General features: G+C 36.9%; 1 long non-coding RNA gene across 1 annotated transcript; it reads right to left on the bottom strand.

Annotated features, from left to right (window-relative positions):
* Nucleotides 1-16,535: 16,535 nt before the first annotated feature.
* On the bottom strand, nt 16,536-34,880 carry LOC104144140 (uncharacterized). The gene is made up of 3 exons (XR_694066.2): nt 34,815-34,880; nt 17,710-17,937; nt 16,536-17,364 (listed from the first exon to the last, which is right to left on the bottom strand). It is a non-coding gene; the product is annotated as an uncharacterized lncRNA (long non-coding RNA).
* Between the last annotated feature and the right edge of the window lie 37,209 nt (nt 34,881-72,089).

A 72,089-nucleotide genomic window follows, 5' to 3' on the forward strand; every position in this document is an offset into this window, starting at 1 on the left:
AGCTAATAAAGCTATATTTCATATATACACTGTATTTATACTGCTAATGAGTATATTAGTAGGCAAATTTCAGTTCTCATTTTTATATGCAAACAAGTATATGTATGTTTGGAACTCTACAGCTTGACAGAAAATAAGATTCAGTTACGGCAGCCTGTGTGAAACAAAGCCTTTAGCTCTCTGACAACTGTTCCTGACATTTATAGTACAGCTCCTGAGGGTCTTAATGACCATCATGTCAAGTTGAATCTACTATTAATATACTTCACCAGTAAGGAGTAAGTATTATGGGTTTTATCCTGAGTGTGAAAGGCCCATAATTCATAAACATCATGAGTTCAGCTGAGTTATTAAAGGGTTTCCCATAAGGAAAGAAACAGTCATTCCTTCCATGCAACAGTTTCTGCTTACACTGTTGAAAGTTTCTTAAAGACAAAAAAAAAGTGATCTACATTTAAATTAAAATATGAAATCAGATATGGCTGATACAAGCTAGTAAAGACTGAAACATTCTATGCAATTACATGTTTTCTTAGTTTGAAGCATTCTGTTTTACTAGAAATACTTTTTCGTTTTAAATTAAGAAAGGAGCACAAATCATCTACAAAATCAGGCCTGGAGGACAGTTCTGAAATATTAATGAATTACCACAAAAATCCAGTCAGGTATTATAAGCTGTAGAAGGCTATGGATTTCCAGTCAACCTCTGGAAAATATTCCCATCAAGTGGCAATTATTATCAACATTAATTTTCTCCTTCTTCCCCCTCCTTTTTTGACAAGGTTGTGTAGATGGCATAGATTGGTTCTGCAGGTGATCTTCATATGGAAGTTCCAATATTGCTAACAGGATTTCCATATTTTCAAGATTCTATTAGGCAGGTGAATTTTCCTTTATTCCCTAGATCCAATTCTAAGGAGCTCAAGATACGTAATATCACTAAGACAACAAGTCAGAGCTAGAAAGAAAGGTCTTCAGAAGTGACAAATTATGTTTGGACACCCAGTTTGGTGTACCCAGGCTTGGGATATTTCACAGAACTGTGGAATAGCTTTGTCTAGAAGGGCTGTCTATGGGTCATCTATTCCAGCCCCTGCTAGAAGGGGCTTGCTCAGCACCTTGTACCCTCAAATTCTGAAAATCTCTTTTCAAGAAGCCAGACTTTCAGGCAGTGAGTATTTACCTTTTTGGCACACAGCTTTGATCCAGATATTCTGACCTATCACCTCAAATGGACAAATTCAAGTTCCTTTTGAAGATCTTGTCCAGGATCGGTTTCTCCTTTGCAAATATATGGATAGGATTAATATGCCAGGCATCCTTTGCTACCTTTATAATCAATGAAGAGAAATTTGGCATTCCTTGGGCATGATTCATCTGAATGCGTAGTAGACATCGAATACAGGCCAGGTGAACAGTGACCCAGAGTATCTTTTTCTGCTGCTTCCATTGCCTATAAAGGGATTCTGGGGAGATTAGCTCAGATGTAGACATGCACACTGTAGACATCCTAAATTAGATGAGATAAATCCTATCTATGGACTTTTATTGAAGTTGTAGCAAAAGAACTACCTGTCAAATTTGGCTTATTGTCTTGTCAAATTTAGGCATACTGTGTTCTGGTGGATGGGTTGTATGTTATGCATACTTGATAAGTCTCAATAGTCTTTAAAAAAAGAGTAATATGAGTACTGGAGAGTACTATTTTTTTCTGAACTTTCATATACTGATAGTATAGTTTCCCTTTTCCATTTCTATGCATAATTTTTGAAGAATTTAGCATTTGTACTAGTTCATTTTTCTATAAAGAACAACTAAAGAGACATACACCATGTGACTGGAATTATTTTCACAGTATTGAGTATGTAATATGTCAGTAACTCATGGTCTGTTGATAGATTGAATTTAAACAAATGAATTTACCTCTCTTATCTTTTTCTGTTTTCATTACAGTCTGCATAAATGAGAAATGAAATAAATGAGGAAAAAGATTCTCTTGAATCGTGCATGATAGGGAGGAAATATGTGCACTTTGTGTACAGAATAATGAACATGATAGTGCTTTAAAAACAAGAAACAAACTAGTATTGGTAATTTTTTGCTATGGCCTTTTTTTTTTTTGCAGTGATAGAACCAGAAATTTAAGTAAATCAAGGTCTGAGTGAAAAGTGGTGTTCATGCTCTCTTCAAATGTATAAATATCCACAAATTTTGGCTACACTGGAATGGTGGAGTTAAAGTTCTTGTGTACTGCTTTAAGCTGCAAATATAATGAAAGATATGATGGGAAACTCACTAAAAGGAAGCAAAGAACCTGAGTAGACTATTTACTTCAGAAGAGCAGTAGACTGTGGAATTTCTCACGCACAGTCGCAGGTAGTACCACCTAATGTAGCACATGTGATATGTCTCTATGGCACTTCATGGAAAAAGCTGTACAGCCTGAATCTTAATGGGACTACTTCTGTTCCTGAGGAACTCTTCTCCATTCCTTAAAAAACCTTCCCCACTTTATGACAGTACTATTAGCAGTGCTGACATGTATTCTAGGCCGTAAATCTGCAAAGATTATTGAGGAGGAGCTAATATTTTTCTGGAAAGTTGTATGATTCATATGAGGCTTCTAAAATCTTTTTTCTGTATCTATATAATTGTCGTAGAGATTGCTAAAATGCTATTTGCCAGGAGAAAAAAAAAAATATATATATATATATAGAGCAGATTTTTTGCTGCTATTAGTTACCTTTTTTCCAAAGCTTAGCTACTACAAAAGTTGAAGACCTTCCTTTCAATCAAATGTATTAGGAGTTGTGGCCACTCTGCAAATCAGTCTTCCTGAATTTTAATTGATTGCTGCTCAAAAATTCATTCTGATAATCTGGTGGACTACCAGCAACACATCCAAACATACTTTTAATTTTAATTAAGTTGGAGTGTTTTTTTTCTTTTTTTCTTAAGTACTTACTACCTCCTGGCACTTTTCTGATACACTGAGCAGCCTTTGTACCAACTTCAGAAAGCAGAATCTAACCGTAAGTGGTTTATGTTGTTGTTAGTATTTGGCAGTTTAGGTACTACAACATGTCGAAAATTGATTCATTCTGCTAGCACAGGAAGAATTGAAGCAAGTAGTGAATATCTGTGAATCTTTACTTCTCTATTTCCTTCATAGTTAATGGCAACAATTGGTAACAGTTTTGTCAGCTCATCACGTAATATCATTGGAGATTCTGCATGGCTGTTTGACAGTAAATATTCCGTTCTATTTGTTAGAAGGTACTAGTCAAAGAGAAACCTGGAGAGAGATAATTTTCTTGGAAGAGTTTGTAGTGAAAAATGTATATACAGAAGCAGCCTTTTGTGCCCCCCCTCCCCCCACTTTAGTAGCTTTTTTAACTGTTGACTACCTAGCGGTATTGAAATGACATTTGTGAACTAGAATCTGACCATAGAAATGCAAGACTCTGTGAACACAGAATTGCTATACAGTGTTTTTAAAGCTTCACATACAGAGCTGAAAATATTTCATTTTAACTTCCACGCTGTCTCATGCTGTGATGTTTTCCTTGTTCCTTATGGGCAGGTCATTCTACATATTTCCCACAGAATTCCCACAGAGGACCTTTGACATGTTCATGAAGTTACAAAAACATTTGGATGAGCCAGTCTACAAAAATGGATAAACATTCTAAAACCTTACTGAGTAAAATAATATGAAAAAGCCACCAAAGTAAAGTTGATTACCTTTGTAAGAATGTATCTTTTCAATTTCCCCATTCCAAGTCTTTCTGCAGTGCCCTGATATGCACAAATGACATCTCTGAATAGCTTTTTCAAAAGTAAATGTTGGTATGCTAATGTGTTACACGTGAGAGCCAGTGATAATATATGGACTACTAGTGTATGTTTCTCCAGGATGATTTGGTGGCCTGGTAACAATGCATTCAAAGGCCAAGGCACCACATCTAGTCTTTGAATGACAAGGACTGAAAGATCTATATGAAATAATATTTATAGTGTCTGGAAGAGTGTAGGTGGTGTAAGAGCCTCATGTTATTTGACTTCAAAAAAATATATCTGTTCTAATTTAAAGTACCTTTAGTGTACGGTCTGGAAGGTGACAAAAATCAAGGGTCAGGGGAAGAGATTAAGATTTTCAACAGTGGGATCAGAAAACTTTCAAAAGTAAGATTTAAACCCAACTGAGTATCTTAAGCAATATAATCATGGTACGATATTAACATGTATACTTTGCAGAGCTGCTAACCATATAAAATTTTAAAGGAAGGCTAAGATACGGGATATGCATTTTTTCATTACAGAATCACAGAATCACAGAATGGTTTAGGTTGGAAGGGACCTCTGGAGGTCATCTAGTCCAGCCCCCCTGCTCAGCCAGGGACCTCTAGAGCATATTGCCCAGGATCACATCCAGGCAGGTTTTGAATATCTCCAGCGAAGGAGACTCCACTACCTCTCTGGGCAACCTGTTCCAATGCTCTGTCACCCTCACAGTGAAGAAGTTTTTTCTCATGTTCAGATGGAACTGCCTGTGGTTCAGTTTGTGCTCGTTGCCTCTTGTCCTGTTGCTGGGCACCACGGAGAAGAGGCTGGCCCCATCCTCTTGACACTGTCCCTTCAGATACTTATACACATTGATGAGATCCCCTCTCAGTCTTCTCTTCTCCAGGCTGAACAGGCCCAGCTCCCTCAGACTTTCCTCATAGGAGAGATGTTCCAGTCCCCTCATCATCTTTGTAGCCCTCCGCTGGACTCTCTCCAGGAGTGCCATGTCTCTCTTGTCCTGGGGAGCCCAGCACTGGACACAGTACTCCAGGTGAGGCCTCACCAGGGCTGAGGAGAGGGGCAGGATCACCTCCCTCCACCTGCTGCCAACACTCTGCCTAATGCAAAACAGGAGACCATTGGCCTTCTTGGCCACAAGGGCACACTGCTGGCTCGTGGTCAACTTGTTGTCCCCCAGCACTCCCAGGTCCTTCTCGGCAGAGCTACTTTCCAGCAGGTCAGCCCCCAGCCTGTACTGCTGCATGGGATTATTCCTGCCTAGGTGCAGGACCTTGCACTTGCCTTTGTTGAACTGCAGGAGGTTCCTCTCCGCCCACCTCTCCAGCCTGTCCAGGTCCCTCTGAATGGCAGCACAGCCCTCTGGTGTGTCAGCCTCTCCCCCCAGTTTAGTATCATCAGTGAACTTGCTGAGGGTGCACTCTGTCCCTTCATCCAGGGCATTGATGAATATATTGAACAAGACTGGACCCAGGACTGAGCTAGTGGTGGGGGACACCACTAGCCACAGGCCTCCAACTTGACTCTGCGCCATTCACCACAACCCTCTGAGCTCGGCCATCCCGCCAGTTCTCAGTCCACCTCACTGTCCACTCCTCCAGGCCACGCTTCCTGAGCTTACCTAGGAGGATGTGATGGGAGACAGTGCCCAAAGCCTTGCTGAAGTCCAGGGAGACAACATCCACTGCTCTGCCCTCATCTACCCAGCCAGTCCTTCCATCATAGAAGGCTATCAGATTGGTCCAGCATGATTTCCCTTTGGTGAATCCATGCTGACTACTCCTGATCACCTTCTTATCCTCCACATGCTTAGTGAGGACCTCCAGGAGGAGCTGCTCCATCACCTTTCCAGGGATGGAGGTGAGGCTGACAGGCCTGTAGTTTCCTGGCTCCTCCTTCTTGCCCTTTTTGAAGACTGGCGTGACACTGGCTTTCTTCCAGTCATCAGGCACCTCTCCTGTTCTCCAGGACCTTTCAGAGATGATGGAGAGTGGCTTAGCAATAACATCCGCTAGCTCTCTCAGCACTTGTGGGTGCATCCCATCGGGGCCCATGGATTTGTGGATGTCACATTCTAGCTACATAGGAAATATTGTTGTCCCAGTGTAAATTTGTGGAGAACTGTGTCCTCTTAACCCATGTACTGCTGTCTTACACAGATCGAAGTGTGATCAGCTAACCTCAACCAAGATACGGCGGTCCCATTTTTAATCTTCACTTAAAAAATCCCTAAAAAATTATTTTAATCAGCATCTTTATTAGGGTGCAGCATTACTGGGTCCAATGGCTGACATCTCAATCTTGCCATTCCAAATATGACTTTAGAAGATCATAATTTGTTAGAGCTTTTCTTGCTTGATATTCTCCTTATGTCTTCAGGAAAAGCTACGTTCTTCCAATATTGCTTGCAGTTGTAGATTGAGGCACCTCAGGTGTGTTGGTTCAAAAGTACATTTTAAATTCATGTATTTTCTCAGTTTGTAACTTCTCATTTTAGCTTCCAGGAGCAAGAGGGAATAAGGGAACTGTTGATCTTTTTAATTCCTATTTCATCCAGAAATAAATAAACTTAAGCCAGAAATCATTCAATCTTTAAGAAGGGGAAAAATCCCATCCTATCTTCCTGCTTTGTAGAAGAAAGAGGTATATCTTTGCATATCTTTTCATATCTATTAGTAAAACCATGATTTCTTGAAAGTGTGCACAGTTAGGGTAATATTTACTTTTATTCCAACAGCTTTACAGGATTTTAGGCAGGATCCTCCATTTCTTATGGTATCTGACACTCTGGCCTGTGCCTTTCTGTGAAGGGCCCTGTATCATGATTTATACTTAATTTTTGCCTGATTTGTGTAATAAAAGAAATGTGATGGACTGAGATTACAAGAAGATATGGCTGTCACAGTACTTTGAACCATTAGGATTTACCATAACAACATTGATTAGATAATCAGACTCTTGAAAGAAAAAAAAATTACGTCACTAGGAAATAGCTGGAGATAAATTCCTGTCTGAATATTATTATTACTTTCTTGTGCTTGGCTTGATTAAGAAAAGTTTTGAATTTCTGCAGCTATAACTAAGTTAGTCATGACACTGAATAACATATTAGTTTCCTGAGGACAGTGGCCAGGTGAACAGCAATACAAAGGAGAAAGTTTTTCATTTTTCTTACAAAACTACATAGGTATATATTTTTTAAACCACCCACTGCTTTTCCTGTCTGTCCAGGCACCCTTTTATATACCATTTGGTACTTATGCTTAACCAAAGCGGATATCGCTGCCTCGTTTATAGTTCAGGAGATGAAAGTTCTACCTAAGTGTTTCAGAATCACAAACTAAGAGAGAACTACACCACCTCATGATACAATTTAACCTGAATCGTGTGATTTTTAAAAAAAAGATACTATCTCAGGGCTCTAAGTACAGTGCAAAATACAATTCATATGAGTACCCAATAAACAGATCTGCAGATTTAAGCATCTACCTTGAGGAACTTGTTGAACATGATTGCAACACCCTGTGATAAACACATTGTATAGGCAAATAAACTGTGTAGGACGACAGCTAAATCTAAGATGAGGAAATCAGGTCTTATGGCAAAGTAGTATTTTTTTTCTATGAGAGATAATAATAATAAAATTTATAGCGGGTGACTATCTGCCTAAATTCTATTTAGGCTGGAATTTGACTGCCTAAACTCACCTAAGTAGCAGCCGGTAGTCCAGCCTACCTACATTCTGCCTGCTAGCATTATTCAGTCCTACAAGCACCTCAGCTAGATTGGTGACTCCCTGCGTAGCCTTCAAGTTACATGAAAACAAACTTACCCATTCATGCTCAGACATGCCTGTTTGAGAAGAAAGGCATCTAATTCCTTTATAGAGCTCTGTTGTAATCTAGATTTAGAAGGACAGACATGTGAACTCCACCCAACTTGGATGTCTTAGGCATGGTCAAGGGCAGCAGTGGCGCAAAACTTCTGTATAATAGTGCAGGACTTTGAGGATTGACCTGGGAAACTGGAAGCTCAGCATGCTATAGTACTGTTTGACTTGGGAGGATCAGTGTTTCCCTTACTACCAAGAATGTGACCACATCTCTAACAGTGAGTGTTACCAAGGGTGTCCTGGGCAAAAAATAAATGTAAGAGACACTGTGCCAAAAGAGAGTAAGCAAAAAGAACCCTGACACCAATATAGATATTGGGTAATTCCCTTAGGGGATGGGGGGAAACTAAGGTTGTTTAATGTAAGACGTATCCATGTTCAGGTCATGGATATATCATGTATGAAATCTTCTCAAAGAAGAGTTCTTACCTTGAAAAAGACGGAGAAAGAATATCTCATGTAGAATATCTAGGTTTTGGGGAAATATAGTGCTATTCTGAGATTAAGGTTCAACTCCTCAAGCTGAACAGCACTTAAATTCAGGCTTTTCAGCTTCTTGGATGGGTATTTAAGCAGCAGACTATTATACAAGAAGCAGATAGTACCGTACTGGTTTAGAAACAGACAGACTAGATCCAGAGCTGAAAGAATGCTGTTTCTCCTCTTTAAAAATGTCTGTTTAGTTCCTAATTTCTGAGTGTAATAGGTTGAAATCAGGGTCTTTGTGAATATCATGGATTACCTGCTAAAGATACTCTAGAATTCCTCCAAAAATAATCAGTTAAGACAGAGCTTATGAATCAGGCATTTTCCTCTGTGGGGCTTCACCTGCTTCTACCCTCCTTTATTGATACAATAAGCATTTAGAGTGGGCTCTATTTTGACTAAATCTAGCTTGAAAATGTTCAGTGTCTACTTTAAACTCATTTTCTAAAAGTCATTTAGTAAATAAGGCAAGCCCTTCCAGGAGTGATTTATTCCATCCTAAAATTGGTGCCTAAGGCAGATGAGATGAATAATTTCCCCTGGAAGTGTTTTTCTTTTTTCATCGACTGTGGTGACCTTAAGTTAGATGGAATGATTTTTACTCCCTCGGGCCAAAATCCTAAAATTTCAGTCAGGTGCTGTGTAAATTAGGTACCCAGATAAGATGGTTTAGTGTCCATCCTTAATTTTTCTGACATGCTGACTGCTTAAACATTTCATCAAAACTACAGCAATTCTTGGATGTGAAAATAATGTGTAAGAATAAATGATGAAGTGAGAATGTATATTTGCACTTATACTGTTTACTCCATCATGGTGTGCTGAAATTGTGTATTGTGGTACATCAGGCTGACCTCCCTTTTTCTCAAAGGAAGATGAGATGCCATCTGCCTTTCAAGCTCTTGATCAGGACACACATTCCAGAAGTCATAAAGACATGGTTTCTGGGTCCCCTTCAGCCACTGAGTGGGGATTCAGACCCATATCTTCCAGTCCTGTGAAAGACTTGTATTTCCCTAATTAGAGGCAACACTTTGAGGGGGTCAGATATCATCTCTTTTGCCAATATTTGAAAGCTATGCAAGATTGGTGGGGCAATAAGAATCCTTACTCTATCATCAAGTGAGGTAGACTCTCCTATTGAGGAATCCTTGGGATGCGATGTATTTTACATTAAGCTGTATGAAATTAAGGTGAAACACCCTACAAGTTTCTGTTTAACTCTCAGCTGGAATATACAAATTTATCTAGTTAGATAAAAAGTACTCTTAAAAAGTTAGTTATTATTATATTTTATGGAAGCTGGCCTCCGAGATGAAAGCATTTTTCTGCTTTTTACAAACCGTGTCCTACTCCAAATAAATAACATCTTTTGAATGTAAAATAATTTTCATAAATTTTAACTTAACTTACCCTTAGTTAATTCACCCTCATTGTTTAGTACATGACTTCTTCATAGCGCTGTTTTAATAAATTGAGCTGCTTAAGAGGAGAGAGGAGAGGTGGGCTTTGTAAGTTCTTTCACATGCAGAAAAGTGTAGACTTTCTTTTTTTTACTCTTGCTGAATGCTATGAAATTTTATGAATCGTTGTGTTGTGGACATCCACAGGAAGTTCAGTCTTCAAAATACCTTGACAAGTTCTTAAGCAAAAGGCTGCTACAATTAAAGAAGCTAATAACATGACCTCTGAAGTAGTCACCAGTTTCTGAATGTTGTTTCAAGGTTTGTTTGCATCATAAGTACGATTTTCTATTTTTATTATGATTGTTTTTGCAAAATGTTGTGTGCTATTTTTCCTCATTCATCTCTAACTTTCTTCAGAACATAAAGGAGCAACTGTAAGGCTAAAATAATCAGCCAGCACTTTCCTAGCCATTGAATGTATATGAATTCTGATTTATTATTATGGCATTTAAGCGTACAAACATTCATCTGTGCACACAAATACTAGAGTTTAATGAAAAAAGTCCATGATTATTTTTGCAGAATTAAAAAATATAACTTTTAAATTTATTTGAAAAGAAATATTTTACTTGCTTCTATGGCATTTGATATTAAGGACATTTGATGGATTTGAAAACTATTTCTAATTTTCTTTTCCTTTTTTGCTTGAAAAGTTTAGCTTTCTTCTTTATTATTATACCTTAGGCTACAGTTTTCATCCATATGCTAGAAATCTTTGATCAGAGTAAATTACTAAAAACCTGTGGAAAACATTTTTATAAAAATAAAACTGACCAGAGGCTTCCTAAGAAATGTGTGTTCAAACTGTTCATTTGCAAGAAGCATTACATTATATCTCCTTTTTCTATGTTGCGCATATTGATTAGGGAGCTATTGTGTTTCACCCTGATTAGTGTTTTACTAATCTGGTGAAGCAAGGAATGAATGATAAGAATCTAACAAAATTATGGAAAGTATGTTTATATAGAGTACACCAATTGACAGAAATTATCCTCTGCAATGTAGTGAATGCCTCATTAGTATCTCTCCAGAAGATTATGGATCTCTTAATGCTTACTTTCCTCATATTTGGCTGCTAAGTCTTTTAATAGTCCAGAGACTCCTACATTAACTATTCCTTATCACCGATCATCTGGCATTCCAGAGTGGCTCATAGTGAACTCAGGAAAGCTTTTTAGGTACATTTTTCTGTCAGTGTATACTTAAGAACAGCCATTTACCTTTGCTTTTGTCTTTTTAATAATTGACAGAAAAGCTTTGCCATTTTCTTTTTTGCTGTCTTCAAGTGTCACAGCTAGGTTTGAATGGTCTTCCTCTTGGGGTTTATTACAACAAGTACATCTATCTACTAACATTTTTCTATGTCTCCTTTGATGGTTTTCTCTCTCTGTCTTCATTTTCTCTCTCGTAATTCATACTCCTCCACAGCATATACCTTGATATTTCCTCCTGAGGCTTTCCTCATGATGACACCAAAAATGGCACACAGCATGCACTTCGTACCCTGGGAGGCCTACAGTACAACTAAAGTTAAATATGAATCCAGTGAATGTCCATGAAATTCAAGAGGTTCGTAGCAATGCATAAGTAATAGATACCCAAGAAAAGGACAGTATATGTGTAAGATAATAGCCTGTTCATCAGTTTCTCAGGAAATAAAAAAGAACAAAGACTATAAGCATATTTATAGAATACAGTTTGTATCCAGTAGTTTTGTAATACTGTAATTCTTTTGAGAGTCATGCGTACTTAACATAGCATTTCTGTCTCTTATAATGGTGTTTTTCTCCTTAATCAAGCAATAGTTCATTTTAAATTAAGATGAAGAACACTAGGTACAAGACAGAATTTCAAAATCCTCCTAATAATTTGGTATGTACATCTATACCTGTGTTTCCAGAGTCATAAAGTTCAAAAATCTTTCATATCTGTTTCTCCATGTAAAATTTGACATAATGTAGCATATTTTCCTACTTGTTTTAAAAGTCATTATTTTAAAGGATTTCCACCCACTGCTAGATATCATCTCACAACTTCTCCTCATTGTCTTCCTATCTTTCTAATTGTTATATTTCTTTCTTTCTTTTCCCTATAGCTTTACCCCATTAACCAGATGAATTCCCATTTTACCCTTGAGGTTTTCACCCTTCAGCTACGTACAGATTTTCAGTACATTCCATTTCAGCAGTTACTGAGCAAGGCTGCATAGTACCTAATTGTACCTATATGTCGTGGGTGTACACAGGCAAATGCTTCAATTGCTTTATCAAACAAATTACAGGTGCGAACTGTACTTGCAACATTGTAGACAAAGAAATAAAGGGTCTATTAAGCTGTTGACCTCCTATAGTTAACACGTTACCCCATGCACCTGAAAATAGAGAACCTAAAAACATGGAATAATTTGACAATGTTCAACCTTGTGCATGGGTCAAGTGATAAGTGACAGATGGTATAAGAAAAACTGAACATTTGTTTTCCTAATTTCAAGCTTAGGATATGTGAAGTGTGAATAAAGCATAGAATACCATGACTTGATCTATTTTCAGTGAAGATCCAGAAAGTGCTGACTTCTAGCCCTTATTTCTAGAATGATTACATTTGTTATGTTTCTCTATCCTTCTTTCTCTCCATTCACAAATAATCTTTTCAACTTTAGCCTATACTGGTGTGAAACCTAAGTAAGAATAAAAGATTGCTTTAATCATGAGCTGTTTCCTTGAAAGATAGACTACCGAGGTAGGATGGAGGGAGCTGAATTCAGTATTGCCGGGGCTGTGTATAAGCCTTCAATCAGACCTATGAATATTGGAGAAGTCACTGGAGTTACACCTGGCTCTAAACATCTTCCACTGAGCACAGTTTGGTACCTAGACCTTTATGTAGGCAGGTTGTTTAATGGACTAAGTCAAAATGTTGATTGACATCATGACACTGAGAGCACTACAGTAAAGTGGTCTATCTCTTTCCTGCCTACTATATGGTATCTTTAAAGTTTACATTCCGAAGCAGAAGTCTGAGAAACACCTTGGAACACCATCCAGGCAGATTTAAACCTGAATATGCGGTAAATACATAGAGAGATTCCTCTCTGTTCAGGGATTGACCACCCAATCAAGTTTTTACCTTGCTGAATGAGTCCAAAATATCTTATTTCCCAAAAGTGACATTCTTTGTTCACATTATCTCTACAAACAAGAGATGAAATCTCTAAAGTGAGAATTCTACACTATTCTCAGCCTGAGGGGTATTATACCTCTGTAGGGCGCTCTGCTAAACAGCAAACCATGAGGCACCCTGAGGTGTGCTTTTCTGAAGCTGAGTGTCTCTGTGCAGTCAGTGATAAGAGCTTTGAGTGCAGAAGAGAGTGCAAGAGAAAGTGTGCCTTTAAAATGAAAGAGTATAGATAGAGGGAACTTAGGATTGTGCTCTTTTCCAGGACCTCGTCTGTCTTTTCACCAGTAGCCGTCCGAGGCAAAATGTGTTTCAATTCCATGGAAGGGGGCTGAAAGGTTGAGACATTCCCTTCTCAGACGTATCCCCAAGGCTACAGTCAGACACTTATTTCCCCACTACTCTTCCAGACTAATGAATTTTGCATTCCTGGCTACACAACAGCCCAGCCTCAGGAGGAGGAACAGTCAGTGGTCTCATTCGGATTATTCTTGACACGGTGGTTAGGTCACTCTCTCCAGTTATAGGAGAGGTGGATTCAGTCCCCTGTAAGGTGATCGGAGCCAGGAATGCAAACGTCTCATTTCCTCAGTGAGTGCTCAAACCACTAGGCTATTATGCATAAGATAGTGTCACCTTTACTAGATATTTTCCTCAGAAGAAGGCTAAACGCTCTGGATTCGGAGTGGATGGAAGGACCTAACATTTTCTATTAATTTTCTACACTCTCGGTGGAAAGATAGACACTTATAATAGGAATGGATTGCCCTCTGCATATATTCAGAGGTGCTCTATCTTTCTCCATTGATTTAGCAACTGCAGTAGTTGGACTAATTCATTAGCCCCCTTCTAGGGCCAAACACATTTTTGTGCATCAATAGCTAAATTAATCACCTAAATTAAATGTATGGAATTATATCCAGGGAAATTAAATCTCACCTAAGGTGTGGGGAGAGTGACATTTGAGCTTATTCTACTAGAAAAAGCATAGGCAAGACCTGTGCTGAGACATGTGAACAGAGCTGTATCTCTTTTGGCCCTGAGCAATACTGAGCTCCTCAAACTTGTTTTGCCTGGGTCATGATAGCTCAGGGATCCCCGCACCATAGTGCGTTGTGTGAGAGGCCTGAGAATAACATTTGTCAACTTGATACCAAGAACTAAGCATCTAAATCCATATTTATGTATGCAAGAAGTAATGAGTTATTCAGAGGCAAAGGGCAGGCACAGCCCGTGTCAACTTAATGAATATTTGGGGTACAAATGACCTCTGAAAATCAGGCCATTTATTTTGACACCTAAAAATAGATTCAGATATTTAATTTTACATATTCAGGTTGGGAAATTTTGGCTAGAGAGTAAATTAATTGCCTAAGGTCGCGCAGCAAGTCAATGTATAATGAGAAAGTAATAATGAGCAAGGAAAAAAAGGTATTTTTAATCTCTGTGGATTTCTTGAATCCCCAAATGCTTTTCATAGAACTAAAAGTCTTCTTGACTATAACTCTATTTTTTTTTTCTTAATTGTGGCTTAACATTCTTATTGAAAATATATTTTTGTTATAAAAAAGCAATATTTTTCTCCATGTTTAGCCCTGATTACTGGTATCTTCTGATTGCTATGAAAACAAAAGGTTCAGTCAAATGTTTAGCAGCAGATATTTTGTTGCATAGGTAGTTAATGAATGAGATATTTGATTACAAAGGGATAAGTAACCTCTCTGTAGCCTGCAATTAACATTTAACTTGATACGGCCAATGAGCCAAATGAAGGGAGAGTAAACTGAATAAAAAGGATCTTTCTCTCGTTAGAGGTTCATCATACACATATGCTAGCAAAGCACCCCTGTTGTGATTGCTGATTTTGTTTGCAGATTCATATAAAGCTAAGCTTTCTTTTGGGAAAAAAAAAAAAAAAAAGGACCCACTTGCTCTCTGGAGAAAAAGAATATTTTAAACCATTCAGTTTTCAGGAGTGTGAAGACAATTTATAATAGTCAAGTGCATTAATAGGCAGTATCGGTTCCTCATGAAGTTGGTTACTCAGTTCCTGTTAAAATCTTGTGAGACTACAGTGCCTAATTCCCTCACTTACTTTCTAGTTTTAACGAATTCTTGCTTACACACAGACATAGACCGAAGCAGAATGGTATCTGGCATATCATTTTCATGCAAACTTAAGGTAAACCCTTAGCAATATACTCTCACTCAGAATATGGAAAGTATCTGCCTAAAGCTGTTATGTAATGAAAAGTCAGCTGCTCTATGCCTTTGTCCCAATGCACAAAACTTCCAAAGCTGTTTCTGCTAAACATAGAAATAACAAAGTGAGAGTGGTCATCATGTGAGGGTTTGAAGCTTGGGAAATACAGGTTGAATTTCTTTCACTGATAGCAAGTTCCTGTGTTACCTTGCCCATATCATCTATGTCATGGTATTGAAGAACACACACATTCCTAAGTTGAGAGAGAAATTTGAGTTTGCAAGATAAACAGCTTGGTTTTAAAGTTGATTTTTTGTGCCATTAACACAGTTTTAAGGGAAAATGAAAAAAAATCAAAATTAATACTTTCATGAAAACTTATCTGACAGTATTGGGCAAATGAAGAATAATATTTGATGTAATTTTGTTAATCAGAAATTTATAAATACCTTCTTCTCTAGTCCATCTCTATAATACTTTACCTTTCTCTACATTTCCTCACTAAGTCATCCTTTTCAAAAACTGCTTCTTCTTTGTTACAGTACGCCCCAGGATGTATCCCAGTGCTAGGAAGCAATTGGGAAGATGGTGATACCATCAGGTCAGGGACAGGCACCGGCATGATGACATCAGGATGCCCAATCTGTTTGTCTTGTGTGTTCCTTAGAGTGGGTATATGGTACAAACCACTACCATTATGATTATGATCACTACTGCTTATTCACAGCTTTAAATGTGAGTAATCATTTGTTGAAAGAAACACAGAACTATGCTTTTCTCTATTCTCTTCCTCTGTTTCTTTTAATGCTTAAGCCTTAAAATAGACTTAAGTCTCATCTTTTGAAACCCAACTTTAATTTTATATTGTGCTTCTCAGTGACAGAGTAAACACAAGATTAGACTAAACTCTTTAAGAGAAATATATGTCTAGTTGTGGAACTTGCTGCTAAGACTGTCCTCAGTCTTTTGGGTCTGCAGATGAAAGATCTAGCAGATGGCCTAAAAGCAGGCTCCTTTCGCCAAGTCAAGAGTTGTATTGAACTGGTCAGTGGTACAAATTGTTATATTTTTAGGGAGAAATAGATGTGAAAATGTATGTATTTCAAATAAAATATACAGAGAAAAACAAATTCCACAGAATGCCTTTTCAGTATCTTCTAAAACCATGTAGCAATCATAAGTAAGTTGATCCATACTTTACTTGCAATAATATTTAACATTAAGAGAATAAGCAACTACATTAATATGAGAATATTTATTGTAACATATTTTTCCATTTAAGTTTTAACAAAACATGAACAAGTATACAAGGGAAGCTATATCGGAGTGCAAAGCATCTTTCATACCATTGTCAATTTGAGATTCTACCTTTATTCAATTTTGATCGTTTTGATACAAAATTTGTGCTGTTTAACAAACAAAATAGTTAAAAAAGATTTTTTTTTTCTTTTTATCGTTATGCAAACTAAATCTAGAACATGAAAGTGAAGCTACAGGGATTTTTTTCTTACTCATACTTCATCACTGATAATGACTATTCTGAAGGGCAAAAACTGTCTTAAATTACAGTATTGGCTTCCTTCTGTTTTTTGAATTCTGCTTTGGGTTTCAAGTGCAAGTCTACTGCCTTCAATGGGGCTACACAGATGTATATATCCAGGAGCATAATTTCTACACTCGGGCTGAAGAGTGAGCCTGCCACAGGAATTTAATACTGTGGATTGATGTGTTGAAAAAAAAAAATCTCTTTCCCAGAGCTCTTTGCTTCTGTAGGAGTGTAACTAGTAAAAAGTAAAAACTAGCTTATGTCAGTAAATGGATATTATCCTGAATGCACACAGGAGGAGTCAGTGTGCTGAATAAAATAGGGGCATTTTCAGTTGGAGACATTAGAGTTGCAGTTTAGGCTTTCAACTGTACATGGGTCAATAGTAGTAATTAGTTCTATTCCATTACATCTTATGCTGGTTTCCTCACCATAATACCTGAATGCATAATAGAAGTACTGCATGGTGGAATGTGATAAACATTGTGCCAGTACATTTCGTTTCCTTTTGTTATTGTCTGCTCAGCATGGTAGTGCGTGCAGTTAAAATCGCGTTGTTTTTACTTTTGCTTTTAGACATATTATTAAAGGAACCTATATGCACATTGATTTAATACACAGTTTCAATCAGACAAGCAGGCTGAAGGAACCTACTTTGCACTTGGAGATGACACAGAGGAGGCTTATAATTGTTCTTAGTCCCTCAGTTTCTGTGGGAGTTCGCAGTCTCAAGCCACCCTTCGAAAAGCTTTACTTCCCTTTCAGATGAATTTCACCCTTCTGGGGTCTGCGCCTGAAAGACACAGTTCTCAGCTATTGTCTTCATACCAGAACTTAATTAGTCTTCTGCCGCAGCTGGTTCCAGGTCATTGAAAGCCTCCAAGAAGGAGATGGGCTCTGACGCCAAACTTGATTGGAACCAGAGGCAGCTCTAGGCAGTGAGGAAATCAAGGGTAAATGCAAGCAAACGGAGTTTACCCACATTCATTGTCAGCAATATAGACTTTATCCACATCTTATTGCTTTGCTTACCCCCTTTCACCACAGGCTTTAGACTTCTGCTACTAGGCCAAAGCAAGAAGCCTCGGTGGAAAACAAATGACAGCTACACTGATAAAATTACAAATGATAAAATTACCACTCTCTCTACAGCCTGCAGCTCCTTTTTCCTTTTTGTATCTCAGTTCCTTCCCAGTTCATCTGTGATGTGTGGCAGCACCAAAGGCTAGCAACACACTGCAGTTTTTGCAAAGATCACTGCAAGCTGGCTGCCTCTCTGGCAAGGTGGAGTGTGCTGAAGGCGTGCCTGGTCAGTTGCTATGTGCTCCAGCATTTATCATGTTCACATCGGTAGGATGTCATGGCTCTGTAAAGGTTGGGTAGGGGGAGAAAAGTGGATAGAGTTAAAATATTTGACTTTACTTAAGCCTTTTTAGTATTATGTCCTGGAACCACATGGAAAACCTTGTCACGTCACTTTGAATTTAATTAAAAGTTTATTGCTTATCCAAGTTCTTGATATTTCAAAATGTTTAAGTGTTTGCTCTTCATTTAGGGCATTGCCAATATTCCCATCACTACATGCTGTAGAATATCACCCGTTCATTCATGAAAGGATTACCCTTATGATTTTAGGCTCTAGAGGTTTTTCCTTTGTTGTTCAAGTATTAACTCCCAGGTCTACTATATTCATCTATACACAGAAGTCATGATCATCACTGTAATTGCAGACATTGTGAAAATAATACATTTGGTATTTATATGAAAGCATTCTACTCAGACTTTTAAATAATATATGATTCTGATACGTAAGTAACCTGAGGCATCATTTCTCTTGGTACTTTTGTACCCCAAATTTGCACACAAAAATTACGTATGCTTGCAAAGTCTGACAGTGTTGCATCTTTTCTTTCCTTGTGTTTGTGTCTGTATCATTACACTCTTGCTGAGATGTAAGAAATTTGACCAGAAAGTTATTAATTTCTTAAATAGCAGTGATACACTTAAAATCCTACGTAACACAAATAAAATCAGTAGTTACTATAAGGAGCTCAAAGTTTGTAAAATAAGTAAATAACAAACAAGGTAATCATTCCTTTCAAAAATTAAATTTTGTAGTAGTATAGTAAGGGCAATTACCTGGAATGATTTAAGGTTTGCCACCTCTACGAAAGAACTGAATTGCTCATAAATTTTTTAGAATGCGGGAGGTAAGAGCATAAGTATTAGTTCCTGAAAATAGGGCAGAATGGAAGAGGATATAAAAGAAGTTGTAGGGGAGAGAGTGTGGAGGTGTATGGCTCGGTGAGATGGAACTCAGACTCTAATCTAAATTTGCCATCATACATGTCATGACTGCAAATTATGGAATGGAGGAAGTTAATCACTACTGGAGCTCACTGGAAACAGAAGTATGCCATTCCTTTGCTGTCTAATCTCATCTACCTTAATATATATAAAACCCATAGAAGCTTACAGGTGATGTATATACTGTGTTACTGAAACATATAAATCTAAACTAAAGGCTGAGAGACTTCAGAAGATAAAATGGATTAAGATAGAGTTTAATGGCTTGTGTTTTATCTGAGTATATTCCCATTGCTACAAAAGCTAGGAGGAAGCAAGGAGGTAAAGTTGTAGGGTCTAGAGATTTAGCATCTACCATTCATGTGTGGGTTTTCAGGCAATGCAAATCCATTCTTAGGTGTTCAGGACATTGTTATCTTCTCTAGGACCTCTGCTATCAACTCCTCAAGAAGAAGACGGCTCTGGGACTGCTGTGCCAGGGGACAGTTAGCAGCTGGCTGAATGCTTTGTGAGCCTCTAAGGGTGTCTGGCTCAAATACTTGTCTGGCTGGGTCTTATGTGGGAGTATGTGACATGAGAGTGCCCATACTTTCTAGCTCAATCAGCTTGGAAAGCAAAGAAATAGTTGTTGGGACAGCTAACCCAGCATCTTTTCTTGACATATAATGGCCTTGACTTCACGGCCTCCTGGAGCTAATGAAAAAAACTTTTAGCTCTGTTTAAACAAAAGGGTTCTGAGGACTGACAGCGTTACACATTTCTGAGAGGACTGAAAATACAGACTTGTCTCTCTTAGCACTAGTGACCATATTCAGGTTTGCTACCATGCAGTAGCTAGGCATGCCGCCCTTACGGAACGCTGAAAGGTATTTAACAAACTGTGTATCGGTTAAGTACATCACTGTAAACACTTTTTATATCCAGTTTTAATATTGTATCTTTCTGTTATTAAAAGGCAAGAATCCTTTTGTGTTACCTTTTAAATCACATGAGCAAAGTAAATAAAGTGAAAATAAAGACTCAGATATAGGAGAACATATTCACATTAAAGGTATTAAATGATGTACCATTTGATATTATTTAATATTTATATTATTTGATAACAGCGATTTCCTCTACAGGAAATATGAATAAGGAGACTGATAGTAAGAGCCACTGCTCTACAGTAGAAAGCTTTCGATACAGTTTATAAATCATTATTGCATTGCTTGGGGAGCGCCAAATGCACTATATTGAAAGCCTGTAATGCATTAGAAGCCTTTCAGTTTTACGCATTTAATGTTTCTCCTTGGTCTGCTCTGATGTGGAAAATGGGAAGCACAAAATTCCACATTTGGAGTACTGTAGACTATGATTCTATTGCTTAAGGTACAATTTTATTGTTTTATTTGGAATATAGGACAAATATGCGGCAATGAAAGCCAGCAAAGTAACAACCACCCATTCAGCTATTGTGTGAAAGTTTTGGTAGAAGCATATCCAGTGTTTGTGGAATATATTCATGTTGTACTGGTTAGGGAGGTCACTGTTCTTGATTCTTGGTCACTTGCATGTTTTACCTCAGCAAACAGAGATGAAAATAAAAGGAAGAGACTAAAAAAAAAACAAACTAAAGTGACTCAGTACAGGGAAAAATAATACAGAAAAACAGACCTAACAAAGAAACTTTGCTTCATACTGAATTTCTGCCATTTCAAGTTTTGATTTTTTAACCCGAAGTATTGGTCTCTTCAAAGGAGTGAAATACTTTATCTTCTTGACAGAACAAATTGAGTGGAAAATTACATAAACCCCTTAGCAGATGTTCTTTCCCACATTGTTTGGGAATTTATCCCCATTATACAGTGCTTTTAAGGCCCATGCCAAACTGAATGGGGACATTAGCAAACTTGAAGAAATATTTAGGTGAGCAATATACAAATATTCCCTCACCTCCTCTCTCTTCTTCTTCTTCAGTGCCAGTTAACTTTACCACGGTCCGCTAATATGTTGCTATCAAGAATATTTCTGTGCAGGTGCTGGGCATATTATATCTGCATTGCAAATCCAATAAATGAGAAACTATTTTTCTTCTCTGAAGCAAAAGCCAAAGTCCAGACCTCTATAAATTCAGTTTACTATAATGAATGGGTCTTGGAGTCAAAGCTGTCAGGCAACAAACAACAGGAAAAAATAAACCAATCCCCGTTTCTACTGCCTGCAACATATCTATAGCTGCAGAGAATACTAATCTGCGCAAGTCAGATGGCATCTTCAAAATTATAATGCACAACAGTGAGTTAAGCATCTGTATAACAATAAGATTTGTCATCCATCATTCAGTGAACAGCATAAGGCAACTTACTGCCATTTAATGCCAAGTGACATCTATCTAGATTGTCTGCCTGTGTAACAGATACAGTAAGTTCTGCTGTAGTCTTTGATCCGTTCCTTCCTTCCTTCCTTGTTGTCTGTTTGTTTGTTTGTTTGTTTGTTTTATTTTTATAATGCTCTGGTAAAGCTTCCATGAAATTTGTGAATGAAAACAATGGTAAGTTCTAAAACTAATGTTTAATGAAAAGCTATTCAATAAATATCCATTGGCCAAGTTTAATAGCAGATGTTTTGAATTGCACCAATGAAAGTCCCAGCAGAATAGGAAGGGTAAGCCCAAGCAATAATTTATACAAGAGAAGTATGGAGAAATGTGGATTCCTTCTACAATAGATAAATGCTGTTTGTGATGCTTCCAGTAACAGGCCTAAAGGAGATGATTTTGGAAATGAAATATTACTGCACTAACTGATGGCTACTCTGAAATGATTCCTGAAATACTTTCTTGATGCGGTGACATTACCAGCAGCTGATGGAAAAACAATAATACTATTGCATAAAAAGGATATTTTCCGTACTATCTGTATCAGTCTAGAGCGAAAGAAATAAATATTGACTTAATTCACTGTAAGTAAGAGCAGTGATGACGATCTTAACTTAGCATTATTAGAGAGAAACACAAAAAGGTATATAACATGTTAAAATGGATAACAAACTTGTAAACCTTTATGTTCAAAGATCTCAGAGGTCACTTTGGTTGCTACTCTCAGTTTTGTCAGCCTAACTGTATGTGTGATTATTCTCTAGCACAATCTAGTTCAAGTGAGTGGTATTAATAAGCGTTTGCTATTTACACTATGGCTTCACAGAGCTAATCCATAAGTGGTGTACGCAGTATAAGAGGTTTCCATTTTCCCTTTCCTTTGCTGCACCCACTCAGCCCTGAAGACTGCTGGCCCTTCTGCCGCTCTGATTCAACTTTTTGCGTGGCCAGTTACCTCCTGGAGGAAAACCTTCTGGAGGCTGGATACATGGTAAGTGCTTAGCAGTCACAGATCCAGTTAAAACAGGACGTGTGAACACAGATAAACCTTTTTTAGCAGCCACACACTCAAAGCAGTAGCAAAGTACCTGGCAATCTGGAAGTTCCAGATCGTTGTCAGAACAGGTCTCTTGGTTTAAGAGAGTGTGAAAGAATAAGGAGGAAATGGTAAGCTTTCACTATAATCCCCATCACCACCCATACAGCTAATGAAGCCAAAAGTAAAAATGTTTGTTTGAAAAACTTAAAAAAGAAAAGAAATCGTGGTACGAGTTTACTGAGACCTCACACAGAGCTTTATTAACGGAATAGAGACTGGTTACAGACAAATTCAGATGTGACAGCAGTCTTTTTGCTAGCAGAAATTAATCACTGTACTTAACTTCTTTTTATGACCCTTGTATCAGAATGAATACAAGCAAAAGTAGAGACAAGTCGCAACATTTTCAAAAGTGTTGAAGTCTTGCTTTCAAAAGTGACCCAGACCCAGATATGGGAAATCATTTAGGATATATTTTCACTTCATTTGGCAAAGCCTAGGTGATTTAAAGGCTAAAGGCTTTCCCATTTGTACACCTAAGTTAGATCCACAAAAAGACTTGTGCTCAAGACTACTGCTCCTTTAGCTTTGCTAGTTCAGCTGTCTTTCTCACTCTAAACTGAGTACCCACTTGAGTTTGGTACTAGGGTCACTACAAAACATATGGAAAGGCTTAGACTCATAGGAGCACAATAGATAACGAGCCAGGAGATGCCTTGGGTAACTGATAGGAAATGTCACAGGAACTGAGTGTCATACATCTCAGTACTTTAAGGCATGCAGAAGGCACTACCTTTCTGCAGTCAGGATTCACTGTCCTGAGCCATTTCTGGAAGTTTTCCAATGCCTGTTAAATATAAGAAGACATGCCCACTGATGTCTCCCTGATCCCTAGGTCCGTGATCCAGACACAAGGCTACATGGACATGCTTCAGTCTTTGTCTGGTCCACTGAGAACATTTGCTAAAAGAGATCATTGTAACTCCAGTGGTAATTTAGGGGTTACTGTTTAAGAGTCTCAGGTATCCAGTTTAGTAGCCCACACTGGGAATCAGGTTGGATTTCCACAATAAAATTATTTTGTGAACGTAGCTGGAAGTACCTCTCTGAATTGTTTTAAATTCTTAGGATGCTGAAAGTTTATATTTTTATACCCTATGTTATTGTGTTTTTCAGTTTGTTCATAGACAGAATAAGATAAACTCCAAGACTGTTATAAAAAGAAAAGAAGTATTTGACTTTAGCCTAAAGCTTTCTTCCATACTACAACACAGATTTTTATTGCTGAAGCAATAAAAAAAAAGCAGAAATTTATGAGCTAAAACTTCACTAAATAGAATGTATACAAGTTAGTTTTGTTTAAATATTATACAGTTCCTGAAAGAAAAGTGAAAATTACCTATTTTTATAGGCTAGATACTGAAACGGTAGAACTCACTCTTACTGTCTTCCAGAGAGATGGAAGAGCATCTAAATGGCTGCTCTTTCTGTAATTTTTTTTTTCGTTTTCTTTTTCTTTTTTAATCTGATCTTTAGTCTGTTAAAGGATAGCGGGACTGTTGACTTCAATGTGTGGAAATACTCATAGTGGATAGCATTTTTCAAAACAAGCATGTCTCATTTTAAAAGCGTTTAAATCAGAGCTTAAATCTGACAAAGCCAAAATGTTTTGAAGATGTATTCCAGGTTGCATAGGTGCTTTCTGAGAATTTTACTTGCTCTATTCATATCACATGTTATTATATCTGTTCTGTAAGAAGCAGTCATTTTTTGCCTGCTTTAATATTCAGCATCCCTGAAGCTAGAAGATTATATGCAAACAATGTTAATAGCATAATTCTTCTCCATTTTTCCAACACAGTCTGTCAATAAATCAGGTTTAAATAAACCTCAGTCCTATGAGATAAGACAATGTTTGTGATTTTTTTAGTTAAATTTTGGTTATTTATTATAAATTTTATGTAGCATGCAGCATGGGAAATGACTTTTCATAGATTGAAAAAGAAACAAAAATTCTATGCCTTAACCTGAGATAAATTCATAGTTCAACAAACTTTAATATGGAGCTGATAAAGATAAGAATTCAAACTTGGTAGTATACATTTTTCACATAATGTTCAGGTGATGCACATTCCTACCTGACTTCAGCTTTATGTGGTGCGTATGCCATGTGAATGATCTACACGTTATTTACAAGGTTTTTCCTTTGCTCTCTACCTTATCTGCTTCTGTACAGTAACACCCTTAAAAACATCCCATTCTAGGCCTCTCTGTAATAAAACTTAATAGCATTCTGTGGGACATATGTTTTATCAGCAACCCCTTAACTAACACACAGAGAATGAAATCCTCTGCTGAGTCTCAGTTGCAATTACGAGGTTTTTTTCATGCACTAATACAGGAGTAGAAACATTTCTGGTGAGTAGACTTTTTTGTCATCTAGTAGTCCCACTGATCATGCAACCTATATATTTCTGGTGCTCATGTTGAGTGAGGCCAGTGCCAGTCACCCATAATTCTTGACCTGGTAGCTACATCTTCAAGTACTCACTGTATCCAGACTGTAGCCTTGCATGGCCCTTCTGAATCCTTCATAGCAGAACTTTGATTTTATACTTTGTGTTCAACTGTGGGAGCTGGTACTCCAAAATTACAAACCTGTCCTCATCCTTCCTTTTGTTTATGGCCTTATGCAAATATCTAACTTTCTTGTCTTAGGCAGACAGCTGTCTCTTTGTGAGATATTTTTTAATAGCTGACCAGTTTGTTGCAGAAAAAGATATACTATGTTAATTGATTTTGCTAACTGAGCTGTTGGAAAGGTGACAGCAATCCAGGTGGCATGTCCTGCTCAATAACACTTTTGACCACTAGTGCTAGATCAAAAAACTTTATTGTATAACTGCTGTTATAGCTCTACTAGCATAGCGGACAGATGTAGGGTATGCTAAATAGATATTGGTGGTGAGCATCTGAGATATTCACCCTGTGTAGTTGACAGCACTGTTTATTAGCTCTTCTAGGGCATAGTTCTTGGTATCTTGAAATAAATGTCTGAAACGTGAGAGATGCATTACACCTCCATTGACTCTGCAAGGAGCCCAGGCTGATTACTTTAAATGTTGATGTCTCTACTGTAGCTTCTTAAAGACAGCAGAGCTAAGTCCCACTGAAGGGACTGTCTGAACAGGGGTATTTATGACATCTCTAATGTAATCCAAGCATATGGAATTGTCTTCTGCTTATATATTTTTATCTACAGCATGGATGTTTTTATTATAGGCATTTTACCTGGGAACAGTGCATTTTTACAAGTCACTTGTTACAATTCTTCTAATAAACATGGTAGTGAATTCCTGGCCTTCTTTCCTTAAAAGTTACAATCAAAATGGATATTTTGAAATTAAAGAGCAGTACTTTTAATGAAATTTCAAAAGGAGCATATTCTAAGGGTCAGAATATACAAAAGTATATTAGCCTGCCAAGAAAAATACATGCTTCTTAGGTATTTGAAATTGTGAATTGGTTGTTGGAGTATGTCTACACATAATACTAATAACAACAAAAATCTAAAAATAGAAGATGAAATCAGTGAATAGCTGTCTACCAGTTCTGCCACTCTAGGATATAGTTAGTTGATATACAGGTACTCACACTGTCCATAAATAGACAGGCATGTAGTTTTGCCCCAAATTGTTAAAAGTCCGCTTAGGATAGTACTAGCTCTTCCTACTTGTACTGTTTTATGAGTTTCTTTATCTCCTGCTTACAAAATATAAAACCAAGGATATGACATTTATATGCATATATCATTGGTTGTAGAGACTGTATGGACATTTTCCACAGTTTGAGAACTTACAGAACTAGAAAATATTAATATTGAATTCAGGTTTGCCTACACCTGAATGTTTCAAAATCATCACTGAGGCCTGACTTTCATGGGAGGCTGAAAAAACAAGTAAAATAATTTCCTAGGAATGCCAGTTTATATTTTGCTAGTAAAATCACAGGAACTGCTATACTGAATCAGATCAGTGGTTCCTATAATCCAGAAAATTGCTCTGTAACTAACAGCAGTTTCTTCAAAGAAAGTTTCAAGAAACACTATAGTAAGCACCAATTGAATTATCTGCCTGATAAATGGCTTTTCCTCCCTCGTCTTTAAATCTCTGTTTATGCCTGAAGCACAAAATATTTCAATGTTTTCCAGAAGAGTTACTTTATTTTTGTTTTAACACTTATCACTATAGCTCTATATGTGCTCGTTGTCCGCCCACGTCTAAATCCTGTTAAGGATTCACCTGTGACAGTGAGTTCCATAGATAAGCTTTTTTTTCTTTTTTCTTAGAAAATACACTATTTATTTTGATTCATTCTGACTTTTCTATCTCATAGTCTCATTAATTACTATTTGCTCTTGTGTTCTGAGGAAAAGTGGATAGAGTTTTACAAAATAGCTTTCAGTATATCAGAAAACAACACAACGGTGTTCTTTGCACCAGACCTCTGTTTCCTGTTTACACTTTAGACATCCTATTTATGCTGACTATACACTCTCAACCCGAATCAGTTCCAGAAGAGGAACCCTCAGAAATTGTCATCAGTTTGGAAGAGATTTGCACTAAGTTCATGAAAAAATAAAAGCAACAAATCTGAAGGAAAATATGAGTTACCTTTTTCCAAATCCTAAAGGTCTGTCTAAGGTAAGAAATAGGCAGAAATTTGAAGCAAAAAGGCCAACTTAATACAGGGCAAGTAATGTGGTGAACTCTGTCCTTTCTGCCCTAAGAGTTAGATTCTGCCCTCTTCTGAAGGAGGAGGAGCTGGGAAGAAGGACGCTGAGAAGGGCATAGGGAGTGGTGAAATAAATAGACAATACAGTCTGAATTTCTTAGGAACACTGAAGTTTCAAGTCCTCCACAAATCTGGGCAGACATGACATGCTAAACTTCACTAGAGAGCTGTTGTGTCTTGCTCAATGGGAACTATTTCCCCTGGCGTAAATATCTTTATAGCCCTTTGCAGAGAGACACGTGCGTGCTGCTGCACTCAGAATCAGCAGTCCCCTTGCTGTGGCTAGAAGAATTTTGCCTGAGGTCAGTGAGGGTTAGGAAGTATTAGCATGGGCTTGGCACTATCCTGACTATATTACTTTTGCACCCTGAGACCAAGCAAACTGCTCTTGTAAAATGTATTATTTCAATGTATTTGACTTTCCTAAAGATGTTTCAAGTTAACCTAGTAGGAAGTTGGGTTTTCTGCATGATTTTATGGCAATGGACTGGGAGAATCATCCTCAGGGACGTGCTCACCAGTGCATGGAGTCTGAAAACTTGTGATAAAAACGCTGCACTTCATTGAAGTGGGAACAGTCTTCAAAGGACTCCATTGCAAAGGGGAGGATAGTGACTTTAACTACACTTTCTGTAAGCCCTTGCACTAATAGAGAACCATGTAGCTCACTAATTAGAAATTAAACATTTCAGATCAGTTAAAAATTGAATAGGAGACTACTGAATATAATGCTAAGCAGTCAGAAATGAAATAACTTCATTTAGATTTTCACAGGGGGGAAATGTTTTTCTTTTACTTAATCTTTTCAGAAATGTTGATATTTCAGAGCTTGTAATTTTCATCAAAAATTCTCTTCAGAGAAAATTCTTCACTAAGAATCTCTGGTTATATTTGATTCTATAGGACCTGTATATTTTTATTTGCTTTAGACTTCACTAAAATGTTTCCACTTTCATAAGACTTTTTTTTTTTCTCCGAGTATTCTTCTGAGGAAAAGAATTTAATTAAAAAAAAATGTTTTTACAACTGAATCAGAGCTTGGGATTATGAAAATAGTGATGGTCCTGGCAGTGAATATATTTTTTCAGTGATTCTAAGGCTATATGTGCATACTGCAGGACCCTGACAGCACAGCTATGTACTGCAAAACCAAGGGCTGGAATAGTTATAAGAGCAGAAATTTTTACTGTTCCTAGAATAGTTACACTTGGATCATCAGCATAACACGGGGTATGATTTTATTCTACCTATATAAGAACAGACTTATCTGATACAGGTGCATCCACACAGAAGCACTTTGCCAGTGTAGTACTGAAATAAAGCACTGCTACTGTAGATTTAAGCTTAGCTTGTACAAGCCATAATAAAATGAAAAAAATCTTGGGGCAAAAGGACTGTGCTGATAAATCAAGTGGTTGTGGAGTGCAGCCAGGGAGCCTGCAGGAATCAAGCTAATCTGTAAAAGAAGGCACAGAAGACTGGGATTCAGAGCAGCAGGAAAAGGCACTGCCTCCTGAGTCAAGCACAGACTGTATATTACAGAGTTGAAGCGGCCGTGGTGAGTAAAGCTTGATAGATTGTTCTTTGCTAGATGGTTTGGGATCTCTCTGTGATTTTTGTGGCTGATTTTACTAAAATGGAGCTAACTACTTGCAACAACCCTGCATGAAAGCCTATGGTTGCTTTGGAAAGCCATGGCAGGATGGCTTACCAGGTCACAGTATTTTACCATTATACGGTAGGTTTTTCCAATCCAGAAGGACCAATAGACAAAGTCCTATAAAACGCTCTGTCCTGAATTATCTTTACCCTGACAAAGCCAAGGCAGAATGGCTCCCGAGCCTAGGGCGCAGACCACACTCTCAGCCACATACCTGCTAGGCCGTCTGAGAAACCTTTATCATTCCCAATCACTACCCAGTGCTGTGAATATCTCTGGGACTCCAGACAGTACAAGCTTGATATAAGAGAAGTTTATTTTCCCACTGCATTGCACTTCTGTCATGTATATCATGCATTTAGGCATGTGTAAAGCTACCTGATGGCAATTAAAATTTTTTTTGAGAATTTTCTCAGAACTATGGGAGCAATGACGTCCCATCCTCTGATATGGGATGCTGCTGTTCATCTTCCTTTCCTCCCTACTGGAAGTGGTGCTGCATCTACCACTGAGCCGGCTGACTATGAACGCACTATGTCTTAAATCTACCTCTGTCATTCATATTTACACTTTCTATGCTAAGCACATATGCTAAGCATCACCCCAGCATCCTGGAATTCAGAGTGAAACCAAATGAAACTCATATTTCAAAATGGTTCTGTAAGCCACACATCTTTCACAAGGCATGTTGAGACATAAAAACATAGGAATTGTTGCTACTACATATAGCTGTCATATCTGGGAAACAGATGGATCTTCTGGCTTACTGATTCCCCTTTGCTGGACAGGCAAGCCAGGTGCCAGAAAGTAAAGGGAACCCTCAGACACAGAGAGGCATCACGAACAGCTAAGCAAGCATTAAGTCCTGTGTCCTTCATGTAGCTGCACAGAGCGGGCAAAGCGATGTCTGGCTCTGAGGGACTTCAGTGAATGCTGCTGTGATCACAAGACTGCATGAAGAATATATTTGCTCTGGCACAAGTGAAAAAAGTATACTTATGTTTCTAATTTTCCTGATTTCTGCTCACTTGCTGGTAGTCAAGGAACAAAAGATACAAATACCAATGTCCATGTATTCTTTCACTGGGACTGGTTAGAAGAAGAACGAGAGATTTGTTTTTTAATTGTCATTGTTCTACTAAGGACCAATGTAAACACCTATGTGGAATGTCATGAATGAAGGAGAATTAAGCATATTAATCTGCTCTCCATTCTAACCATTAATGTGCACTATATCCTGTCTTCACTTCACTTTCATATTCATTACTTCTTTAATGAAAAAAAAAGATATTTTAATGGTCAAAAAAATCTAAATGATTAATAGCACATCAGTTAATGACATTTTAAAAGTATTTCAGGCTGGAAATGTGACACTACAATCATTAAAAATCAGATTCAATTTCCAAAGGTCCTAATCTTAAACTTTATATTGCTGGCAGAAACATAAAATGATATCCCGTAAGCTCGGATGCTTCTATATGATGGAAAAGCTCAGGAGTTCTGTGAGCACTGCCAGAAAATAATGTGTTCTCGGAAATTGTGGAAGTTGAGCAGGGAGATAACTGATGAGGCTATGACAGGGCAAATGAACAAACTGTTCAGCATAGAGGAATTCTCAGTCCAGAGAGATCTTTTTCTCTGAGACATGAATTGGGGTCCAAGAGTAGCATAATGGCTCCAAATGGATAAAAACAACAGTAAATCCCATTCTCATACATTATGTATGAGCTCTCGCTATTGGAGTTTACATCACCATCTGGTGTTTAATTATTCCCGCTTTACACCACACGGTGGTGTGAATCTAATGAAATGAATATGTACATTATAATAATTTGGGGTTTAGATTCTGGTTTACTAATTATTAGGTATCAGGCTTTCTTTGAGAGCTGAGAGTTGAAATCCATTCTATAAAATAACTATTTCTATAGATTCTCTCTGGCAAATACAATAATAGTTAATTGTTACATTCTCTACAGATACATTATTCCTATAAGACTGGTTGATCTTCTCTAACATCTGTACAACATAAATTAATTACACAGTGGTGTCAGAATTCCCATTCTAATACACTGTCAGTATTGTTAGAAAGAATCTCTTCTGTGATGTGTGTTTCTTTTTTTTGTTACTATATCTACTTTGGTATTGAAGGATTCTCCTACTTTTTCTCTGTCTTGTAGATGTGGGGGCTGTCACTGTATGCACAAAGTGTTACTATATATTCAAGTTATTGTTTCACATTGTCACCTGTAGGCCATTAGATTCCAATCTGTCATCAGTGTATCTGAAACCAACATGCTGTATTATTAAATTAGTTAGGATGATAGTTTCTACCTGACACTAAGCCCTGTTTGAGTGAGACTTCAGGAAGTGCAGTGTTCCCAATGCTCACTGAAGGGACACTGAAAACAGATTACATGTCCCATTAACAAATTGTACTGTCCACATTTTTTTCTACGAGTAAAAGTTTTTATAATGCAAGTTATGATACAAAATATAGAGAGCCAGTAGGATTTTCTGTACTAATTACAAAGAAAACTTGGAAGGCTTTAACAGTATGTTCAATAGTGATGCTTTTCTATCGGGAGATAGTGATTACCTGGTAAGATAATGCTGTTAAATGATACCCAGATGATCATTGCATCCAGCAGTGCAATCCCTCCTTACAGCTTGCAGATTTTAGCTTACTCTTTTACGCTTGCCTTGATATACTTGTAAGCTCAAGGGTTTGTGAGCTTGTGAGCTTGTGAGCAAATTCACAAGTTTGCTTATGATGTACAGAATGAAGGATGCTTGAAGGATGCAAATGCTTATATTTGGACAGATATTTGAGAAAGCAGGACAAAAGAGGATAGCAAGAGACTCTGAGATCCTCAAACAAAAGCATTTTGAAGTGTTTTTTCCCCCCCTTTCAGAAATTTCTCCATTAGTTTTACCTATTCTTTTCCTTCAGCTACACCTTTCAATAATCTTAAAAATTAAGAAAGAGGAAAAGTAGGATATACTCCTCAGGTGGTTTCAATGAAGGTTAAAATCTCAGATTTTTGTAACTCTGACAATGTAAAGCAGACAACCTTTCTTCCTTCCTTTCTTCTATGAAAACTTACTAGAACTTGACGCCAAACTAATGAACTACTCTTCTAACAGTACTCAGCTAATCAATACCTAGGCACAAGTAAGGATGCTGATAAGAAGAAGAGAGCACCCTTACGGATTGCAGTGTAATAGAAATTTCTGTAGACGCATCTGTCTCACATGTCCTTTTCTGAGGGGATAAATGAAAAATGCTTAAATTGTCTCTTTGTTTTGGTCACTACCCACTGCAACATCAATTCTATAGGATCCTTAGCACCTAATATAAGATGGTATAATCCTCATTCCTGGTTATATGAGGATCAAACAAATATCCTAGTATCAGAGAATGTCTTCTGAGCTAGAATTGAAACATAAACAGTAATAAATGTTAGTTGTCTTCAAAATATGTCCATAAAATGTCTACTTTAGTATCTACATCTGTGTTCAATAATATATTACTTGGCATTCAATCAACGCTTGCTATAACATGAAGAAAACATCTAGTTCCGGCAGAATATTTTTCACTCTTCTGACAGAAACAAAAAAGCCTCGTTAAACTTTGCATTCATTGTTATGTGCATTTTAATCAACAGCCTTTTCAAATTAGTATGGAGGTTTGAGTGACAATGAAGAACATATAGTTTACAGCAGATGTTGCAGAAAGAGTGTGCTCTGTAATAGCAAAAACAGCCTTTTGAAACAAACATACTTACCCACATCATGAGGTAAATTCTTTCTTTAAATCAGCTTTCAAATCAATGTACATACAACTGAAGTAAAGCTTCTAAATACAAAGTGACTTTACCAGATCTGAATAATAGCAAAGATATTCTTAATTATAGTATTTACAACTAAAGAAGTATTCTATCATTTTTTATTTCATATTCAGACATAGGGCAATTCCCCATAGTCCCAGTGGGTGATGTTAACATAAGTAAATTCTGGCCCATACTTTCATGTTTTCATATGTGGAATTGTGATAGAAAGCATTTCTACAGACCAGTGATTTTCCTGAAAACAAGTCTCAATCATTTTACAGCAAAACTAGTAAAGAAATATTCAAAAGTCTAACAACCTCCACCAGTTGCTTTTGATGCAAGAGTAGGTTGTTTTCCAACTTCTTCTCATCAAAGAGGAGAATTATTCAATATTTTCTTGTCCTGGAGTAAGTAGGGGTGTCCTGGGATTCTAACCACTTCCATGGGCTTACAGGCAACTAGAAGATACTAGGAAAAGGACTGTGTGGGGTTAAACTTTGCATTATCTCATCAGCATTCAGCACCACTGCTATGCCATGAAGGAGAAAAAATAACAGAGAAACATGAGAAGAGGAATAGATAAAAGGCAAGCACTCAGAGGAAAAACATGTTTCTTAATTGAGCTGGAAAGAAAGAAGAGGAGGAGGGGAAGACATTGCTTGCAGCACTCTTTTGATGAGAAACCTTTTTGTGCCCATGACTATGTAGGTTAAAAATGCAGTGCTACCTCTAACAGACATTCACATTGCAATTCTTATGTGGTAAATCAGTGGTGAAAATTCAGGAAGAAAATAAGAAAGAAGGGAGAAAAAAAAGATAATGTGGTTCCACAGTATGAACATTTCTAAGATGTTCAGGGTCAATTCTTCATGTGAATTAGGTCATCATCATAACTCCTTTGAAGTCACTGATGCTATGTAAGTTTACATCAGCTAAGGTTTTTACTCTCTTTTTTCTTTCTCCCAGTCCTCTCCTCCTCTCTCCCCCACCACATCCCAAAGAATCCCTGGCTGTGTTTGTAGCTCTATTATCACGTGTTGATACAGTATGCAAAATGATCAGGGCAAGGAGGAGGGAGACAAAAAAAAAAAAACAAACTCACGAGTGTATTAGATTCAACATCAGTGCACTGTCTCATACCTGAAAATTTTTCTGAACAATCTGAATTTCATATCTTATTGGTGCTTCTGGACTTAACGGACTTTTGTTGTTGTTGTTTGTTTACTTTTAACGTGCCTAGATCCCTGTCCATTATCTATCTCTGTTGCTAGAATTGATCTCACAAGATTGAATTCTGAAATGAAATTTTCAATATACTCCATTTTCAGACCTAGAGTAAATATGACAAGAACAAACACTGTGATGAGAAGAACAGCCACTGTAATGGCATGTTGGCACTTCTGTTTCCAGGTGGCAGGGAAGAGCACAGAAGCTAAAAGAAAAGAAAGTAAATAAAAATAAAATAAAATAAATAACATGCAGGTACACCAAATCTCCTTGAACTTAGGAGAAAGTATGGCTGGTTTTGGGGCAGAGGTTTGACTCTGTTCTTATTTTAGCTAGACCTAGTGCAACGCTTTCTAATTATACAATAAACAATCCCTCTTGGATGGAGCTGCCTGTCAGCCCACTCTCCAGGAGAAATCGCCATCTGGAGCACTCTGCAGATGGCGGGGCAGTGGCATGCGCACAGCTGTGCGGGGCGAGCACACAGGTGTTTCAGCCTGCCTGCAGTAGGCAGTGAGCAGGCAGCCTGCTGCAAGGGGAGGAGAGGCATTTGCACCAAAGGTGAAGGAAAGCACTGAGATGGGATTTGACAGGAAATAGCGATATTGATAAGCACTATTGATGAATAATAATAAAGTGTGGGGAGGGGTTGTTTTTTTTGCTATTGTTTTTTTGGGGAGGGATTTTTCTTTTACCAGATTAGTATTTTACACTATTTCAGCATGAGAAACAAAGTCTGGTCTCACTTAGGCTATGAGGAGACTACAATTATGAAATATGCACATAGCACATAAGAGGTAGCTCAAAAATCACATGAAAATAGCAGTGAAGACGGAGTTGCTTGGGCTTACACATGATGTAAATGCACTTACTTGAGGCATATACATAGCGCTAGTTTCTATTACCAGATTTGCTCTGCTCTTATTCCCAGGAACTACTGCTACCTGGTTCAACATGGCTCAGTTACACCTTTCAGAGTTACGATTCCCGGCCAAATATACTGCTTAGACTACAGAGAATGCAAAGTCACCTCACTGACGTGATCTGAGCTTCTTTTGACTTCTCTTGGTGAAACAGCTACTGAAAGCCAAGCTTATTTCTCTCACAGCTGAATCTGAAAAAGATACATTTTGTGCTTTCATCCGCTGAATCCTACACACAGCTGCATCCAGATTCAGAGATACATGCGAACACACAAATAGCAGAGCTGTGATTTGGTGAATATAAAGGAAATGTACGTTGAAAAAGCTATTGCAAATTATCAGAGAGTGGCTTTTTTTGTTATACAGAAAACATTTATTGCCAAATATTTGCATAGTTTACTAGAATTAAGATTTTCTTCAAAATAAAGGAAATGTCAAGCATTTGTTTTATACAAGGTCAAATTGTTAAAGGATTGATTTTCATCCAAATTCAGGATTTTGGTTTAATATTTCATTACAATTATAGAAGTAAAATTTTCCTAAAACTATTTTTGGATCTTGGTAAATATGTGTAGACTGTTGTTTTGCTTTGGAGTGAAAAAATTTAAAAGTAGAAAATTTTGAGGAAGAATGTATTTTTAAAACATGACCTTATGAAAATTAACATTTTGGAAAACGTATTTGCAATTTTTATTAACTGTAGAACTATACATACTAATGGAAAGCAATGTCAATTTCTTTATACTCAAATATTCTTTTACAGTGTATGCACTCTTGACTCTGACAGTTTAACAAAAGCAATGACGAATAATTACCATGAATCCCAGCAAAGTATTTCAATGTCACCACCTCAACTATATAAAATGAAAGAATATATACATTTGAAAGAAATGAAGTAAAGCATGTACATATTTAAAAAAACCAACAAAAAACAACAAAAAATCCACCACAGTTATTATTCAAAACCAGGTAAACAAGGAGAACGATTTAGCACAATGGCCAGAGTATCAAAAGCTTACACCAAGGTAAGCCTCTGGCCTGGGCTGGAGTCTGGGCTGGGAATGAAGCAAAAGTGTGTTATACATCCTGAATTTTGGGCAATTACTCTTTAATAAATCATAAAATGTTTATCCTATTAGTCTTGACAAGCACTGAGTGTCACAGAAAGTCAAATATAGGATTGATCACATCTTAATTGCATAAAAATTAGGCTTCTTCTTGGACTTCTCCTGCCATTCCATAGAGCAATAGAAATGAGGAAAAAAATGCCCCCCGGACTTGCCTTTTTCTCTTCACTGATTACAGAAGGAGCCTAGAAAACTTGCTTAGACTAAGCTGGCTTTTACAGAGCTGTACTAACAGGGTTGAATCCCATCTGTGGGGTGAGACTTACAGACAGTTACAGTTATAAGACTTAAAAATTCACTGTGCATAGGCTTTCCAGAAAGCTATGTTTCTAAATTACTATATTTGTGGTTTACTTTAATGTCTACCAAATAAATGGACAGGTATATTAGCAAAACGCCAGCTGATTAACTCCTTTGGTCCTCAATGTGTTTTTTAAGCATACCTTACAATCTCTTTGTTTGTTTTTTGTTGGCACATACTCGGAAAAGCAATTATGGTGATATTGAGTTCAAAAAGAAGAATAACTGTGGCAAAACCTTCAGTAAAACTGGATATGATTCAGAGGAAGAGAAAATAGCCCCTAACGTACTTACATTGCCATATAAATACGTTTCCTGTCTGTAACTAGTAACTAGTGATTGTTTTATAGTCGGAGGCATGAAAGTAGTTCTTGTATTTGTACGAAGTAAAGGAAATTACAGATGGTATTCAGGCTCATACCTGTCATCTATATTAGATTATTGAATATAATTTATCTAATAAATATAATTTAACAATATGTTCCACTGATTATATTCCTAAGGGGAGAGGAAACTCTCCAGATGAAGTTGTGGTGTGTGATAGAAAGGTTTAAGGCTTCACTGACAAAGTAGACCTTTGTTCATGGTACCACTGGGTTTCACACTCCTCCACCTCCCAACTAAACACGTAGGAGCAAGTTTAAAGCCGTTGGGCATCTGAATTTCCATTAGCAAAGTCTCACAGGCACTCAATCCTGGCACATGAAACTATCTAATTCTTCTAGCATTAAACAGTGAGGTGCCAAGATCTAGCCTAAATCCCGACTTGATTAATAAAAGGCATATTTCCAGAAGTATTTTATCAGGGTGGATTTATGGTCCACCTAGTCTCTCAAGAAAGGCAAAATTGTCATATCTTTGAGTAATCTGATGGTGAGAGAGATGTGAGGGAGCTTAGTTTTGATTCATCTCCTGGCTGAACCCATACCTCACTGATGAGTGCCCTCAGTAAGGTACTCCGGGATAGGAGCATCTCAGCCTCTTCTACCTCATGGCCTGTCTCACTTCCCAGGAATTAAATACTGATGGGGCTCAAAGCAGAGCAGAATGACTCTGTAGCATGTTGGTTAGAGCACTCACCTGGAATACGGGTTCCTTCCCTTCTCAAGTGACCATTTAAATAGTCCAAGAAGTGTGAAACAGCTTCAATGTGGAAATGGAAAGATACCCTTTTCTTCAAGCAGATGGCTTCAATTTTCTTAGTACTTGATTTATACCCCTTTGGGAAAGAGGGATGGGAGCTGAGGGCGAAAGGCTTCCATATACCTTGCCACATCTTAAGCAAGTGCTCTAAGTGAAGTGTTGGGGGATAAAGAAAGGACAGAAGGGCAAAGATCTATTGAAAAAAACAAACAACTTTTTTTTTTTTTGAAGATTGGTTTATGTGCTTATGTGAATTGCCAGTTTGGCACTTCTCAGTATTACAGACTTAAAAACCTAGTTTCCCCAAATCGGACAGCTGTCAACTGTACTGCTCTCTTTGGAAGAATACATCTTTTAGGAGTTTCTTGTGAAATAGGTCCCTTCCACATATCCATGAAACTTAAAGCACATATAACTGCAGGCTGCTGTCCCACTCTTTCTTCCCCGACGTCAGACACTGCTATGATTTGCTTCTGACAGACTCTGGCACTTGTTGGACTCTTTACTGAGATGTCTCAACTCATAAATCTACAATAAATACAACATCTACAATACATCTACAACAAATTGGACAAAAAAAGTGATGAATCAGTGTACTGAGAGACCTTAGTAAATGCTCCTTACTGGAGCAATACCGGAGCTGGAGCGACTCAGGGACAAAAACAGTAGAGAAAAAGGCAAGATCAGAGTGCTGAGCAATCAAAATACTTACGCTGCTGAAGAACTTGAGTCACAGCATTTTGGCTTTGTGTCCTCCTTTAACGGACTTGATTTCCCCAGGCATGTAAAATGTTTATCCCTGCAATCACAGTACACAATCTGACGTTATGAAACTTATTATACAGCAGTATACCTGAAAACTAAGCATCCAGATGTCTCCTGTGGGTCTCTCCAGTTTTGCTTTTCTGAGTCTCATAAGACAGAATGCAAACTGGAATCAGGAAATAAAATAGAATACATTGTCGAGGGATCATTCATCAAGTCCTTACTTGTAACTCCACTCAAGCTTCTTCATAGCTTAAGTAAGAACAGAAGCAATTGACTCTTTACGTTGTAACGTTACAACATCACCTCTCTCTTATTTCTGGGTTTGCTTTCTTTATTTCCAGATAGAGACTCTGACCTTACAAGCATTTAATTTTGAGCATGTGAGTAGTTCCATGGAGTTCAAGAAGGGCAACAGAAATGACCAGAGACATCTGACCCCAATCTAAACCGTAATCCTGTGAAGATTTTTGAGTATGAAATCAATATGACTATTCACACAGTTAAAGATAGGAATGTGAACTCTTTATAGGGTTGGGACCTAACTAGGATAGACCTTTCTAATTTCATCTGGTGCAGGAATGACATGTTTCTGACAATTTTGTTGCTCTTCTTATAACCTTGCATGTTATTGTTTTGACTTTGGGAAAGATGACTATCGCAGAGGTTTCAGCAGGACCAAATGTGTTTATATGAGCCTTCCATCACCTGCCTCTCAATATTTTGTAATTTCCACAGTTCTGAAAACTAGAACTACATAATAATAAAATAATGCATTCAATTGCAGTGTTGAACCTTCATAGAATATTGTATCATTGTATACATGTATATGCACACAAGCACAAACATACAGTCTTACATTTATCTTAACAAAAGAGAAAATGAAGTTAAAGGAAAGCCAGTTCTTCAGTTCTTTCTACAGCTAGTAATGCCTAGATACATCTACTTTACTAATATGCAAGAAGTGGACACTAGGTCAACTTGCTTTAGAAATCTATTCTTGGGATGTATCTTTGCAGTTCTTTTGAAAATCCAAGTCTAGGTATTGAGGGTAACATATATACTACCTAAACCCAGACAAAGTCCCTCAAAGAAATCTTACATATACATTCTTTAAAAAAATGTCGAATTCCTAAGGCATTTAAATTAGGTGTTTTCATTCCTAGGTTAAAGTCCCTAGGTGCCTAATTTTAATTGCCCAGGCATGGGAATTGCATTCACACCTAGGCAGTGTGAACAGACATCTGAGCTCTATCTAGATCCTTAAAGGAGCTCAACAAATATGAACTATAAGACTATAATTAGCATGCTCTGATATGCTGGCCATTGATTGTGATATAACAATAATTTTTTTTTTTTTTTTCTATAGAGTGCTGTGATAAACATACCCAGAAGGCAGGAGTCTTAGGTTCAGGACTACTCAACAAGGCCAGGTTGAATACTTGACCCCTTCTTGTTGAGTATAGCTGGCAGAGTTTCCTGGCTAAAAATTCTGGTCATCCTTTTCTTTCTGTGCTGATCTCCTTTACCATGATGTATAACTCAAGCAGTTAGGAGTCATAGGACAAAAGGAAAGAAAATCAAAGATGCTGTGATTTTTATCTGTTAAGAAAGGAATTGGTTGGGGTAGAGGAATGAAAATGAAATTGCTGTCCCTAGTTTGAGTCTGGAATCTTAATTCTGCTTCATCCCCCAAAGCTGCCCTAACTGCTGACTTCCCACACAAAGAACGGCCACCAATTCTACAAGAGCAGTTGTAAGCAGAATGGATCGCAAATGATTAAGATACCTCATGGTTCTTCTTCATTCCTCCATTCTCAGAAGAAGAGGTAAGAACAGGTAAATCCTAACATCAGGATAATGTGAGGGAAGGGGTGAGGTAACAACTTCTTCCAGATACTGTCAACATAGCAAGAACGCTTGCCCCTGAAGCAGAGTCCTGAGTTAAGCATTCAGTACATCCCCCTTTAAGCCTCCAAAGGCATCTTCTCTCACTGCTGAGGGTGCAGGGAATTTGGTAGCTGTATAGTCCCCGCTTCCCAGGACCAGCTCTTTACATTCTTCAGAGGACATTAGTCAAACATCTATCTTAGGCATCTGGAATCCACTAATGTTTGTATTGAAAGGTAATTCCTTTGTATATTGCTTTCCTTTAGCGTTCCTTTAGCTTTTTCACTTTTCCTTGCTTATTTTTATTCTTCAGTGAATAACATTAAGTAAACATGCTATTTATATATACATTATTTATATCTGTTTTCCTAAAAAATTTTACTTAGTTAAGCTTGTAGGATCTAACTACCTGCAGATACTCTGATACCCTGAAGTTTTGCCAAATCATGAACTCAGAAATTCTAAAATCAGTTTTCTGATAATGAATGCACTCTTCTATCAGCTTTGTGAGTCATGACCCATGTCATGCGTTTAACTACGTCCTAATTTTGGGGTGCTATGATAAATTGCATTAACATAATGTTTTAGTCTCTCCTGCATTGTGCCATTTCTTCATGGATGCCATTCCTGTCATTCTTAAGTTTCGAGTCATTTCAGCCAGAACTGCCAGAGAATTGCTTCCTTCTTTCTCCGAAATTTTCTTTCCAAATACATTCTGGCTTTAGATGTAAGGCAGACTGTATGTTCAATATCTTGCAGCCCTGCAGGAATAGAAACAGAAGCTTTATCCCATTAGAAACAGATGGTTCCTATCTTCCCAATGGGATATACACAGCTCTAACTAGCGTCCCTGGAAAGTCCTGAAACAGTGTATTGTGACAGACTCTTCACACCTGCAGTCTTGCCAGTTACTAACCTACCCTGTAAACCTGCCTTTTTAAAATTGGAAGGTGAATGAGAAATACAGTGGCAGAACAGTACCAATGCCAGACAAAAAAAAAAGTCTTTGTTTTAGAAAAATGATGAAAAATAAAAGTTGCAAATGTATTAAGATAAGATATGGTAAATTCACTACCATATTGATGTGATAAATGTAGTTGAAATAGAAGATGCATGCAACACGCGCTGCTGTTGTTGATTAAGGATTCCCTCTAGCAGAACGACACAGGCCTGAAGTCTATAATTCTGATTTTACATTAGCCAGAGATGAAACAGTCTCACTGGTAAGTTAGCAAATCCTCTGGAATATAGGCCTGGGACAATACTCATTTTTTAGGTAGTTCAGCTCCTGATAATGCAAGTATCTACATCATGTAATTTTTAAAATAAATTAAGCAAGTTCCACTTTAAAAATGGTTCAGATCCCCCCCCTTCCTGTGGCTACCTCTTTCTTCTTATGTCCAGAAATCTTATTCTCCTGTCTTGCCTGAATTTATTCAAGATCTGGCTTTTCTTTCTTTTTTATTTTGTTTTATTTTAAATCCTATGTTAACATTATCGCTTAGCTTAAACACTTTAAATTTCTTTTACTAGTGTTCGTTCCTTGGATGTAATTTCAATTGTTCTTGGCCTTCATTTCCTTGTCTAAGCTACCCAAGAGCATTTTGATTCCTGTTGTAAGAAAGTTCTCTCCTGATGTTAAGTGCCTTTCTATGACCTATTCCTGCTTGAATGCATCTTTTCTTGATTGTAAGTGATTAGAGTTATATACAGTATTTTAGATAACACCTTACCTTGGTCTTGTACAAGGGCCTTACCTTGGCCTTACCTACTTCTGAAAATGCTTCAAATGATACTTTGCAGGATCACATTTGTCTTTTCACAGTCATATTACTTTAATGGCTCATAGTTGTCTATGATCAACTAGTAGAGACAGATTCTCTTCCTCAGTCATTTCCAAATGAAATGAATTCCTGATTTAAACAAAATTGTTGTTATTAATTCCTAAGAACACGATCTGATATTTTATACTACCGAATTTCATTCTATTCCTATTTCTCCAGTGCTCAGCGTCATCTGATTCTTTCTGTGTGATATCCCAATTTTATTAAGCAATGACACATTTCATTTAACTCACTATCATATTTTTTCAAGGTTATTAAAGAAAATATTAATGAAATCAGTCTAGAGACCAATCACTGAGGAATTCCAGTGACAATCTCCCTCTAGCTCAGTCCTCCATGAGCTGCACTTCCTATTGTTGTCTCTCCTTTAGTCTCTTCATTACCCACTTTATAATTGCCAGATTAATCCTTTTTTTTTCCCCTCTTCTTAACTAACAATTCCTGAGTGGTATCAGATTGATTAGATCTATTCTCTTTCCTTGTCTATAAAATCAGTTATTTTTCAATGAATCCTATCAGGTTAGACTGGCAATATCTTATTCTTTCTTTCAAAGAGTCTTTCAAAAAGACTCTTGCTTATTATTATTATTTCACGCTAATGGGTTGTAACTCTCTTCCCTCTTTTTTTCATACATCTTCTGTTCTCCACTAATACGCAACAATTCAGGATATAAAGAGTTTATTATAAATTTTTGCTATTAATTTTTCAATTTTATGTTCCTTTTTGCTCCAAGTTCTGGAATAGAAATGATCTGATTGCCCTGATTTGAACGCTTTGTATCTTTATATAAATATAAAGATATATAAATATATCTTTATATTTTGCAGAAATTTCCTTTTCTTATTCTCTAGTCACATCTTAGTCATCTCACCTTTGTCTTCATGTCCATCATTTTAGTTGAAAACTATGGTAAATAGTAATTTATGTAAATATCTTTCCATTCTCTTTGCATCCTAATTCTTCTTTCCTTGTCCTTCCTTTTTCTTTTTATATAATCGAAACTACTTTTTAGTGCTTGACTCACAAACAATATATAGGAGGCACAGAGGTATAAGTCTTCTTAGCTTCAGTTTTTACTTTATTCCTATATATCCTTCTTTCTGTTTCTTTCCATCTCTGTTCATTCCAAATATTTCTTTGAGTTGCTTGTTTATCCAGTTAGATCTGGAGCTATTCACTAGAGTAGTCCTCCCCACACTGCTTAGTCATATGTTGTTCAGATAATTAGGACCCTTTGGTTTCAGTAAAATCCAAATCCCCTTTCCATTCAAGTTCCTGAATGCTATAAAGCTATTGCTTTCACTGTTTGCTACCTGTAGTTTATCAGTATTTGACCTTTTGAAATTAAGAATCTTAGTAACAGAAAGTGTCTTTATTTACCTTAATTTTTAATTTAACTGGAACAACAGATAGCCCTTTTTCCATGAGCAAATAGTCTATATTGTAATTACTTACCAAAAAGTAATATAAGGCAACAATGCTTCTTGTTGATTTGCTGACTGGTTGATGAAATCAACACTGTTATTTTGAGAAAGAAGAGAGGAAAAGGAGTCATATAAGTGGAACCATGAGAAAATGTTTATAAGAGAAAGGAATTAGTACTTGGCACAGGCAATAGATTACATTGAGAAAATCTGTACTGGATTGTAAGCTTGGTAAGACTTTAATCTTAAGTACTCCTATTGATTCAATTTTCCAAAAGTATTAAGAGGAAAGAATGCCAAAATAAAATAGTTCATAGCATTTTGAAGAGCATCATGACATTTTCCTGAGATTCTCTTCTCTGAGTATTGAATAGACGCACCCCTGGTTAGTTTGTGAGGTTATCACCATCACAGTGGTCTGGCTGCAGACATTGTGTAGTCGCATTAGTCAAAGGCAGGAGCAGAAAACTGAGAACCAGTACTTCTCTACTTGAATATTGATGATACAATATCTGTCTTTGTTCTTTCTGGAATTAGCTGGTGGTCTATTGCCCATTAGCAAACAGTTACCTGAGCAGAAGCTAATGTTGCAGATGCTATAAAAAGAGCAGCAGCAGAGCAAACAGATTTAAATCAGCTCAATTCCAACAAAAACTCTTTCATCTTGAAACAATTTAAACTCTACCAAGGGTAAGTAAGCAGAAAGAATATATTTTCTTTCACCTTCAGCTATCAGTAGTTGCTTTCACTTTCCCTGTCCTCAGATATGAAGAAGGTTTTCCTATCTTTACTGGTACAAATGTCCCTCGAGGTGTTAACGTGATTATATTTCTTCAGTTTACATAGTTCTTGCTGTATTTACAAGATATTCAGTTGTGAAACTCTTCTACACCTGAGTTCCTCCCACAGATACAAAGTATCAATGCAGCTACAGCAGGAGAGTCCAGATTTTTTTCCATAAATTGTACTGCTGATCATGCAAAAATGTAAGAACAACTTCATGAACTGACTCTAAATGTACTTCTATATCTATACCATCAGTCTAATTATCTCTAATATAAATAGAGTCTTTATGTATGTCCATACATTTAAGCAAAACCATTTGTAAAAATACCAGGAAATAAGAACGATCCAAAGAGTACTTTCTTTTTTAAAAGTGTGCAGATTCTGTATATTTATTGCCTTTTAAGTCTAGTATAAATAAGCCTTTTTTGAACTAAGAAAAATCAGAGGCATATTGAAGAACTATTCTGATGGTTAAGGAGTTTTGAATATGACTTCATTTGCAAAAAGGTTGATCAAAAGTGAAACTTTTTTTTTCCAACTGTCATTAGCAACCATAGCTTGATATCAGATGCTGTTGGTGCTGCTCTTCAGACTAACCCAGATGATTTCTAGTTTAAACTGATTAGGAAGCACTCACAGGAACTAGTCCATCTGCTGAGCTGTAGGATTGTTCCCTCCAATGGAGGGAAAGCAATAAACATCTGGATTTGCAGTCCTCTTCAACATCTATTCTCAGCTGAAGAACAAAATGATGGAGAGAACTAGTATAACTTAATTTGCAGTGCTTCTTATATTGACTTAAAAGTGGCTTATTTTCATTCACCTGGCTGATTCATCTGGCTCCAGCTGCTTACAAGAAAGATCAGAAGTAGGGAGGACTTACAAATAAGTACAACCTAGATAGAATCAGTTCAGGTTACACTGATCCAAGAAGAGATACTTAGCTGTTCAAGCAGATTGTTGACAAGAGCACTTAAACCTGTGTACTCGGGGAAACATCTTCAGGACTGAGAAACAACATATTCTCTTTTTCATTTACTCTATTCTGTTAAATACCATCCTTAAGGAAAAACACAAAGTACAGAGATCTTCTGTGGTTGCAATTGCAGAGTACAGGGAGAAGTGTATTCCCTTCTCTAAAATATGTTTGGTGATGATTTGAAAGCTCACACCTACTATTTCTGTACTTAAATTCTTTTTGTTAGGCAGCTGTAGATTCCCTTGTTGTGAAGAAAACACTGATTGGCATGCACCGAGTATATCCATCTCTTCTCCTTCCCCTCAGCCTTTCACATTTGACATGTTAGTGGCTTGGCAATTACCAACAGATGGTGCAAATTAGAATGTCATGAATGTTTCTCTAAATTTTCTCCGATAGCAGGTTATCTTTCTAATAAATTCAGGGGTTAAGAAAATAAGAAGATAATATTTCCCTTCCTTTGACCCATTCACCTTCAGTTTTTAAGTAAGTCCAAAGACCAAAGATAGTAAATCCACATATTTTGCTAACTCCCTGATTTCCTTGCCTGGTTAACTCTTCCCTTAATCCAACAGTTTCTCCCTTAGTTTTATCCCTTAATCCAACAGTTGACAAGGATGAAATCTAATGTCTATTATCATACAACACAATGATTAGATACGATTAAACATGATTAGATACGGACTGGTCATCTAAAGACTCTGCATGAGAATGAGAAATGATTAATGTTTAGTGGATAGTGAGCTAAGGACTGAAAAGAATTATGTACACATGCATTGAAGATTACTTGCTGAAACAAAGGGCTACCTAAGAGAAGGAAGTGTCTTGCAAATGGAACCTCCACGTTATTTGACAATCTGTGATCAAAGGTCACCAACTACAAGCATTACCAAATGGCCACTGTTGGTGAAGTGTGTTGTAGAATTTAGGGTAGATACTTGTAAAATTCTTATTAATTAGGGAGAATATTTCCTAATATTTTATTAGAGATAAAACTTGTTATTCCGTTCTTTTCCTTTTTAGTATGTTGTTGGGAACAAATGGACTTGCTAGTAAAACCAATATAAATAAAGGTTAAAAGCAGAAAAAAGTACAGTTCAAGTCACTTTAGTCTCATCATTCGTAGAAAAAATATCACTATCTCTTAAAAAAATGTGGGCCTGATTCCCTATCTCACTTAAACTTGCAATTAGACTTATTAGAGTTATAAATATTTTTTCAGAGAATAATTTCGTGCTGGATGGTTAATCAGATATATCTGCTTTAATAGTAACAGTTTGGAACAGAATACTATTTTTGTGTTCTCTTTTCATCATTTACTTTCTGCTTAAGCTTATTTCCTGAGCCAGTTATTATTGACCTAGGACACCCAAATCCATTAGGGACAAGGAATCCACAGATAGTGACAAAAGCCCCAAAGTTCATATAAATCATATCTGAAACTCGAAGACACCTTATTAAAAGATTTTTGAATATTACAAACAAAAATAATTACATATGAAGTTAAAAATCTTTGAATTTTGACTCATTTATTAGCCTGCATGAATTTTCTTTGCTTCATTATTTCTATAGCAAAGGATCTGATAGGCTCAGATTGTGCTCATCATTGGAGGTTTTAGGCTTCCATACTTCTGAGGAAAAAGTTTAAATAAAAAAGTTATTTATTTGATTAAAAAGGGGCTACAGAGATGACATCTTGTAAGCTTCTTTTCTTTGCAGTGTTTCATTCGGTAACTAATTTATTGAACAATGTCTTTCTAAATACCGATGATGTTCTATCTGTTCTGGAAACAAATGTAATTACAGGGTTTCAATCTTCACACACTTCTTCCAGGCTTATATTGCTATACTAACTTAATTATCTGTAATGGAATTACTGTTGATTTACACTGCACTATCCATGCTGCAGATCCAGCCTGTGAAATATTGGACTTTGCTCCTGCAAACATACACACCAAAGTTAAAAACATATAAACAACTGAGGCTTAAACTTACAGTTAAGCACTAGGAGCAAGCATTATATTGACATACAATTATTTCCATTCTTATATTATAAAAAACAGATCAATATTTTTTTCTTCTTACTCTTCCACGCAGTTTTGCATAGACCTCTCCTGAGCTACCAAGTTACATGATACACCCTTGAGCTGCACAAACCAGCATAGGCACACTTTTATTGCCCCTTATTTTAAAGGCAGAAGTCTCATCAACTTCAGCGTGAAGAATCCTCTCCCTGAAAAACACCCTTTAGTTAAACTGGTGAAGGGAAACAAAGAAGCCACTTTAAAATGAAGTCTATTCTGGCAGCTTAATATTTGTTAATTTCTAGATTCCCTTTCAAACAAAGTGAAAGAAGTGTGGGCAGTTGTGTTGATGAGAAGACCCTTTGCCATCAAGGCTCAAGCACAACGTCTTTGAAAAACCCTTCTTACAAATGCCAGCATTTGAAAAGGACAAACAGGGAAATAAATCTCAGAGGGAATAACAATAGGAGATGGAGAGGAAGTGGGTGGGATAATGCATCTGAGAAGCAAAGCTCCTTATAAAGGCATTGAAGAGGTTTAGGGTTCTATTTAGTGACAAAAGAAGTTATGGAACGGAGCATAATTTTCCCACAGGATTTTTGTCTTTTGATGTATCTGAAGTGCAAAATTAAAAAAAAAAGACAGTGTGCTGAAAGTTTGTATAGTGGAGTGTATCTATTTGCAGCGGGGAAAGGTAGAGTGCCATCAATATGCTGATGCATGTAAAATCAAATGAATTCAACTTTCATTGGGAAAGCTATATAAAAATATTTGAAGAATTTCAGGTACTATTTGAAAGCATATATCTATTAATTTTCCTTCTCCACTTAGTATCTGTGAACTCTCTCTGTACACTACAGAGTCTGAGCCTTGATACAGACTTAGGACTACATCTGCATTTAACGTAGTTCTAGGCCTTTGCTAGTAGAAGGGGTATTTAGAAGACAACTGCAGCAGTGCAAAGTATCTAAAATTCGAAACTTGGCAAAGGATCCAAACCTAGGCCTCTAAGCATCAGCGTGGATATTGACTGAAGAAAAGAAAGAGCCTTGAGATTAGTGGTCCTTTGAGAGGACATCACCACTGTTAGAGCTCCTCTGGAACCTTTCAATCTTTATTTTCCCTGGCTTGAGGCCTGTAGAATGAATTACTATAATGTTTTTAGGTTTTGTGGGAGGCAAAGAAAAAAGTGAAGGAAAAATCTTCTTTTCCTCTACATAGGAAGTAAAGAATTCTTGGTCTATATGTCATGAATAGGTAGCAGGTGCTGAGAACCTCTTCTCTTGGGTCAATGTTACTTTAATTTTATTGCAGCAATACAAAAAATTGTTCTGTTCTCAGCCCTGGTGAGACCACACCGGGAGTACTGAGTCCTGTTCTGGGTTCCCCAGTACAAGAGAGACATGGAGCTACTGGAGAGAGTCCAGCGGAGGGCTATAAAGATGATGAAGGGACTGGAGCATCTCTCCTATGAAGAAAGGCTGAGAGAGCTGGGCCTGTTCAGCCTGGAGAAGAGAAGATTGAGAGGGGATCTCATCAACGCGTACAAGTATCTGAAGGGGGAGTGTCAAGAGGATGAGGCCAGCCTCTTCCCCGTGGTGCCCAGCAACAGGACAAGAGGCAACGGGCACAAACTGAACCACAGGCAGTTCCATCTAAACCTGAGGCAAAACTTCTTTCCTGAGAGGGTGACAGAGCATTTGGGACAGGTTACCCAGAGAGGTAGTGGAGTCCCCTTCGCTGGAGATATTCAAAAGCCACCTGGACATGGTGTAACGTGGTCTAGGTGACCCTGCTTGAGCAAGGGAGTTGGACTAGGTGACCTCCAGAGGCTCCTTCCAACCTCAAGCATTCTGTGCAGGGGGTTTTCCCCTCCTGTCTCAGGTACACTGACCCTTAACAGTACAAAGCCACCATTTACTAGTCTCTTCCATTCTGCTTATTTCATGGCAGACATTTCCACAGGCATGCATTCAATGCATTCCTCTTAATAGTTTGCTTCTAATATTTTAGAATTCTGTACTCTCTCTATTGCACTTTGTCAGGATAACAGAGGGACAGGGGATCTAAACAGAAATTCCAGCTTTAGAACAGGTCAAAAAGCAGCCGATATTCAAGATCTTTTTGCTAAATCATGCTAAGGCTTGTGGAGGACTTGTTTTCCAATAGTCCTGAGGTCAGCTTTCCAGTAGGCTTATGCTTAGATTTTGAAAAAAAGAACGGTTTGAAAAAGTGTTAGAACTGGCCACCCCAAGAAATTATAAAAGTCACCTTTACTATTGCTTAGTGCTGCTTCTTAGAGTTATCAGCATTTGGATCCTTTCAGACTAGGTACTGATTCTCTTGTGCCAAGCTCTGTGGTTATGGTATCCTGTATTTTGCTGACAAGGCCAGGAAATGGATGAAAGACGGCATGCTCTCTGGCCCAGCTACTTGTATGCACACTGTCCTCTGCGGGGTAGGGGCGGCTTAGGCTGATGAGTTCAGCAAGATAAAAGGGCATCCCAAGTTCAGAGAGTTCAGAGTCCCATCTTCCCTTACATCAGGCCTATCCACATCATGGTTACACACTCAGAATTGCAAGTAGAAGGCAGCTTACCACAAACCTTTTCTCAGGTGTGGGCACAATTCTTCTCAGAATTAATAGTTACAGATTAGTTTCAAAAGCATGTCCTGAAGCTTACACACTAAATTGTTGCGGGCGTAAAAAGGGGGAAGGCAAAACATACAAAGGGAGGGGTAAGTTCACTAGAAAAAAACATCATATTACTTTCATGATTTATTAAGAATGTTTGTAAATAGTATTTAATTGTAAAGACATGGTAAGAGATAAGAAGAGGAGAAGAAAATAAGCTGGAAGAGGAAGAAGAAAACGTTAAGGGACAACAATGAGGAAGATGACAGGAAGAGTCCGATAGACATATGCTGGAGGTGTTTGGAGCAAACATTGGTCACAGCACAGCAGAAAAAAGAATACAGGCCATTCTGGAAAAAATATTATCAGGATCTGTCAATCACTGTTCAGACTTCTCTGCTAGCTTCTCTTTTTGGGTGATCTATTAATAAAACATTGAAAGAGGAAAACCCCAAATGTCTTCCCAATTTTCATAGGTTATGCTAAAAGTTCAAATTGTACCAATTTATCCCTAAACTTTATTTTTCTGACAAAACATCATTATATGATTTAGTACTTCCTGAACTTCTAAAACCGTAGCAGAAGCCCTCGTCAGTCTGTTCCTTGTGACAGTTGAACTGGGACAAGGGGAACAGAAACTTCTTCTAAGTGCCAAGCAACCATACAGCTGTACCTCCAATAACTCCTACAGAGAGGAGCCCACATCCTCTTGCATGTGTATAGTGAAAAAAAAGGACACAGCAGATAATCTACCCTATGGGCACTTATGCCTGCCATGTTGCCTGCCCTGCGTCAAACTGCTCCGTTACCACCTAAAGGCTAGTTAAGCCTCTCAGGAGTTTTTTAAGAAGTCCTGCAGATTGAGAGCATGCCAGCCTTTTTGCCAGTGCTTCTGATTTTTCATCAGTGCAACCACTTTAGGAGAAAAACACATGGGAGATTCAAATCCCATAAATGAAATAGAAAATCCCTTGGGATGATTAGTTCAGACCAATATTAAAAGAATATTTTGTGTGCATGTCAGGTTCTTTGCCAGTCTCAAAGCAGTCATTTGGATTCACTTCATTATAGGTACAAAGAACCTTAGGAGAAAAAGAGAAATAGAGCGTGAGACAGGGTAATAATAGCCCTTAAACAATGAAATCTTTCTCCTAGCACAACTTCAAATAAGTCAGACAACTATCTTTTCTTCAAATATACAAGCACCTGTGTAACTGAATTCAGTATGGTAGCATCCACAAGGAGGGGAAAAAAAAAATACCACAAAAAGCACGGAGGAATGTAGAGAAGAAGGAAACATTAAATAAAACTAAGAGAGTACTACATCATGGACATAGACTTAAATAGAAGCACGAATACCAACTCGACAGCAGAATAAACACATACTGTAAAGATGGTCTGTTCTTTTCCTTTTAAAGTCAATGGGACTTTCCCTACTGATTTCAGCAGGAGAGAAAACAGGCTCTTATTTTCTAGCCACTCTAGCTTCTTTCTACCAGTCCAGTTCTTGTTCTGACTTTCTCAACTTTGACTTTCTAGCCCGTTTTCTCCATTTTCATCTTGAGGGCTTCTGCTAGCTCGTGTTCTCTGTTATAAGTTTCTCTTCTAGTACTGTCTTTTCATTTGCTCTTTAACTGTCACTGATATTTTAAACACCGCAAAGAGTCATTGTATCTAAGCAGCAAATGAACAGGTTGATCTCAATGAAGATCAAATGATAAGGCTGATTTATAAAAAGTAGAATGAAAAAAATGAAAGAAGAATTTCAATTCCTAACATACGGTGTGAATTATTCTCATATGTCCTTCTTATGTAAAGTGAATGAAATGCTTACTAATTTGCTTTGCAATTTGGCTTCTTTCCTGATACAAACTCCTACATGAGACTCCAAGTTTGGACCCTGTTTCAGTAAAACTTCTTAACAAGTGCTGAGTTTCATGAATATAAATAGTAGAGATGACATAAGTTTCTCATAATAGCTTCCTCCAATAAATCCTAGCCTTAGTTCTAAACAAAAACATCCTACGTAAGCATGGATGTTTATTTTATTTTATTTTGTTGTCTTGCATGCATCTCAGCAGTAGGATTCACCTACCACTAGCTATCACAGAGTTACATATGTAGTTTAACCTAGTAATCTAATCTTCTGTAGTCAATGGAGAAAGATAGTTATCTCAAGCAGGTAATTCATTTCACTCAAAGGTAAGGTGTTGGTGACAGGCAAGATGAAGTCTTCTCAAAAGGCATTGAATTCTCTTTGACAATAAAAGAGGACTAAATAACTGGTATGGATAGAACCTTAAAGGCTAGATAGCGACAGTTAGGTGTGATGAAATCCGCTCAAGCAACTAATCATAGCATGCTTCTCTGCAAGAGTTTTGGATTTTGTTGGTTCTTCGTTCTCTAGTCAGGGAAGCAACCACCCTGCAGCAAGAAATCAAAAAGTAGATACTGATCTATATTTAACAGCTTATTAGTTTTCATTCTTGTACTACTGATTTTCTTGTACTGATAATTCCTGAGGAGTTTTGCTTCTTCTCTCCCCCTTCTTATCAGCAATTGCGCTGGTTTTATATTTGCCTGATTCCACTCAGCTTATGAATGGACTTAATTTTTAATTCCTAGTTTATTCCTTAATTCCTAGTTTATTCCTTAAATGGAATACATAGGAAAGAAATTTATTTTCCTGCTAAGCATTGACTGAATCAGAACAGGTGTTTTTTTATAAATATTTTAAAAACTTGTTTGAAAAAAATATTGACAAAATTTTAAAAATCATATTGAACAAATGCATTTCCTCCTGTGATATTGAACATGATATATTTCTCACTTTTTATCCTATAGGTGATGAGCTCACTTGCTTAAGTTAGAACTTTATTCTGTGTTCATGTTATACCAATAGGTGGCACTGGAAATTTCTGTATTTTATGTAAAAAGAACAGTGACATGAAATTTATCTTTTTACCAGTACAATAGAGCACTAAAAGAAAAGACGAAAGATCTTGGGACCTGGAGCGAAGCAAAATAACAATGCTGGCATGGCCTGCAGCTCTTTCTTATGACTATTTGATCTTTCAGATGTAAAGGTAGTATTCATTAGAATTTGCAATAATTTTTTTATACTACATATGCTGAATTGCTGCAGAAGCTTATGTAGCATGGAATCTGGGGCCATATTTCCTTCTGGCATAAGCAAGCAAAATTTGCATGGCTGAAACTGAGTTTCTCTGCCTACCAAATAAGCAGTAAATCCAGTAATTAATACTACCGTTTGTTGTATCATGTGGAATCTCTCAACAGTACACAAATTCATAGTTATTTTGGCAACTTTACTCTAGAGTTCTATAATGATCTTTTATTTTTTTAAATAAAGATTTTTTTTAAATTGACTTTATAACTGAGTATCAAAATACTTACGGGATATTAATGAATGCCATTTTTCATGACATATCTTTATAGGAGATATCCAAACACCTCCTTAAGACACCCTGAATTTATGCAGTTGAGAAAAGTGAAAATTGGAATGAATAGGTCAGATTCTTTAGACTAAGCTAAGATTCCTTAACATGACTGGAACATAATCAAAATATTGCTATGTACAGGAACCCAATTCCCTCACCCAAAATCATGTCACAGTGGTCATCTTAGAGGCTCAGTACGAATACAACTATTTGAATTTAGTCGGTAATAAATACAGATAAGTTTTACAGAAGCTGAACTGACAGTCTTTTCCGGGCTTGGGCTATGAGATTTTGGATGTTATCTCTAACATGAGTTCTAAGAATATATGTTGATATATAATCCACAGATTATATGTTTACCTTTTCACTTGCAATGGCTTTCCTTTAGAAGTTTCATAGTACTTTAGAACACCCTTTAAAGTAAGTATATAGTCATTTTCTTAAATAAGGATTTCTCCCTGCCTGTGTCTTATGTATGGTTAACTCTAATTGCTAGTTGGTAATGGTTTGATGCTAGTTTGATGTTATTCTTTTAAAAATACAGAGAATAAAATGTCAAGAAATATTTTCAGTGGAGTCCTGTTCACTGCCAAAAAATTCCTCCAACATGATTTGTTATGACATTGCTAGCGCATTAGATGATAAAGGAACAGCCACCTTCTGTTCAGATCAGTAGTAAATCTCTTCCTGCAGACGAATTCCCAAGGCCCCTTCCAGTCTTTTTATTGCTGAAACAAGTGTCCAAGCCTTTCTGATAAACTGAGACCTGATCTAGTTTAACCCTGGCTTTAAGGCAGGATGAGCGTTACATTTCATCAGTGATATCATGTACATACATGGCATGTAACAATAAAAATCAAGAAAAGAGATTACTTAGGACAAATGGTTAGCAGTCTCTCTTTCTCATCCATACTTACCCTTTTTTTCCCATCTACTCCTGCTCCCTTGCCAAGGAACTATAAATATTTCAGTAGCTAAAAGCAAGCAGACCAGGATATTTATCTCATATTTTCAACTGTATTTGTTATTGTGCAATATGTAGAAGCCCTAAATGTAGCTGAACTACAGATGAGTGGCTAATACTACAAAGGGAAATCATAACTTGGCACTCAAAACTGGGCATTGAATGGAAGCTGGTACCAAGGTACCTGGAAAAATTTGCTTAGCATAGATCAGATTGAAAGCCAGATTATTGTAGGCTTAATTCTGTGAAATAGTGAATAGTTTCAGCTTCCACTAAAGGTCCTGGAAGAAGGTGTAGGAAAGCTGGAGAGAGTTAATTCAACACCTTTCATGACAGAGCTCAAGATGAATTAGTGGAATACAGCCGATGTCATGTCTTACTGCTTAATTGACTACCTCTAAGTATAACATAGTTGGCTTTCCTCTAAGTATAACATAGTTGGCTTTATCACAGAAAAATCATCTTGATTTATTTGAAGCGTTGTATATCATAAGGAAGCATGCATGAAGCTATTAATGTCTTGCATAGCTGTGATAGATTCCAAGGGCACGGATAATGCATTTCATCATACACAATACTAGGCTATTATTATGACCATTACCCTGAAACTTTCAATTTTTATCTATTTTATAAATTTTGTTTCTTATTGTATTTTTCTCATAGTCTGCTCTGCATTTAAGAGTTGAGTAGTACTTTTGACATAAAGGACTACATTATAAATATTGAAGAACTTTAGTTGGAATGCAGCAGTTGGAAATATTGACTATAATGTAAATGTAGATTATAACAATTCAATTTGTTACTAATTTATTATAGGCTATTGGTTTGTTAATTGTTCTCTTTGGCTCATAAACCTCAAGGTCTATCTGTGACAAGTCAAGTGGCTGGGCTATGCTCTCTAAATAAATGTATCTCTGTTACATAAAAAGAAAAGTGTGTCTGGGGAGTATGTTCTTTTTCCTTGTCTTTTCCTAAATTTTCTGAACTTGTTAGGAGAATAAATGGACTGTTTAAAAGGACAAATTTTAAAATTTCATAGTGTGGCCTTGAGACTAAAGAATGTTGTTCCACTATGCAAAGTTTGGCATGATGAATGCAAGATATTCTCACAGGGGAGGATGTTAAATGTTTGATTGTTTTCCAGCAAAGGATTTGTAACTGTACTTCAAGAATGTGGATAATTTAAAGAAATAGACATTCAGACATGAATTCCAAGATTTTTTTTTTCCTATGGGTTTGTGTGGTTTTGTCTTTTTTCCAAAAACTAACTCAGGTTTTTAGTGAGCCACAGCCCTTTAGCCTGTCACTCTCTCCTGGAAATAAGCTATATTTTGTCACACTTTAGCAATACCAATCACATCCTTGATGACTGTTCTCTAACTCCTTTTCATAACTATCCTCAAGTAGCAGGAGTGTCTGTCTACCCTGTGGAAAGAAAGATTCCAAGTGACTACTATATTACTTCCATTCAAAAACAAAGAGTGTATAGTATGTGACATCATGAAACACAGCATCAGTTTGGATGGGCAACTCACATGGTTTGATGTGTGACTTCTCAAATAAGAGGAATCTTAGACAAAGTAGGGTGCTAAAGTGTGAGTATTTACAAGTGACTCTAACTCCTAGTGAAGAAATACCATTATCATGCTTTTCACTGTTTTTCAATTCCAATCATATATTTTATGTCAAGGTGAAAAAGAGAACTGGGCTACTGATATCTTAGACATGTCAAGCTTCAGGTGTCAAAGCTCCTTTCACTTCCTCCTTTTTTCCCCACTTTAGGACCTGAATGTAATGTAAAGTATGATACCACTGTCCACTGCCTTTCTGCCACCTGAACCTTTGCACCAATTGCAGGTGACTGGTTGAGATACAATTCTGCATACAGCAAGGCTCAGCCTATGGAATTACTGATGGTGAAGGAGCTCTTAGAGATGCATTAAAGTCTGAGAAATGTTTCTACCTGAAGGTATTTTCCCTACTAGCCACCTAGTATTTGACAGGGCAAACTTTACAACACCCCACATAAAGGGCAGGCTGATTCAATGACCTGATATGTCCATATCATGATGATACATCCATCATGTTTAGATGTCCATTTCTCTCTCATAGGACAACATAGTATTCCAGTACTTCCAAATAAGTATTCTGGTAATTAAGGAGGTCTGCTTAGGAGAAAAGCTGTCTGTGGCTGATTCAAATAGAGCAAGAGGGCAGTTCTGTAGAGAATGTTCTTATATTTAGTACGAGCCTGAAGTTTTACATTCTGTCAATATATTAACAATACTCTTTGAAGGAAAGTAAAGGATGGACTAAAACTACTGAAAAAAATTTCAAGATTAAGTTTGCAGAATTCAACTGGAAATTTCTGTGCTTTCTTTATGTTTTTGAACTTGGATAGTTAAGACCCTGAACTTTCTCCCATTGACTTCAGGAAGACTCTTGGACTCTTCCTGGAAAGAACCCTGAGGTGCAACTAAGTTTGTTACTGTAGCCTTAAAAATGAAAACAAGCCAAAAGTATAAATATCAAGCAAATCAATAGATATGGAGTATCAAAACTTGACACTTAAAGAAAAAAAAAAAACATACAGGCAAAACCATTCCATAATTATGGATTAATTGATTTACATACATTGAAGAACTTTTGTTAGCTTAACTTGTAGTGGGAGAACAAATGACTGAGACTAAATGATGGCAGTTTCTGGTACTGAAGAACAAGCTTAGTAAAGTGAAATACTAGGGGTCATATATGGTTCACAGATCATTTAGGTCTCACTAAAACCTTCATGAGATATCAAGTCCTGAAATTTGGGTTTAAGACTGTCGCTTGACCTTTAGCTAGATGTTCTGAACAAAAAACTTTCCAGTTATCTATAAGACTCCACCAAGTTATTAACTATTGTTAGAAACAATTAATATACTAATTTTAACATGTCATTTCTTGCTTCCAAGAGAAAATTAGAAAAATAAATAAATAAGACACACAGTAGAGAGAATTTCTGTTAAAAAATGTTGAAAGGGGATTGTCTTTGAGAAAACTTAGGAAATATTTTCTAGTTTACTGGTCACAGTTCTGTAATTTCAGCCATTTTCTCTACAGATATAACAGCAAACTTTTGGAGGGAAGAGGATAAGTATCTCTGAATACCTCAAAAAACTAAAGATGACAGCAAGAACATCAACAGATAGATCTAAATCTGTACGATTAAATCTCAGCACAAAAAGGTAAGACAAGATTGATTGAGTAGTTTGCCACACTGCAGTAGACTTAAGGATATTCTTCCATTTCTAGGCAGATTGTAACGAAAGCCTAGAAATAGGCTTTCATTTCAAATAGTCTTAGCCAAAGTGGTTCTTGTTTGATCTACCATATTAAGAACGTATGCACTGTTGGCAGCCCTTCTTCTATATGTTGAGTTGGTCATGAATATCGATACGGCTCTAAGACCTCTAAGAATAAACTCCAGTTTATCCGGAGCCTCTCCCCCCATCCCCCAAAATACCTGTGCATGCCAACAAGGTGTTTAGCAAGAAAAAATCAGGTAGACTAGGTTCAAATGCTTATTTTTCACCTATTGTGGTTTCAGAATAATTACAGCTTAATTGTATCACATAGTTGCTGAAGTATAAATCTATGCTTTCTTGTTGCCATTGAAAACCTCTGCAACCAGAGCTAGGTAAAAACACTCAGTTACCAGCAGAACTAGAAAAAAGTGTGCTGTCAGAGTTTTTAGAAGGAGAAATTATTTTCAAAAATCCTAAAAAAAGCACATTTTTTAATGTATTCCCTGAGGCAAATGTATTTAACATATATAATTTATCAGACTTAGTAGATCCCAGCTTACATAAACTTTTTTGTCATATAGAGTGTCCTACAATTACCAGAAAGCTGGGAAGGTTCAATGTGGAAAGCTCACACTAGAGCCTATGTTCCTCAAAACTCTCTGATGAATTCATTTTGGGAATCATGGCAGCGGATAAGCCTATGCCAAACCAAATAATGCTAAAGATGAATTGGTGCCATGTGCTATGAAGACATAGAACAGGCAAGATAGATTACTGAATCCATTTTTTTGTTTGTTTGTTTTGAGGTTTTTTGCTTCATTTTGTATTTTGCCTGTAATTTTTTTTGGTAGAAATTCCTTTTTTTTTTCCCCTCCATAAATGTGAGTGGAGTCATAGTATAATGAGTCCACAATGTCTTCAGGTGCTACTAAAATGATAGTATCTACTCTAGTACAGTTTCACTTACCCTAAAATCTTCAGTCAGAGAACTAACATGCAGGCCAGAAGTATTGCATCCTTATAAATTTCCTACTTCTTTTGGCAATAAATTCTGTTATTTCCAGCCCAATGGAGTTCCCATACCAAAACCAAACCAATCAACCAACCATACATACATAAAAACTAAAAAAAGAGTACTCAAACTTTTTGCAGTGAGGGACAGGACAGAGAGGGAAAAGAAGAAGAAGAAAAAAATCCTCCTTTGACTCTCAGTTCAGCAGGAATATATATATTGTTTTTCTGTTTCTAAATACTGCAGTGTCTTTTTATCCATTGTCAAATATTCTTCCAGCCTCTACTTTAGTAAGAAAATACTTATGTCAATGGGATATAGTCCTTTAAGACATTCACCCATCTGGCCACTTTTGAGAATAAATCCCTTGTCAAGACCAGCAGGAAATGTTTTCATGCCAAAGACAACAGAAGCAGGATGCATGAAGTAGCCATAACCTTAAGTTTTCTTTTCTTCTTCCTTTATTTCTTATTTTATTCTAAAAATTAAGCAGACATAATACATGATGGTGAAAAACTGCAAGCATAAGACTAGCATTTTTCTTATATGAATACTCAACAAAATAAAACAAGCTTCATACAATTTAATTGCAAGTGGAAAATTCAGGTTCAGACTTGAGGGCTGATAATTCTACATCAGTACAATATTTCACTGACAGAATACACTTAGAAATTGTGAGCAATGAAAAGATCACATAGTAGAGCCTCTGAAAAAAGAGGTATGCATCATTATGGATTGAAGATGAAAACATCTGTATAGTGCACAGTGACATCAAAAGTAATAAGCATTGGGAATAAAATATATGGAAAATAATATATGGCCATAACATCAATCAGTGGTAAATCTTTGCCTGGATACCTTTGGTCACCTTATTACCAAAAAAAAAACCAAAAAAAAAAAAAAACAAATAAACTGAACAGGTTCATAAAAGGAGATCAGCAATGACCAGATGAAAAGAGGATGGATATTCCCTGGAAATAGAGATGAAGAAGCTTAGGAGAATTTAGTCTGGGAAACAGGGGAGACAAAAGAGAGATAATGGAGGCACAGGAGTATGCTGCAGTATACTTTTTCCATAAAATAGGTAACGGAAGTTAGTTTGACATTTAACAAGAACACTTTTACAATGGGAATTATTATTCTCGTAAGAGATAATTAACCCAGAGAACTCACTTCTGCGAAATATTTAGCAGAGATTCTAATATAAGCCTAAAATCAGATTAACCTTTTGTATGACTCAACATTGCATAAAAGTAAAATCAATCAATCTTCATGCAGCAGGACATCAGCTGTTCACCAGCTGGTTGCAGGGCAAAGTTCTCATCCATCAAAGGCAAGCAAAAAATGTCCTCATTTAGCTAAATGTTCTGTTACCCTCTGAAAACTGAGTCTGAGAAGAGCATAGGTTTGTTCTTAACTGATGCTTACATCAAACGTGCACTGCTTACAGTTTCTTACCTGCAATCTCTATCAGCTCAGATAAGATCTCAATGCCAAACTGCATTCTTTTGAGATATGCACTTTGGCATCTTCAATGGATTATGGAGTTTTTACAAATGGAATAGATGAGGAAGGGTGACCAACTTGTGCTGTATAAGTGCAACTCGTGAACGCACAAGCAGAGACATAGACCCTCAGACTAAGCAGCAAGACTGGAAAGTATAGTCCCTTACGGGGATAAGGAGAATCAACATGAGCTATTGCAGCAGATACAGCTTTATTGCCCTGAGATTGAGCTGCAGGCCTGGCATTATGCAATTAAGATCTTTTATTGGCAAAAGCCAATGTCATTTTCATGCATGATTTATTTCCTGAGCTCCCCTTCCTTCCAAATTCCTGAAGGTACAAGTTAAGTATTTTGTGGCCCTATGAAATCTTCGGTATATGGTTCATGGAGCAAGAAAGGTTTACAAACCCTGGTTACTATCTATGCCAACAACATTACAAACCACAATTACAATTCAGCACATTCTCTCAGATAGATGGACTGAAGTGTGTGTGTGTGTGTGTATGTGTCTGTGTATACACGTATGTATATATATTCACCCATGTATATATAATAAGACTTGCAATATTCTCTCTGATTTGAAGGAAAGAGAAGATCACAATAGATTTCATTTTCCTCAGTGTGAAAACCTGGGAAGAGAGTCACATGCTATTGTTCCATATCTTTACTATTTGGAGTGTGAGGAGGAAAGAAAATAATAAAGTGCTGTAGACATTTGAAAATGAGTGTCCAAAGTATCCCTCTTTTCAAGGAACGTTACAAGGCATAGAACCCGTGGCCTGCTTATAGAGGTAGATTTATACGCATTTTTGATTGTTAGCACCAATTTTATTATTTATGAGGTCAGGCTTGCCACATTGAAGTGAAAGCTATTTGTCAAAATCAGTCTTTAGTATCAAGATGTAATATAAAATATCAGTCTTTTTATTTAGTTCTCTTTAAATCAAAGGTGCTTAGACCCAAGGTTTTCGTTGTTTGTTTTTTTGTTTTTTTTTTTTTTCTTATTCAAATGAAAGCCATAATGCATCAAAATGAAATACAGATCTGAACACTCACCTTTCTGATGGACATTGGCAAACACAGTCTGTTCCTAAAGGTCCCTAGGAAAGAACCACAATTTTAAGCCGCCGGGCTACATACCTTTCTACCCGCAGTGAGCTGATATACACTTCAGTCAGGCAGGGAAGTCAGGCACTTGAATTAATATTTTATCTATTCCTGTGTTCTGGGAAAAGAAGAAGGTTTCTTCTGCCCTAGAGAAAACAACAGAATTCAACCGTGAACGAGGGGCAAAGAAAGAACTAGTTATTAGCATTAAGATTTCAGCATACTCAGTCAGACATCATACATAAGGTAGGTCACAATGAGCTACCTATACAAAAACTGTTGCATGGTTCAGTCCCCAAGCAGCTGTTTCACACATTGCTGAAGCATGAAATTTTAGTAACGTTTCTGGAGTCCTATGATTTAACTACACTGGAGTTTGCAGTTTAACAAAATAACACCTACTGTGCTGCTGGTGCTATACAAAGGTGCTTATTCAGTTACCTAAGTAAATAATAATCCATAATAAAGAGAAATGTGAGAAAGTCCTGACCATCTAACACTTATATGCCAGTTTAGGCTGTTATGACTAACTTAAACACAGAATATCATTGGCTTACTGCCATATCAGCTTCTGCCTGAAATCCTGAGCTGTTCAAAATCGTATGATTTCTGCCATAGAAAACTTATTTCATTAGTAAAACTCATAAGGCCTGCGGATCCTGTTCTCTCTTCTCTGATTTGTCTACACCATGTCAGTAATCAGCTTAACCTGTTGTAATCTGAATGTGATTTGTAGATCTTAAGTCTGTCGTTACATACATTGGCAATGTTTTTCTTTTCTTGCCTTCAAGTTCCTTATGTTTTCAAGGCATCTCAACACAAAGTTGAGTAGATAACCATATTTTCACTCAAAACACTCCACAGTCCCCGAGTTTATTTTTTTGTGTTTCTGCCGACCTACCCGGAGAGCTGGCCGTCAGCTTTTGGTGGCAAGTAATGGGCAAGAAACCCTGCCCCTAGAAGATGGGCAGCTGGATGAGGCCACATTGCCTTCCATGCAGAGCTCTTTTGTTCAGTAACCCTCCTCTGATGGCAAGGGATCAAGTCAAGTGTATGTGGTTGTCTGTATCATTCAGGCTGTCCTTCAGGGCTGCACTACACCTGCAGGGATCATACATGATAAAGTCAATAACTCTGTGTTAGTGGACATCATAGATATGACACTTATCCACAGGCTGTTATGCATCATATGCCATCAATAATAGATTGTGAGTCAGAGAATAAAAAAAGTATACTGGACAGGTGTAAAAAAGACAGCATTTCAAATCTGCACATGCTTGTACTAGCTTCTGATTGCTTATAACTACTGATGGATTTTTACTTCTAAGCAGCTATTAAAGATGGTAGAGTTTTAAAAGTGAAGCAACAGTCCTTGGTCACCTGTGCCACAGGCAACAACTTTCCTTTTTCTTCATTGAGGAAGAATAATTAAAGTTCTCCGCACACTAGATTTCTTATATTTTCTAGATGGCCCATCTAGGGGCTTCAGTTGATAGCATTGCTCATCCCTTGGCTTCTGGAGCTTTCTTTTAATTCCTCAAGCTACATCGTTATGGTTAATACATGTCTAACATGTATTACATGATCTTACATCATTACTCTTCACATATCTGTAGAGAATACACAATCACAGCCCTGTGCTGTGTACCATTTGCCTTATAGTATTTCACTTTCAGGGCTTTCTGCTTTTCTAAAAGAGAATTTAGTTAAAACCCTTGCTAGCCCTCAAAGAATAGACATGCTTATTTCTTGACTTTCAGCAAAAACGGCAATCTCTCTCTGCTGGTACATGTGCTTCTAGCACTGGAAAATCCTGATTATTCATGCCAGTAAGCAAAACAAATAAGAAGACAAACACAGAAATATATCTCCAAGCCTGGAGAAGCTCACTAGATCAGCTTCCTACACCACCACCAACTGTACTTAGCTAAGAGAAAGCATAGACCAATGATCTTAACTCACTGCTACAAATACATTTTAAAAAATTGATAGTAAGTTAGCTTATATTAGTAATAAAATGTATTTCAAAAGTGGGAGCAGTTTTCCCTGAAATGCAGCCTCAGATGTACCCAGTTGTAACAGCCGTAGCAATATGTAATGTATACATTATACATTTAGCCTACATTTAAATTAATGTTTAGTTTGTTTTCCATAATGTTTTTAACCATACAACTGATTAATGGCAGTATCATTGCAGAAAATTGGAAATGGAATAGCTTCATGTCTAAAATGTGGTTGCTTCATCACCCTACTAAGCTAAGCTAAGCAAAGCAGTAAAGTCTGTTGGTTAGGAAGAAGCTTTGATTTGCCCCATGCCTATACTTATTTTTTTCTTATTTAAAATTTTGTCATATTTGACGCCATTGGACTGCATTCAGCTCTCTCATATGCACAGGCAACTTCTTTTATCATATTTTGGTAATTTACTTCTTAAAATTTCCATTTGATTACCTGTTCCTTAGGAGCTGGATTTAACCAAAGAGTTTTAAGACTTTTTAGCATCAACTATTAGGATTTTTTATCAATTAATTCTTTAGTGTCTGAAATTATTTGTGGGTCTGTGTGAGATGTCTAGGAATTTCAAAATAGCACCATGCTGTTTATCATCAGGTAGTTGCCAACAGTTGTCTCATTAACTATAGAAATCTTAAATTTCCTTTCCCCTGACTAGCTCACCCAAAGAAGCATTCCCAGCTACACTTGAATCTACCTACCCACAGCACCAATACCTTTTCAATCTCGATAGACATCTATCTATTTGTACTAGTCTCAAGACCGATTTCAATATTGGTAGTAACTCATAGCTAAAGATATCGGTACCTTCCAATATCAATAGGCACTTATCATGCGCTTTAAAACCAGTTCCTCTCCGCCCCCCTTCAGACTACCAAGTTGTTTGACAATAACAGATGCTGAATTGAGGGTCTTTTATTCATGTAACAGACCAGATAATACAGCACTCATTCAAAGAATGGGAATCTATATCCCTTTTCCAGCTAAATAAATTCAAACCTGCACCTCCCTTCTTACCAGAGAGTGGCGTAATGACGTTGCTATGGAAGTTTGCCCAGGACATTCAAACTCTTCTTGAAGTTCAGGTACTGTAGTAAAAAGAATTCAAGATTCTTTGGGCCAAAGAACAGAGAATAGCTGATTCCCTAACTTCCTAAGCAGGCCTGTCCCTAAAAGTGGGTCCTTACTCTTGGGACTATCTCCATATTCAACACAAAATTATCTCTAGATAAAACATAGAAATGAGCATGAGAGAAGAGATAGTTTCATCTTTCCATCTGGAAAGGCTCATGTTTTCTCTCTTCATTCTTTCATCATCAAATTCACTTTTGCCCAATGATATAGCTTTAACAGGAGGAATTAAAAATATCCCCTCCAAAACATCCTCTTCATTAGTGTTTAGAACACTTCCCTTGTGATTGTATGTATATATATATTTATATACATATATGTATATAACTCTTATAGTCTGAGGAAGTATCTTCTGAAGTTATTGCAAAGAGGAAGTAAAAGATACTTTGTTCTTTCTAGTTAAAAAAAAATGATTGCTACTGCATTCTGTGTTGAGTTTTGTGCCTCTGGAGAGCATTCAAAGTGTTCTGTGAATAACAACGATATCAAGCCTCTTGGATGACAAGGAGCCCGGATGACTATATTTCTTTGTAGATCTAGAGACACATGCTCAATCACTTATCTCTATCATAACTGACATGCATAAATAAAGCATCCAGCTACTTAGGAAACTTTAAGGTCCATCCTATATCAATTAGGAAAGCTTAAGCAACAGCTGAACAGGTGTTTTTAGAACTGTAGCATGTGTTCAGGTATCTAAATTCTACCAATGTGCTTTTTTAGGGATAAATTCTCTTATTTCATTGGAAAGGGGAGAACTGATCTTCAGTTTTAAACGCCCGTCAGACACTGTTTGATAGAAACTTGCTCTGCTGTTGACAAGCATGACCCATATTCTACCTGCACAGTTATTCACTGTTCACATGCCCTCTGAATTCAATCTTGATTTCTCATCATACTTTCCCTGTTATCGTTATTACCTTGATTTGGCAGGTTCCTGTGAGTGAGAAAGTGGTTTCTATGACTGAGAAAGTTCTTGACACTTAATTGTAAGCCAGTGTTACAAAAACACAGGGTAGCCTGCCTCTGCTTCTTTTAATGTATAATATAAAGTAATACTTTTAGGAGAACATACAACAGACTTTAGTTACAGTTTCACCATTGACTAACTTCCACATGAATTATAAAAGAACTTGACTAAAGTAGGAAGCTTTATTCCCCCTCTGTGCACCAGATGTGCTATTTATTGCTGTGGCAGCTTTACTACTTTCTATATGGAGACTGGCTCCTTAAGAAGCCTGTGGTGAATGGTAACACCTGTTGCTATTTTCTGAATCAGATTAGTAGTTTTTAGAGGAGATGATTTTAGCAAGCTGACAGAGTAAAAATAAAGCCCTCTCCCTCCCTTAAAAACTCTAACCTCTAATATTCTAACCTGTATTTATTGTTATTATTATTCTTATTTATTAAAAACTCATTTGAATTACAAGCTCTATTTCAAATTTCTCATTACTAGCCATCAAAGCACATGACAGCCTGTACCTTTTGTGACACTGCGAAAGAGTTTTCGGAGTCTTCAAAGCAAACATTTTCTCGGAAGCCCTAACCCTGCAGCTCTGCCCAGCAAGCAACTGAAACGGAAGAGAGAAGTTACAATTCTCAGGAAGATATCTCTTCTGAGGATGAACACAAGATTTAGCCAGGAAAGGATATTTGTCCAGTGCTTTCCCTTAATGCTGAGAGGTGTTTCCACAGAAATATTGAGGGCATACTCCCATTGGGTGAGGGCCAGAGGAGCGATGGTATGAAGCCCAGATCACTGCCTTATCTCTTGTGAGAACTTGCCCTCATATTCTGTCTAATGGGTCATATAGGCATTAAAGAATGAGATCTTCAAAAGACCTTATTAGACTGTTTAGGTTGCTGAGGCAACCCATGAGCCTTGATGACATATAATCTCTATAGATACTCAGTTTCTTTAACTTTTGTTTGCTTTGTTTCTCTCAGTGAAGTTCTCTAAACTACAAAATATCTACTTCAGGGATGCCTCTTGATAGGTATAAGTGGGTAAATATTCTTTCTCCCATATATTCACATATTCCCCTGTTAGGCATTCCTCTATCCATCTTTGCCAGCTGGAGTATATATATATATATATGTATAAAATGAAAAGTTCAGTGATTAGATCATGTCCTAGGGAGCCACAGGAGATGTGTTGAGATGCATTCTGTCCTCTGCCTAACGGGCATAAGAAGTTGCACTTCCTATTTTCCGGAAGAATATTCCAAACAAAGGGTATCTACAGTTTAGTAGCCCCTTTATCATTTCTATTACACTGTTTCACTTTATTTGAATGTTTTTAGGTAAAAGACAACATATACTTAGAAGTTAGGGCAGTCACACAAAATGGGTGACACCTGGCTTCCTATTATGGTTTCTTCCTCATTTTGTGTTTTTCTGCTATGCCTGGCTGAACAACGGTTTGATCATTCTCTTTTCACATAAGAAATAAAATACGCATTCTCATAGATTAAGCAAATATACATTTTCCTTTCATTCATTAAACTAGTGTGGACAACAAAAAAGAATTTATTAGGCAGTCTGAAACATTTTCTACTTTCTTGCTGCTTTCCTTAGTGATTATAGCCAGCTGTACCTATGTAATAGGTATTTGTCTAAGCAAGATAAGAAATTATTATCAGTAAATGTGCTTAATCTTTTTTGTAAAATGGAGCATAGTCCTAGATTGCTAATAACAATAATTATATAATTAAATATCATGGTATATGTGTATTTATACGTTTATGCACATATGTAGTAAATAAATATACCATTAAATAAGGAAAATAGAATAACAAAAATACTCATCCATTGGGTAAAATTTCTGTTAACTGTATTGCATTAGTTACTAAAGCACAATGATTTAAATTATGTGATAATGAGAATAATTTTCTTTTAACTTCTTTTGCCAAACTGCAGATCTTCCACAACACCAATCTGAAGTTCCGGTAAAACAATAGAACAAATAACAGCTGATATGCACAGCGCTGTACTGTAATAATACAATTATTTCCCATAGTGCAGAAATGGCATGCAATTTCCACACCTGTGACTCCAGAGAGATGTTATTTGCACAGTGTGGATCTGAATACCTAGGTAAACTTTGCTATAGTGCCTAGGCTCAGATGTATGTTAAATTTCACTCTTTTTAAACTCCATGGTCACATATTATTTTCTGGTGTGCTGTTTACATGCACTGCTCTCTTGCTTTGCAGGAAATTTGCCTTGATGATCAACTTCTGTACCCCTGTGTTTAGTAACCATGCCATAAGGGTAACACCTGCAGTGAGAAGCTCCAGCTCCACAGTGGGAAGAACGAGAAAGGTGGGGACTGGAGTTTTCCCGTTACATTTCATCTGTCTTTCATGATGTAGCTCTGCTAGCAGCCTTAGGCAAGAGACCCTTTGATTCTACACTAGGAAGTCTGGTGGTCGGCTTGATAGGGTGGAAATTCAGAATATCTGTCATATTAGATGCTTAAGGACTTGCAACATAGAAGAAATAAATTTGATATTTATCAGGAAATACACTCCTAATAACCAGAGTTACTCTGTAAATGAAAAAAAAAGTCAGCCTTGTCTGATGCTTAAGGGCTGTACAAGTGCTGATAAATTGATTGTGTTATAAAGGAATTCTATGGCCTTGCAGAAGCCAGATTGATTTTTTTTTAATTGAATCAAATATTAATTGATTGTATTTTACATGTTTTACATTTGCATTTACAACTATTTAAAATTATTGTCTGAATCTGAAACGTGATTGACTTCAGCTGTACAAAGCAGCATTAGAATCGTCCTTCCTGTTTCTGTGTTTCCCTACACTATGTGGTATTCTCTTGAGTCTGCATACAAAGATGTAGGCTGTTTGTAGAAAAAAAATATCTATTTGGCTTTCTGCTTTCCTTTTTCTTTTTTATTGCATATTTAATTTAAACAAATAGTTCAGGATGTCCTAAAATAATGGTTTATTGTTTGCCTTGGGCAAATGTGAAACTTCCAGCTGTCTACAGTGAATAACACTATGAGACATCTCCTTTACAAAGTCATCCTCTTTAAGTTGGTGACAAAGTGCAACACCCACTGCAATTCTGGATCACTTTATAACACACATTGTTATATGACCAGCTGTAGCCCAGCAATATACCATATTTACACATTCAGCATCACAAAATGAAAGCAATTCTAGGAACCTTAAGAAATTCAAAGAAGCAAATAACAAAGTAACTGGATATTTTGTTTCCCTGTAAAGACAGTCCTATAAATTAAAAACAAACAACATCTCCAAAAGAAAACCAGAGAGTTTCCTAACATGTATGAAATTCACTCCAGCTTGTAACTGTGTGATTTCTTTTTGCCTCTAACACTAAATTGATTAGAAACACAATTCATCCATGAGGGTGGAAAAAGAACTTTCCCACAGTTACGTTCTACAGTATTGGGATGAATTGCTTAAAGTAAAACCTACAAATATTTACTGAAATTGTCTTAAGCAACTACTTAGTTTCTGAATCTGAAAGTGATCAATTACAGCAAGGAGTTGAAAAATAGGAACACAAAATGACCAGAAGAATATGTAATTGTCTTTCACATCCACAAGCCAACACCAAACTCTCTCCCAGGTCCATTTTCCTCTTTGCTAGACTAACCTATAATCAAATCTGCATACATTTTTATTAGCACATTTTGACTTATGTAGCTTTACAAAGAGATGCTTTTCCTTCCTAGTTCACGTAATTTCTAACTCTATCCATTTTGAGGGGTAATATATACATATATATATGTATATATACAATATATACATAATTTAGATGTCTTTTAGTGTTCGCTCTACTTCACTGACTCTTTTATGGACTACTTTCTGCCAAAAACCGAAAGCAACAAGTCAAAACATTTGAACTCAACACACCTTTGTGAGCACACACCACATACTTTTGTGTCAAAAACATCACAGAATGACATTCACTGCAGAGACAACAGAGGGATTTCAACATTAATTCTTTGGAAAACCATAATGCTTTTTAACTATTTATTCTAGGCTGGAGTTATAAGTATTATCAGTACTTACTCTTTTTTTTTTCTCTCTCTGTCTATTCACTATTCCTAAAAATGTCCTCATACCACCGTTTGCTTTCTGATAGTATGATTGTGTATTAGTTCCTTGGTAGTTTGAGGATGTACCCTGAGGTATTTGAGGTATTCATTGTTTCACGTAAATGCTTTAAAGTGTTGACTAGGTGTTCTTAGTGCGCTTATCTATCAAAAAAAAAAAAAAGTATCATAACATGACAAGCGAGGCAGTAGAATGTAATACAATCCATCAACAGTGAGTCATGCTATTTGAAAATTCGCATCTCCCTCCCCCTTGGTAACCTAATTTTAAATGCATTGGGGAAAATGGCATGTGCAATGTGTCCTCAATGTCTGTAGATCTGGCCTAATTCAGTACAAGTGGGAACTAATTCCAGAAGTCCCCATAGAAAATTGCTGGCATCAGCCCCCTTTCACTTTTACTGATTCTTATCTGAACTGTGGCAGTACAGCAAAGAACAAGAGATGATTTTCAGTAGGTAGGATCGATCCTTTTGGACATTTTCCTCTCATTAGTTCCGTCAAGCATCAGATTATATCATTTTCTATCTGTTGTTTACTACCTAGAAATGTAATGCAAACTAGCAATGGAAATAATACTGGGTGTGCATGTGGCTATTTTTAAGATATTGTCATTAACACAGATTCTGTTGTAATAAATGCCACTGTTCCATGCTATGCTATGCTTAAAATACTCACTGAAATACTTCATGTTGCAAAGGTAAGAGTTGAAGATATTTGAGTTACTAGGCCCTGTAAGTACTAAAACTACACAGATACCTCTAAAATTCATGTCAAGAAGATAACAAGCTGCACAAAAGTATCCCAGGTATGTCCTAGGTAGTGCTCAACTAATGGAAGTATTTTATTGCATCTGTGCATCACTACATCCAAGACAGAAAAATGAAAATACACTTAAAATATTCTACCGTTTTATCACCACACTAAGGTGGGTGACCTGCTTTCAAATCTGAGCTACGTCTTCAATCTGTGTTGCACTGGCCTATGGGGTTATATCAGTATGGGTAAGTACTGGTTTGGGTTCCTCATGGGGTTAATGTTCGGTGACAATGGATCGGATGCTTCTGCATCGGGTTTCTTTGAGCCCGAACAGTGTAAATAGACATTCATACAAATTATTAAAGTGGCATAACAATTTGAAAATTGTAGGCAGAGAAGAAAGAATACAATTACCTGTGGAGTTATTCTTGGTTTGTAAACCAAGGACCCTTAATGATCTATGAACTGCTCTGAACGACTCTATTCAAGATGATTAAGAAAAGTGAATTCATATAGACTGCACAGCTCACAAATGTAAAACCTCTAAAGAGATTTGAGTTTATTTTGGAAATATTTAGGAAATTCCAGATAGAAAAAAAAGATTAAAGAAAAAACAATGCTATGGTAGTTTAAGCAGCTGTGACACATATTTCAAGGAAATCTTGTCAAAACCTAGCCAACTTTGGTCACTAGAATTTATCCTGCAGAAAGTTAGAGCTCCACAGGCCTTGTGCATTGTGTTTAGCTTAGTGAATTTCCTCTATCAGAGGCAATTAGGTAATATCCTGCTGAAAAGAGACAGTCTGCTTTGCAATTAATTTTCCAGAGTTTGCTGCAGGGATGCTCCACTTCATCTCTTACACTGCATGAAGTTCCTCCACTTCTGCTGTGGACAGCTCCTCTGTTTGGCTTCCTGCATGTTAAATGGCATGTCTCAGGTCTTCCTCTCCCGTTCAGTTTCTTGCCTGACATGCAATTTTTTTGCTCATCTGAGCTCATATTTAAACAGATTCCTGTTCTCTCTTCCACTCCACAGAATGACACCATCACATCGAAAAAAGAATCTAACTGTCTTTAAAATCAGTTTAAGCTCAGCTGGGACACAAATAATAACAGCCTAAAATTCTAAATGTACTGCTGTCATATTGATCACTGCACTTCGAGAGTTAAGAGTATCCTGATGATTTAATTAATCATTTATTAAGATATTTTTGTGTCTTTTAGTTTTAATCTGAACCTTGAATTGCATGGTTTATTTATTCATTTATTTTGATGTTGTATTAAGTACATTCCTTAAGTATTTTTTTTTTCTCCCTTAAATTATAGTTGCTTCCTTCTTACCAGAAATTTTTTTTCTGAGTAATTATATTGTTGTATACATATATACAAATAAATACTGTAGAAACTTTTGCTTAACGAAGGTCACGTTCTCTATTAAATGGTAAAAATCCATGAGTCAATTAAAGTCTCTCATCTGTTCCTTTAAGTCCACCAAAGGTGATTCTTCACTGTTAATTCTCAACACCTCAGTAACCAGTAGCTTGTTTTGGATTATTATTTAGTATTTGGTGAACTTACCACTATATATACGTGCATGTGTGTGCATTTATAAATATATATTTATATATTTATACATATCACAGATAGTTCTTGTAAACTACGTATAATATGTTATAGCAGCAACTCAGGCAAGTAAAAGTGAAAAGGAACACTGGAATCTCCAAGGAGACTGTAATATACTGGTATAGAGAATAGAACGTATTATTCATCAAAGAGGTATTTTTCTCTTCTGGGTGAGAACTCGCCACATGCCTCAGGATGATACTTGAGAACATCACTGCTAGAACTATAGCTTTTTTTAGATGATGATGGTATATTCAGAAATATTTGTGTGACTTAGAAACACAAGCATCTTTAAAAGTCATTCAGACATGTCTTTTAAAACTCGTAAGGCATACCTGCATATCACCATCCAATGCTCTACAAAGATGTAAAAGTGCAGGCAGCCAAAGCACTAGCGCCGTCAGAAGGTGTTTCTGAAAATATTTCCACACATATGGAAATGATATTTTGAACGCCTGTTGTCACTAGGTCTTTATGTTCCAACAATTTGCA

Source organism: Struthio camelus, chromosome 3, assembly GCF_040807025.1.
Source record: "Struthio camelus isolate bStrCam1 chromosome 3, bStrCam1.hap1, whole genome shotgun sequence".
Lineage (NCBI taxonomy): Eukaryota > Metazoa > Chordata > Aves > Struthioniformes > Struthionidae > Struthio > Struthio camelus.